This window comes from Marmota monax, unplaced genomic scaffold, assembly GCF_021218885.2.
Source record: "Marmota monax isolate L192 unplaced genomic scaffold, Marmota_monax_Labrador192_F-V1.1 WCK01_AAM20220418_F8-fsc00040, whole genome shotgun sequence".
Classification (NCBI taxonomy): Eukaryota; Metazoa; Chordata; class Mammalia; order Rodentia; family Sciuridae; genus Marmota; species Marmota monax.
Genome location: NW_026692782.1, coordinates 10,449,043 through 10,521,131, shown reverse-complemented (window position 1 = coordinate 10,521,131; position 72,089 = coordinate 10,449,043). Strand labels below are relative to the sequence as shown.

Here is a 72,089-nt window from a genome sequence, read left to right as displayed (position 1 = left end):
GCCTGTGGACTGGAGGTTGATGGAAGGGACGGCAGAATATGTGGGGTTCTGGGATGACGGGTGGGGTCTCTCTGGCTCCATTCATTTGGGGATTAGAAATGGGTGATGTTTGTGAAGAAGGTGGGTTGGGTGGAGAGAAGATCATGCAGGAGAACCAGTGAGCACTCACAAGTTATTGTAACTGGTCGGGTCAAATTGTGTCCCCACCCTCCCCTTATCAGAAGAGAAGAGATACCATGGGGACATCATGTGACAACGAAGGCTGTGTTTGCAATGAAGCATCTATAAGCCACACAGTGCAGAGGGTTGCCCATGACCCATCAGGAGCTGGGAGAGGCAGGGCCAGGCTCTCAGAAAGAGCCAGCCAGTTGGAAATACTTTGCTACGGCAGACCTAGGAAATGAATGCAGTTATTGAAGGGAAATTAGATCTCGCGCAATCAACATGCGTCTTTTTCCCACATTAAGAGAAACAGAAATATGAAGTGATGAGTGAGAAGCTCAAGAGAGTCAGGAAGCAAGGCAGTGTGACCAAGTGCCACTTCTCCTGGTTCTGCTCATGACAACAGTTGCACTGTCTCTGGTGAAATTAAAACAAAAAGAATAGTCAGGATCATGTAGGATTTTTTTTTCCTGTAAAGCTAAGTGAAAGTTCCAAATACATTGGACTTTTGGACTCTATTATCTCTTGTCCTAGTAAACTAGATATACAATTTTTATAAACTATATCAAGAAAATCAACTCATGCAAATGTTACTGACAACCCTGCTGTAGTCTATAAATTTCCTGAATTTGAAATTTTAAAAATAGACAGTATCTGCTCTTTTAGGATGCTGGTGAAAGATTGCCAGCTATGTTTTCCAGGAAACAATGGTCTCATTCTAACAAGGTCTCTTCTAATGTTTCCTTTCCATTTAAAATTCTTGATTGGTCTTTGAAAGTCACTGTAACTTCTGTGTACACTCCAAGCACAATCCTTCGATTCCTCCATGCTGCATAAAGCTTTTCTTGATACCTCCATACCAGTAGTTCTTAACTAGGGGTGATTTTTCCCCATGAGAGGACACTTGTTGGTGTCTGAAGACATGTTTTGGTTGTCACCTCTTGGAGGGAAAGAGCTACTGGCATGGGGTGGGTAGAAGCCAGGGATGCTGCTGAGCATCCTACAATATACAGGGCTGTCTCCTCCAACTCAAGAACCATCTATCCAAAAATGCCAGTAGTAGCAGGCTTGCAAAGCCCTGGCCTAGACATCTAAGTTTTCTCCCTTGTGGTGGTATTCCCAGTAGTGTACTCCATATCTCGACATGTGCTCACGTTGTCTCTTGTTTTATGTTGTTCTCTAATTGTTTCCATAGTTCCATGGATGTGAGTCTCCATCTTACTTCTTCCAGCTGTTTAATTTTGGCCACATCAGTTTAACTGTTTTGTACTTCAGAATCCCTGCCTGTAAAATGAGATGGTGATATTTTCACTTGAGGGTTTTTTTTTTTAATGATTAAAATTAATTCACATAAATAATGCAATAAGAGACGTTTATTTAGTGGTTGTCATGGGCCAAGTTTGGTGCTATATTTTAAGTTTATTCTCTCCATGAATCTTTAAGACAACTCTATGAGGTTAGTGTAGTGAGTACCCCTTCATTTAGTATAGATTCGGTAAGTCATGGCCATTTATATAATTATGTTTCTTCTAGATGAGAGAAAACCTACCGTGCAGACTCTTGGCCACGGGCATCTGCTTTGCCTGTCTTGGCTCTGGGTCCGTGTCTGTGGTTGGCAGGGAGCTCGCTCAGCTGCATGTATCTCCTCCTTCCAGGACAGTGAGCTTGTCCAGACATGTCCTTATGGAACAAGAGAACAAGCTTTAGTTAGCAAGTGCATTTATTTGTCACTCTTATTCAGAGACACTGAGCCCATAGGATATATACAGAGATACTGTCATGCACTACATAAGATGTTTTGGTCAACTTCAGACGACATTTAAGAGAGCGGTCCAATGGGATTATAATATAGGCTGGATAAGTAGCAGGCTATACCATCCTGATTTGTACAAGCGCGCACTATGGTGTTAGCCAAAGAATAAAATCCCCTAATGATGCATTTCTTAGAATGAATTCCTATCACTCAGCAATACATAACTGTATATAGATAGATTCATTATGAGTGAGTGGCTCACGTGATTATGGAGGCCGAGAAGTCCTATGATCTGTCAGGTGCAATCAGGACACCCAAGAAAGCTGAAGGTGCATTCCCGTCTAGGCCTGAGAACCAGGGTGGGCATTCATATAAGTTCCACCTGGATGCAAAGGCCCAAGAACCAAGACCACCAAGGTCTGAAGGCAGAAGCATATGAAAGTCACATCTCAAGCAGAGAACACATATGCTCTTTACTTTTCGATCTTTGTGGGTCCTCACTGGATTGGAGGAGGCTCACCTGCACTGGTAAAGACCAGCTGCTTTCTTCAGTCCACCAATCAAATGTCAATCTCTTCCAGAAGCATCCTCACACACATGCGCAGAAATAATGTACTATCAGCTACCTAGTCATCCCCTAGCCCTGTGAGTGGCCGTCACAAAGCCCATACATAGCCTAGGTCTGCCAACAGTCCATTGATCAGAGCAAGTCACATGGCTGAGTCTAGCATAAAGGACAGGCATGGAATCCCCCACCCCCACCCCGAGGTAGGTTCACACTGCAAAATGATATGGGAAAGGACATGGTTCGGGGGAGGCAGGCGTCACGGCTGTTTCTGCCACAGGTTTGCGACTCTGTCCCACCCTGGATGCTCAGAGGAAGCCCTGGGCCTCTTGTCCACCAGGCAAGTCAGGAGAAGCTTTGCAAGAGGTTCCCTTTCTTGCTTCCCTCCTTGACTCGTGCTGCACTCTGGGATGGGATGTTGAATGTTCTTTCCCGGAGCCCAGTACCATCCTGCTCATGGGTTCCCGGCTGGGGCAGGCCTGCCTCTTATTTTCCAGGGAGCCAGAGAAAAAGAGGCTGGGCAAACTCTCCCTTAGCCCCAGCTAATAAAGCATCTGAAGACACAGAGAGAGATATTAAGCCAAGAGGGGGTGAAAAAAAGGCCACTTTGGAAAGCCTTTAGAAAGCCTTCTCTCCCATCTGTTCAGCTCGTGGGAAGGCTGTGTTTTCCGTACTTAAAGGATTTGTAAATTCATTACCAACAAGTAAAATGTACAAAGCACACACAGAGACATCAAGGTCTGACTCACCATCTGCTGGGGAGTCACTTCCATGCAAACAGTGAGATGCAATTCCCCATCAGCGAGAGGCGTGGACACAGGCCACCCAGGCCCCCAGATGCCAAATGAGGCAGGGCTCTGCCATTGCACTTCACCGCGCATGGGGCAGGGACTGTGGTCACAGGCCCTGGGTTCCCTCTCTCCTCTCTTTCCCTCTATTCAACCCAGTGTGGCCAGAGGAGGCCTGTGGTTTGCCATAAAGAGTATCATCTTAGCTTCTGGAGACCCTCGGAGCATAAATGGAGCAGAACGCACTGGAACTTACTGCAGTTCCCAAGCTCTCTGTTGCACTGGGGCCAGCTTGGCTGGATGCTGGGAGGAAGGGCTGCTGGCAGGGAAATCTTCTCTTCCCCAGCGTGATTCCAGCCTCTGTTCTTGCTGGTTCTGGAGGAGCCCATCAGGGGTGGCCCCTGGCAAAAGTGTGAATGAGGCGTGTGTTTGGCTTCCTGCTTCAGTGGCCTCCTGGCTCCCTGCTCGATCTTTTCTCTCCTAGTAGTTGCATGTGGCCTCTTGACCATAGTGTGCAGGGTCTGGCAGCTCTGGCATCGGAGCCACCCTGGCTCTGCCCTGGGGATGAAGGAGCCTCTCTGTTTCTCGGCCTCCTTTGCTCCAATCACCCTGCCTTCACGCCCCGGCTCCAGCACCCACCTTTAGCTGCACCCATATTCACATTTGGCTCCACCAGGTGCCAATGGAGATTTCTGAGCTGGCGCTCTGGTGGAGGCCCCAGGATGAGGCCTGCCGCATTCTCGCCAATGCCTCCAGGGAAGGCAGGTCTGATGCTGAAGTCTGTTCCCTTCACTGTCGTGCTCCACCCCATCCCCCCCGCCCCCCAACAGGCACGCCCTGGATGATCTCGCTGACCACCCGCCACTTGTCTCCTTCCTTTGAATCCCTTCAGTCGACTTGCCCGTCGGGAAACCCTCACTCTGTCTGCAGATAATTCCTGCTCTGCCCTTGAGCATGCCACGTGGCTCCTGTCCACCACGCCTCAGGTTTCCTCACTGTGACACATCCCCCAGTTTGTTCCCCCTTCTCCCTCTGAAGGAGGATTTGGAATGTTCATGTCCCAACAGGGCAGTAGACAAGGTCCAGGGCCTGTTAATGCCCAGCCCAGCCACAGTCCCAATCAAGGGAAATTTCGTTCACTCAGTGTAATACTGTTAAGCACAGAGCCAGGCACCTTGCTAACTGGGCCAGCTGGGCAGGACCTCTGCATGGGAGCATTTGCAGTTAAAGGAGGACAAGAAACAAAATTCACACAAGAAAAAAAAATCCCTCCAGATAATGATAAATAATTATATAAAGAAAAGAACCCACTGAGTAATAAAAAAAAAATACTGAGTCATTAAGCTGGGGTTAAGAGGTAAAGGGGGAACTTGAGGTAAAAACCTAGTAAAGTTCCTGCAGGGGTGCTTCTTAGCAGAGATCTGCATGATCAGAAGAAGCCAGTGACCCCGGCAGGAAACTTCCAGGCAGAGGGATAATAGCCAGTGCAAAGGCCCTGAGTCAACAATGAGTTTGATGTGTTTCCTGGAGAGAAAGAAGGACAGGATGGGTGTAGCAGGGAGAATGTTCCCCAGAGGTAGGCAGGACCCAGACCCCTAAGGCATTAGGTGCTGGGAAACAGTTTAGATTTTGTAGCAAAGAAGATGGTGAGCATTTGCTTGATTCTATTCAGGAGAGTATTATGATCTGATTTACATTTTGAAGGGAACATTTTTGCTGGGCTCAGTGGCGCATAAAAATTGGGAGGCCGAGGCAGGAGGATTGCAAGTTGGAGGCCAGCCTCAGCAACTTAGTGAGACCCTGTGTCAAAATAAAAAATAAATAAATAAAAAGGGGATGTAGCTCAGTGACACAGTGCCCCTGGATTCTATTTACAGTACAAAAAAATGGGGGTGGCGGGAGTGGACATTCTCACTCCTCTTGCACATGAGACTAGTGACTTGAACACCAGTAGTAGCACTGAAGATGGTGAGAGATGACGTGCTTGGAGGCACAGACCCCAGGACTTGCAGGTATATTAGATAAAAGAGAACGAGAGGATGAAAGGAAGAACCACAAGAAAGTCCCTAACCTTTATGAGCTCTGGTGTCCTCAATATCAAATAATTAAATATTTGATGATCATTCAACAAAATAAGCAGCTGCCTAACAGAATGTGAGACTGCTCTGTTGATTGGAATGTTAATACAGCAAAACAAAAACCACACAGAAACTCATGCCCTTTTGTGGAGCCCAGGTCTGCCCAGGACTGATCACTGGTACGGATGCCTGGACTCCTAGGCTCTCTCTTCCACCCCTTCGCATGGAACTCTGCTTTCCTGCCTTCCCATGCCTCCTTCCTCACCTCACCTCACCATTAGGCCTCAGCCAGATGCAAACGTTTAAGAACATTTTAAGTCACAACTGAATCCTTCCCTCCAAACTTGCTGCTGAAGTCTCTGGGCTCCGTGTCTGTATTTCCCTTCTTGGTTTATAACTCTTTAAGGACTGGATCTAAGTTCCCAGATACTGGTAGAGTTTCTACTCAAAGCAAATCCTGTATGGATTTTTGTGGAATAGTTTGAGAAGCCTGTTCTCCCCACTGTCTTCCCCTGGGCAGAGCTGCTGAGTTCTCTGCTTTCAGCCCTGGCCAAATGCCGCCGTCCACCAAGACACTTGATGAAGTCCTGGGTCACACTCAAGTGTCTTTTCCTAAGAATTCTCATCTTTCCTCACTGCTCTGCGAAGAGAAAAACAGGAGCAGGCTGGCCACACTCTTCTTAGGAAGGTCGGCTTGCAAGGGATGCCTTTGGCTGACACCCCGGACGGGGCTGCTCCCCAGTTCCCTTGCTTCCCTGTAGAGTAACCCCCAACATGCTAAGAATGGCTTGCTGTGCCTCCGCTGTGTTCCGGGGAGCACCTGCTGTCCTGCTGGGAGGCCAGGGTTTGGAAACATGTGAAGCAGTTTGTGTGGCCCAGACCAGCCCCAATACAAGCCATGGCACCAGGTCTCTAAGGCTGCCCTAGAGACATACCATGCAGGGACTGTGCACTTTGGTTGCTGGAGCAGGGAGAGAGCCTGAGGAAGCCAGCAGGTAGCCGGACTCCGCCTCTGCTTTCCCTGTAAGATCCAGCTGCGCATCCTCACAAGGAGCGTTTGCTGTGAGCACGATTTCATGATGAGTTCCTTAAGCACCGAGTGAATATTCAAATGGGATCTTGGGGATCCCGACATATGCACATGAGGGCCCTTAGCATTATTGTGACATCATCTAACTGTCTTTTCCTGTTATATAACTGATGCTTGGATAGATCTGTACTCTACAGGATCCTGAGAGACAGAAATATGCTTTGTATACACTTGAAGCCTCTTAGACTCAGTGCTCAGGCCTGATCAGCTGGCAGGTGCCCAGGAAATATCTGTTGGAACAATGAATAAATAAATGAAGGAGACATCAAGTCCACTAGTGATTGGGACAGTAGCCCCATGGTGACTGGTGGGCAGGGAGTGGAGAAGTTTTAATGCTGTTGTTGTGTCTTATCTCCTGGGGCAGAGGGAAGCGGAATTGATCAGGCTTTAGACCAGCTTCCAAGTAATTCCTAGTATCACGAGGCTCTGCTAGAACACCCAGGAGACAGAGACCTCTGAGCACAAAAGCAAGAACAAATAGTCATGAGACATCCAGATCTGTTTGCAACTGTGTATCTAGAGCCCAGGCATTCACACCCTCACCATTGTGCCCTGAACTAAAGGGCCACAGAACAACTGCTAGTTTGCATATTTGCATATTTGTATAGAGAGGGTCTCATGTGCATATGTACACAGACCTGTCTCTGTTTATTTCCAAAATTAACAACTGGGCATATATGCTTACATATGCATCAAAAACCATGTTTCCCACATGCCTGTGTTTATGCAGGCTCATATGAATTTGCAAGTGCTTGAAGGCATAATTACATGAATTCATGCATTTGAAATGTGCAGGCATGTGTGTTTGCAAGCACCCCTGCATACCAGAGTGAGCCTGTGTACATATGTGAACGTGCATACTGGTCTCTGCTTATCTGCTTGGTGCTGAGAGCAGACAGCGGCTTTAATAACATCTGCAGCTGAGCGGCTGCACTAACTGCTGTGGCCCCTTAGTGCTATCAGGATTGCTTCAGCCCTTTCAGGATTACCAGTGCTCAGTGCAGTTTAAATATATCTCCAGTCCTAATCCCTAAACAAAGATGCAATGATTTCTGCTAAATGTGTTGGATTATTTATTAAGATAAAGTCCAGGATATGGAAAGCCATGTCTGGTGGAACGCTGATTGCCATTCAAGATGGGAGATCATGAAACCAGGTGCACCCTCAGCCCACGGTGGAGGGAGGGGGTTAGAGGAAAGGAAAGCAGCCAGATTCCTAGAGGCAGAGCGGCCACTACATGAATCTACAGCAGCTCACTCAGGCACATCGAGGTTGGGAAGAGGAGAACAACCAGCCTTCCTCACTAGCTAGGGTGCAGTGGGGGCCATTCAGTGAGGATCAGAGCAGAGCCAGGCCTTGAGTGAGAATGTTCTGTGAGTACCAAGGAGAGGTCAGCAGTTCCTGCTTCAGGGCATCCCCATCAAGCATTGCACCAGGGAATGGAGGAGTCCCTGCCAGCCCATAGATCAGTTTTGGGCAAATAGGAGGATTCCTTCTACTCTCCAGGTGCACAAGGTCAGTCTTGCACCAGGAGGCAGAGTTTGGCAAGTGGATCCGAGAGGGTTCTAGCTCACCCAGGGACCCAGGGTGGGGTGAGGGAGCCAGTGTGGGTAGCTGTAGCTCCTTGAGCACATAAAAAAGAAGGCCAGAGGGGTGATGGTGAGCAAAGCATAGCCCCGCCAGAGAGTAGAGAGGCCCAATTCAGGAAGCTAGAGAGCCTGGAGTCTCCACCTCTGGAGCCAAGGTCACTGAATGAGATAATACACTTAGACATGACTCAGAAAGCCCATGTCTGCAACCTGTGCTAGCTGCCGCAGGGACAAAAAAGAAGTTACAGCCCTTCCCTGAATGGACATGAAATTCAGTTATTAATATCTTTGCCTTTAAGTCTGTCATCATTCCATCTTTTTCCTACTTGCTCCTACGTGTGATTTTAATATCTTCTTTTGTCCCAGGTGATTTTCCATTCCATTTTATCTCTTTTGTTGAGCTATTAGCTAGAGCTCTTTGTTGTGTTATTTTAATGGTTGATTCGGGAGCGATAGGATATATGTTGAATTTGTCCTTAGCTTCAAGCAACCTCATACCATTGCACACATAACAACTTTTATACTGTAGTATCTGCCCATTTTTCTCATTTGTTCAATGGTTGCCAGATATTTTCCTTCCACCTATGTCAAAACACACCATTCTACATTGTTAATATTTTTCTTTTAAACAGTCAATTATATTTTAATGTGATTTAAATAAAAAGAAAGAATTTATATATGCTACTTACCCACATAATTATCATTTCCAATAGTCTTCACTCCTTGGTATAAGTATCTTTTTTTTCCTGTGATATTTGTGCTTGGTATAGAATGCCAGGTTGGCAGTTTTATTCTTTCAGTGTTTAAAAGATGTTGTTCCACTCTCTTCTTGCTTACATTGTTTCTGATGTGAAATCTGCTGTTTAACTTTATTTCCCTGTACCTAAAATCTCTTTACCCTGAATGTTTTCAAGTTTACTCTTTTTTTTTTTCCCCCCGGTATTAGGGATTGAAGTCAGGGCACTCGACCACAGAGCCACATCCCCAGCCCTATTTTGTATTTTATTTAGAAACAGGGTCTCACTAGTTGCTTAGCACCTCGCTTTTGCTGAGGCTGGCTTTGAACTCGTATTCCTCCTGCCTCAGCCTCCCCAGCCACTGGGATTACAGGCATGTGATACTGTACACAGCCCAAGTTCACTCTTTATCACTCATTTTGAGATCTTTGATAGGAAAAACATTTAGCACAATTCAACTTCAATATATCATAAAATCTTTCAGCAAACTTGGAATAAAAGGGAAATTTTCAACCTGATAATGTCCAACTATAAAATTCTACAGATAACATCATACTTAATGCTTTCCCCTAACATCAGGAATGCTGCTCTCACTGCTTCTGTTCACCATTGTACTGGAGATTCTAGCCCACACAATAAAGGAAGAAAAAGAGTTGAAAGGAAGGAAAGAAATGTAAAACTGTCTTAATATATAGATGACATAAGAAATTATGTCAAAATGAATATGCATGTAGAAAATATACTGAGATATTAAAAATATATAAAATACTATTAGAACTAGTGAGTTTAGCAAATTGTAAAATAGAAGATCTGTATATAAATATCAATAGTATTTCTATCAGCAAATAACAATCACAAATTGAAATTTTAATAATGCCATTTATAATATCATCAGAGATATAAAATACTTAAGAATGAATCTGACAAATAATTTCTCACACACTGAAAACTACAAAAACTTACTGAGAGAAATTGAATAAGTCCTAAATAAATGGAGAAGCATACCATGTTCATAAATCTGCAGATCAATATGGTTTAGATGTTGCCTCCCCCTAAAGTGATCTTTAGGTGCAGTGAAATTCCAATAATAACCTCAGTAAGTTTCTAGGTAGAAATTGCCAAGCCAAGTCTGAAATTTATATGGAAATAGAACAGCCAAATGATTGACATAAAGCATTTTGAAAAAGTTAAAGGGCTAATACTACCTGACTTCAAGACTTACTATAAAACTGTAGTAATTAACAGTGCGGTATTGGTGTAAAAATGTGTGCATTTTCAACTTGACAGAATAAAGTGTCTAGAAATAGACACACACAAATAAGGGCTGCTTAATTTGCTTTTACAAAGATACAAATGCAATTCTGTAATAAAAGGATAGCCTTGTCAGCAAATGGTGCTGGAGTAGTTGAGCATCCACATACAAGAAAATAAACTTTGATCCATATCTCTCAGTATATTAAAATTTTAAGTAAAAAGTGACATATCAACTTAAGGGTGAACCCCTGAAGTATTAAACTTCTAGAAAGAAAACCTAGGGGAAGTCTTTGAGATTTAGGATTAAGCAAAGATTTCTTAGGCATGCTAAAAAAGACTGATCCATAAAATAAATTGATAAAATGGACTTCATCAAAATGTAAAACTTCTGTTATTTGAAAGAATCTGTTAAAACAATAATAAAGCAATCCACAAACTGTGAGAAAAATTTGCCAAGTATACACTTCATGCAGGACTTGTATCCAGAATATACAATGTACTCTCCCAACTTAATAATAAAAAAACAAATAAATTTGAAAATTGGGCTAGAGTTTTGAACAGGCATTTTACCAAAAAGATGTATAGATAGGAAAATGGCAATTGAAAAACCACCAAATGATATTAATCAGAAATCATGTGCAAATTAAGAACACAGTGAGAAGCCCCTCCACACCTACGTACTTAATTACAAGTTAAAACCACAATGAGATACTACTCATAATTCCATAGAATGAAACCATGTTACCACACGAAACTCTCATAAATTGCTATGAAGAATATAAAATGTAAAATCTCTTTGGAAAACCATTGATCCAGCCATTCGATTCCGAGATATTTACCCATGGGAGAGAATAGCATATATCCTTACAAAGACTCATGCAGAAATGTTGGCCGGAGCTCTATTTGTAATAGCCTCCTGCTGGCAACTATCTCAATGACCATCAGCAGGTGAAAGAACAATCCTACTGTGGTCTGCCCACTTAATGTAATACCACTCAGCTACGAGAAGAAATAAGTCACTGATATACACATTAGCATGAATGAATCTGGAAAATAATTGCTGAATGAAAACACAGACCAAGAAAGGGGGTCTGATATATGATTTCATTTACACAAAATTATAGAATGTACCATCTAATCTATAATAATGGAAAACAAATCAGGTGCCCCTTGGGGAGCATGGGTCAGGAGAGTGAGGAAGAGCAAGAAAGAGGAGAAATGGCACATGGAAACCAGGGAGGATGATATTTATGACTGTGGTGACAGTCTCACAGATAGAACGCACACAAATTTAACACGTTGTTCACTTAAATATATATGTGCAGTGTATTGTATGTCAGTTATATGGACAGGAAGCTGTCAAACAAAATAAAAATAAAATAATAGATGGTTTTTGGGTAATTGATAGCAGAGGTAAAAGGCTTATTATTATAATGGGCATCTACAGAGATGGTCTATTTAGGGACATACATATTTCTTGATTTACTCAACATGTTATTTATATTATAAACTGATGCTAAAAAAAAAAGGCACCGCACTTATTGTTCATCAATTCAACCTCTGTGTGTGAAGGGAACCCAAACAACCAGATGTGAGAAATCAGGCCAAGGAGAGGCTCAGATGATTATTGGCAAATTGGGGATGTATTCTAGGAAACTTGAGGATTTTTTTGGAAAAAATTAGTGAATATTACTTTTTTTGAAAAGACATCAAATAACTCGTTCCAAATCATCCTCTGCCTTGAGCGGGAGCCGAGCCTTGCCCTGCTCTCTCCATCTGGCCTGTTTCATAGGAGAGATGCAGGAAATCGTGCGTAACAAAAGAGCTCTGCGGCTCTGCAGGAAGAGCAGCCTCCCACTTAGACAGGCTCCCTCCTGCTCTGGGAGGAGCTACACCCTCGGAGGACACCGTGACTGGAGGACGAGCTCCCCCAATAGACAGCAGAACCCGGAAATGTCATGGGAGTGGACGGTGTGGTCAGAGAGCCCTGCGGACTCCAGTCCAGACACCTAAGGATGGTTCCCAGCGCTGCTCAGGGCTCCCTTTCAGCAACTTGAAAATGGGGAGGCCTGGGCTGTCCAGGAAAGAACCTGTTTTCCTGTGCTTTATGGGTTTCCTCACCTTATTTACCAGCTCATTGGTCCTTCTTAGCATTTCCAGGGTTGGGCTCCAGCCCTTCTCTCAAATGGTTTTAGCCTTGGCAAAACAAGTCCCTTTTAGTTTGATTTATCCTATTTAAAAATAATAATAATTTTTTTTTTTGAGAAATAACTTCATTAGGAGATCCAGAGAAAAACAAAACAGGTCAAAGACAAAGAAATTGTGAAATAACAGAGCCAGGCGCTTTATCTTCTGAGTCAAGCTGTATTAGTTACCACAGTTTAATGGGCACCCAGGGTCCAACTTCTTAATTTGATTGCCTAGGATCTCAAGGCCAGTTCTGGCTTCTCAAACTCCACCCTCAAGGCTAATTTCAATTTGGGCCGATCCTGAGTCATAAATGACCATGTGGAATAAATCAACAAACATGTACTTCCCTGAATTCCTGTGAGTCCCCGGCTGGACGGCTGTACCTTGTTCAGGTGGACAACTGTTCCTCCTGGTGAAGGGTCTCCTTCAATCCTAGGCACTTCCCTATTCTGTCCCAGCTCCACAAAGCAGAGGTCATGCCTGTCTTTTCTGGCTCTATCCCCAGGTCACAGCACAGCATTCAGCAGGCTGCAGGTATTCAGTAAGACATGTTCAATGCAAGAATACCTTGAGCTCCAGTTACCTGCACTAGCTCAGCCCATCTGCCTGTCCACCTCTCCTGTGGTCACTGGCAACTCTGGCTTCAAGAGCTTCTTACCTGACCTGCTGGTTATACTTTGTGAAACCTGATTTTAAAAACTTGTCAGCAATCTGGTTGGGCTTCCAACTCTGCCATGTACTTACTGCCCAATGGGGGTCATGTCAACCATCATTTGAATTCTCACTTTTTTTTATTGGGAAAGTGGGTATGAAAATCGTGATTTGAGTCATTTAGAAGACTTATAAAAAGATGCTTCTTCTAAGCTACTGCAGTGTTTTATAGTCTATACAGGACTATGCATCGGTTAGGTTATGGAGAAGAAGATGTTTGCAGATCCTAATAGGGAGCCCTCCAAGTCACTGGGACTTCTCTGAGCGGTGAGTTCTGATTGACCAGAGTGAGAGGAGGAGAGCCTGTGTGGCTCTGTTATGGGAGGAGAGATGTCCTCAGAGAAGGGTTTGAAGAATCCCAGATCATTGTACTGTCATGTGTAACCAATTAAAACAATACAAAGCAAAATAAAAGTATAAAAAAAATTTAATAAGAAGAATTCCAGAAGAGAGGGGGAACTCAACTCAGACCAGCAGGATTTGTGGCATATATGGCAGAAAAAAATTTCAGTGCAAGCCAGACAGGTCTATTTAGGAAGGTAGATGCACATTCAAGGGAGAAGGCAGGCTGTCTCGAGAGTGAGAAGCAGCCCCGACTTGGGCTGGGGTCCAATATTTATATAAGGGCTGTGTCAGGAGCTGGACTGAAGGTGGATCCAGGGTGGAGCTGTATAATTTTGCCTAGGTTTTCCCAGCTTGTGCATTTCCCTTATTTTACAAGAGCATGGGTTAAGGACATGGGTCAAGGGCGTGGGCCAAGGGCATGGGCTAAGGTTTGCCACTGTGTTTTCAGTATCTCAGTGGCTTGATTCTGCATTTCAGTGGCTTAAAGATGTCTCCCTGAAGGTAGTCTATTTTTCTCTCCTTATCCTAAATCCCTATCTCAGATCTGTTCCCCCATCTCACCTCTCTCAACCCAGCCTACCTGCAGGAAGCAGCTATTCTCTGTGTCTCTGTTCCATGTGTTTACAGGAGCAAGCTCCATACCCAGAGCTGCCTGGGGCTGGTGGATAATCCCATCGAGGGTGGAGGGAAATAAAGTGGGCTGACCCCACCTATTTGAGTTGTAGTCGCTGCCTCACTTTCACTGGTGATAATCGCATTGTTCTGTGTCTTCTTATCTGTCAGACTTCAGGGCCTCTCTCTCTCAGTTCTGATTTTAAGTGGGGGAAGGGGATATTTTTAATTGAGTCCCTTCATTACCAACATTGGTCAGTTTTGATTATTCTTCTTAGGAGCCATCTCAGAATTCTATGCACTTGGAATCCTGGAAGTGGCCTGAAGCTGTCCCTACTCCTGAGCAGCAGGACTTGAGTTAAAGTTTCTAGAAATTCAAGGCCAAGAGCAGGTCACTGCTTGGTGCAGTGGAGAGGGACCATGATAGCCAGCTCTCTGTTTTCTCTTTCCCATGCCCAACCCTGCCCTCCTTCCTTTGCCTGTGCCTACCAGGGTCCTGACCAGTCCAACCCAATCTTCTCCACCATCCCGTGCTACTCTCACAACCCCCAACCTTGATTCAGGTCTCTCTTTAAATCTCCCCCAAGGACACGTCCCCTTCTCTTGGCATCTGGTGATTGACGCTCTGGGTGAAGTGAGCGGTGCTGGTGTGTATGAAGGGCGCTCTGGAGAAATAAATTGTGCGGAGGATGAGAGAGAGCGCTGGGAGAGGCGCTGGCTCTAGCAAAAGACATAAGGACCCTGGAGGCTGTGCCCAGCCCTCTAGTGAATGATAGAGCTGTCCCGTCTGAGTTACTGCCACATGCCCGATTATCATTTTGAATAGTTCAACATGGCTGCAGGAGGAGCAGGCGGGAGCTCTCTGCAGCCATTTGAATAATCTCCCGGGGCTGATTTGGGCATGGGGTGCTCACTGGCATATGGATACCATGACACAATTTAGCAAAAGGATTAGTAAAACTAATCACATTTTGAGCATGTTTGAGAACTTGGCAGGTGAGAAGCCAGAGAGTGAACCAGAAAGTGGGCTCCCAGGTCCTTGGGTCCCCACACTTGGTGACCAGCTTTAAAAGCTGCTGTTTACTATATTTACAGGATACAGGTTAGATGTATAAGGGGACTCAATATTTAAAAAGTCAACTTCAGAGGTTGTGCCGTGTGGTCCTAGGATCACTGCAACCCGGGGTCAGCAGACTGGCTTGAAATCCTAGATTAGGTCCTGACTAAGCTATTGGACCCTGGATAAATCTCCAGACCTCACCAAGCCTCAGTTTCCCCATCTGTGAAGTGAAGAAAACTAGAACCGCCGTTCCTCCTCCAAAGTGACCTTGTGGGGATCCACAGAGATAAATCGTCTGAAATGACTTTAGAAGCTGTGAAACCATTTTACAAACGTGACACACTGTAGGTTTCTGCAACCATCTCTTTGGTCCTTCCCTCCCTGCCCTTTCATTCTATTGGCCTTCTGGCCACCCACATAGTTTGTCCCAAGGTACCTTATGCAGGACTCCTCCACTTTCTGCTCATATTCTCCCCAAGCACAAATCCAAACTTTTTTATGGTATTCATTTCCCTGGGGGTAGTTGGTTCCTCATCCATCCAGGGTAAAGGGTTCTTTCAGAGAAAGGCAGTAATGACACCATTGTCACTTTATTGTTTATGCACTTATGAAGGAATGATCCTTATAAACTTGAGGATTTGGGGCAGGGTCAAAGATCAGACACCCTTGAGTCCTCCAAGCCTGGAGGCCAGGTTTGGTGAGAGGGCTCAGAAAATGAGAATCCACAAAGGTCACGCCATTCTGGAGCCTGTCCCCTGGCACATGCCCACTGTGGAGAGCAAAGAGGGTTTCCATGTGCATTTAACATTTTGGTCTCAGCGCAGAGTCTTAGAGAGCCTTCTGAATATTGCATTCAGGTTTGATTTGCTTTTGAACTTGCTAGTGTTTCTCCATACAGGAATGTCAGACTGAAGACTCAGAACACAGTGCTGAAGCCCAACCTATCGCTGGTCTTTACGTGCCCTGTGCTAAAGGGCCCACAAGAAAACCAAATCTTACATTGAAGTGGAGCATCGTTCATACTGCGGTGGATGCTGCGGATCGATCGAACAGACAGGCTCTGGGGGAGCTCAGGCTGGGCAAGAGAAAATGGCATGGGATGCAGGAGAATTCCACCAAGATGGCGAGAATTCCATCTTTTATTAATCTCTTTTCTCATTATTGGTGAATCATTCATTCCCTCACCAAAGTGCCTTGTCTTCGAGTCTATTCCAGCTGAGGGATGCAGCATTTTAAGAAGAATGGTGAGATGTTTGAACTGAGCCTGGAGGGAAATGAAATATCTTAGTAGGAAGAGAGAAACAAGAGTGACAGGGCACATACTGTGGCTAAAGGGACATCCTTGGTAAGCTGTGGCTCAGGGTAGAGTGCTTGTCTAGCCTGTGTGAGGCACCGAGTTCAATTCTCAGCACCACATAAAACTACATAAATAAAAATAAAAGTTCATCCACAACTATATATGGGGAGAGAGAGAGAGATACATGGAATGATACGTTAGTGGTTAAACAGGGAAAATGAGGGGAAAGAGAGAGAGATGAGGCCAAAAACATGGATAGAGTTAGAATTCAGAGGATGTGAAAGATCAGACTCGGGAATCTGGGCCTTCTGATGCAGAGGGGAACCACCTGGGTTCTTAAAACAGAGACGTGATGTGATCAGACCTGTGGCACAAGAAAGCCAGTCCTGGCCACCACATCAAGGACGTGGTGAAGGGGTAGGAGAGAAGGCCGAGACGGGGAGAAGGGTATGAAGACACCTGCTATAGACATAGCAAGACGTGGGCAAGGCGATGGCGGGGAAAGGGTTGAACTGGGAGCAGGAGATGCTCTGGAAGAGGAATTGCTGTCACCTGGCAGCCACTGGGTTGTGAGGCTTGAGGGCCAACTTGGATGCCCAGAGGCATGTAGTGAGAAAACAGCAGAAAGAGCAGGCGCAGAGGTGGGAGAAAGGGGCTCTGTGTTGGCCACACCAAGTTCAATGGTTCACTCCCGAGACGTTCAAGAGAAGGTCTCTTAGATGTTCAAGGCAGTGGGCAGACCAGCCTGGAGCCCAGGAGAGCGGCAGACCATGTGGACGGCTGTTTCTCCACAAGGCAGTCTTTGGGGATGCTGGAGTCTCTGTCAGCCATGGGAGGCTCCATCGGGGAGGAGGTTCAGGAGCTGACAGGAGCTACTTTCTTCCCTCTCTTTTCTTTCCAATTTTCTATGTGGCGTGTTCTTTTCATTCCTGTGATTCCTTACTGCGCTAATTAGAGAAATGCCAATTAAAACTACACTGAGATCTCATCTCACTCCAGTCAGAATGGCAATGATCAAGAATACAAGTAACAATAGGTGTTGGTGAGAATGTGGGGGAAAGGGGCACTCATCCATTGGTGGTGGGACTGCAAACTGGTGCAACCACTCTGTATGGAGATTCCTCAGAAAACTTTAAATAACTACCATTTAACCCAGTTATCCCACTCCTAAACATATATCCATCCAAAGGACTTAAAATTTCATACTATAGTGATGTGGCCACATCGATGTTTATAGCAGCTCCATTCACAATAGCCAAGCTATGGAACCAACCTACATACCCTTAACAAATGAGAGGATAAAGAAAATGTGGTACATACACACAATGGTGTATTACTCAGCCATAAAGAAGAATGAAATGATGATGAAATTTGCCAGTAAATGGATGGAACTGGAGTCTATCTTGCTAAGTGAAATAAGCCAATCCCCCAAATCCAAAGGCATAATGTTCTCTCTGATATGTGGATGCTAAGTCACAATAAAGGGATGGGGAGGGAAGAATAGAAGTACTTTGTATTAGACACAGGGGAATGAAGGGAAGCAAATAGGAAAAACAATGGAATAGGAAAGACAGTGGAATGAATTGGACATAACTGTCCTGTGTTCATATGTGAACACACGACCAGTGGAACCCCACATCACCTACAACCATAAGAATGGGACATTATACTCCATCTATGTATAATATGTCAAAATTCATTTTCCGTCATGCATAACTGAAAAGAAAAAAATTTAAAAAAGAAATACCTGTGCTACCCCTTCCAGTGTAGTACCTCCTTATCTTTGTGGAGGTGAGGGATTCATTCAGCAGCCAAAAAACATGGGCAGAGGTTCTAAACAAGAAGAGAAGGGGAAAAGGTGATCCCCTAATATAAGCCCCCCCATCAGTGAATGGGGATGGACCCTAGCGATTAGTAGATATTTGTGAATACTGACTTCTTAAGGTCATGGTGGCACTAGGGTTTTGTACCCCAGGTCATGATCTTTTCTCTTGCTCTACTCCATTCAACACGCCTTTTCTACTCCCCACTGGTCAGGTGGTTTCCATCCCTGGGACAACAGCCTGATATGCCCCTGTCTGCCTTGAACTTTGCTGAAGCACTTTTCTCATCAGAAGTCACCTTTTTCCCCCCTTATTGAAGTCTTAGCTTCCTTTGGGATCAAGCACGAGACCCAGATTCTCCAATTATCCCAGCCCATTCCAATTGATCACTCTGTTCAATAGACAAATAGCACACTCATGTGAATGCTTAATTATATATCATCTGTATCTGTTTCTGAATGATTTTGATAAGTTGCTGTCTCCTTGCAGGGAGCACAGTCGTAACTAAATTCGGAGCTGCAGGAACAACTACCCTCAGTCCTTATGCCTGCATGTCTCCTGATTTTTTCTTCCTTCTGTGTTACAGGGCTTTCCTGTTGTGTTGATCTAGGTCGTTGGTAGAAAGAATGATGAGTCCTAGAAAGTTCAAGATGTGATCATTAGAAAACTGCAACTAAGAGAAATAAATAGCTCGAGAAAAGTTGGAGAAAGAAATGGAACAGCCAGAACTGCGTGGGCTGCATATGATTGAGTTTTTGAGAATCTGGGGAAGTGTGTTTGTGGCCAGCCACTCTGCGGGAGAAATGGGGAGAAAATGGGTGGCGATGCCTTGGATATTGTAGTTTGTCACAACACGGCAAATCTTTGGGGCATCTTACAACTATTTAAATTGCTTTTTCTTTTGTTGTTATTACAAAGGGATGTGGTTGTTTTTCTATTGCAATTAATAAGGTAGGAAATATATTACAGCTAACTGTGTCAACAATATTTCAAACTCTTATTGTCATTGAGAAGAGTGAACAGTCCCTTGGACATTTGAGAAAACAGAAATCAATACAGTTTTTAATGAACATGGATTATGTGCCTTCCTTGTTCTAGGTACCGTGGGCAATTTACAAAAACACCATCACCAAATCAATAAAAATATTATTTAAAGTTTTGTATAAGAGACATCTAAAAATATACAATCGAAGAAGGTGGCCATTATTCTCATGGTACCACCCAAAAGATAACATCTTAGCATATTTGCCTGGAGCCTTGCAGGAAGACAGAAAGCAGACAGTAGAAAGTCACCCAGGTCATGCTATCTGCAAATAGCTTCACATCATTCTAGAAGCTTCTGAGCACGTCTATAGACAGAAGGGACAGTCGGGCTGTATTCTAGGAAAACAGGATCACACAGAGTCCCACTTTAAATTTAATTTTTCTCGATTTTAAAAAGAAGCTGGTATTAAACTGCAAGGATCTCTGAACTCCAAATACTTGTGTCATCACCCCAGGGGACAGCTTTTCCCAAAAGAATCCTTTAAGTTTAAAAGAGAGAGAGTGAGATTAACACACATTAAGAGGCCAGGTATTATTTTTAAGTCATATTTGCCAATTTAATCTCTCCGTCTCTCTATTATTAAATTTTATTTAATTTTTGGTCACCTACGTTCACGGATGACCATGTGGGCTCCTTTGCTAATGCCAGTTGTTTGATTTACAGAGATGTCTGTTATGTTCTTGATTCCAAAGTTATTTACTGTTTGTGAATGGTCAGACAATTTATTTCTTTCCTTTAGGGTTTCATCTTGCTTTTTATGTTATTTTATTGTCTTTTCCATGAGTTTGTAATTTAATGGTAGTTTCTTATTACATTATTTTATACTAGGGGCCAATGACTTTTTTATGTAAGTGGCAAGATGGTAAGTTTAGGGGTTTGGGGACCACAGTTGGAAGGACTCGGCTCTGTCCTGATAGCATGCCAGCAGTCTCAGGGACTACAGCAGTAAATGGGTGTGACTGTGTTTCAGGAAAACTTTATTCACAACCACAAGTGCAGGGCCGTTTATAACTCTGGCCCTGGTTTGGTGTCTGATGGCGATCTTGTGTGTAGGGGAGGGAAAGGAGGATATTTTTCTTTTGAAAACGAATTTTTTTAGAAAGCGCGAGAGAGAATTCTTAGAAGCAATTTCAACTGATTGTATTAACCCAGAAATGCTAAAGTGTTTTCTAGTTTTTTTGGGTATCAACCTTCTGATTATTGCAGATCTAGCACTGTGTTGAGATGGGCTACTAGGCAGACCAGTGCTACCAGGGTTGTATGTCAATAAAAAAAAAGCTTGGGCCCACAAACATGAAGAAACTTGCTTGAAAATGTATGGAAGATTTGTCTCAGAGATGAAACTTGATCTTAGATTTTTTTTGGGGGGTGGGGGGGTGGGGCGGGGGTGGGGAGTGGTACCAGGGATTGAAACCCAGAGATGCCTAACCTCTGAGCCACATCCCCAGATCTTTCTTTTCTTTTGTTTGTTTGTTTATTATTTTGAGATGTGATCACACTAAGTTGCTTAGGGCCTCACTATGTTGCTGCAGCTTGTTTTGAACTCTCAATCCTCTTGCCTCAGCCTCTGAGTCCCTGGGATTACAGACATGCGCCCCCATATCTGGCTTCATAGATCATTTTTGTGTGTGTGCTTGTTTTTACATTCTTTGTATTAAGGAGAGGTTCACAAAACATAAGATTATACATTTCATTCTGGACTTTCCCAGGGCTGCTCACCCCCACCTCTACTTTAGCTCACGAATACTTTTATTATTCCAAAAGAGGCTCTGTACACATCAAGCGATCACTTCTCATTCTCCCATTGCTCCAGCCCCTGGGAACCATTGCTTTGCTTTCTGACCTTATGGATTTACCTGTTCTCGACATTTCCTATAAATGGGATTATATAATACATGAGCTGTTGTGTCTGGCTTCTTTCACTTCTCATGATGTTTTCCCTCCATCCACATCGTAACATGTCTCGGTTCTGCACTTCTCCCTTCATTTCTGGAATGAAAACATTTCAGGGTACTCACATACCCTCTCTTGTTTACCCATCTCTCTGCTGATGGACATTTGGGCTATTTCCACCTTTTCTTGATTGCAAGCATCACCGCTGTGAAGGTGTGTGTAGATGTATTTGTCTGAGTCCCTGTTGTCAACCCTTTTGGGTGGATCCTAGGTGTGGGATCGTTGAAGCATATGGAAATTCTATGTTTAACAACTTGAGGGACTGCCAGATTTTCCCCCAGAAGCTGAATCTATTTAGATTCAATGTACGAGGGTTCCAATTTCTCCACATCCTTGCCAACACGTTATTTTCTGGTGGTTTTTTTTTTTTTTTTTTTTTTTTTGGTTTTGGTTTTAGTTTTGGTTTTGTGAACACAGATTTTGATTTTCACAGCTCTTATCTCAGGAGGTTACCAGATTTGTCTTCAATGTTTTTTTTTTTTACTAGTTTGAGTTTTGTAATTACAGCACCTGGTATGTTTCAAAAGCAGATAATCCATATCATTAAATACTGTATTGATGTATTTCCTCCTAAAATTATGAATTCTCATGGAGTGCTTGCAGATCTTAATGACAATAAAATTTCAGAATGTTATCTGAACAAAGTTATTTGTGATTTACTTTAAAGTTTAAGAGTTGTGTTTAAAATGAAATAAAAGCTAAATCCTTTTATAATTCTCCTTCTAAGAGAAATAGGAAGGCCGAGTGCCCATCTGCTGGGGTGGATGTGGGGGTGTTTACTTCCTTGGGTGGATATTGGACAAGATGGTTTCTATCGTCATTTTCCAACTATGTTTTTAAAATTAGAATTTGAATATTTATCTCTTTCTGAGAATGTACAAAACCCCGAGAATACTGTAGCGCATAACTTTAAAAATTAAGTTTGCTCTCTCACCACACTAGAAGAGAATGGAGCTGGTGTCCAAAAATCCAACCAGGATGGGGTTGTTGTGAGTCAGGGTGCTGAAGTTCACTGCTCCATGGAGAGCTTGAGGAATGGAGTGGATAAGGGCCTCCCCAATCAGTGGAACGTTCCAGACCATCCCTGGGATCTGGCAGAGGTTAGCTGGCCCATCTCTTCAGAATCTGCAACTTCACAAATCTGCCAGGAGAACTGGTCAGGCACATTGCAGCCCTGCCTGACACCCCCACCCCGCTTTCCAGCAAGGTGACCTCCAGCTCTGCCACACTTGGACCCATCCTGGAAGTCACCTGGCTCTTTGAGAGGACATACCCGTTGTCCCAGGGAAGGGAGGTCTCTCCCTGAAGGTGGAACCATTGGAAAGCCCCATGGCCATTACAAAATGTGGGCTGGCACCTACCTCTCCCGATGAACAGTGCTGCAAGTCAAGCAGGCCTTTTGCAGTATATACATATGGAATGAGTTTTATTTATGAGTGGGAAGAAACCTATAAAGAAGAGTTATTAAGTCCAGGAGGAACTGATTTATATCATAGTAAAATTCAGACTATAGTTCAGCCAGGGAATGACAGCTTCTGACAGGTGTCCGTGAATAAATTCCCCTTCCTCTAAAGCATTTTCCTCTCTTTGCTAGCCACTGGCTAAATTCTTCAACGGGCTCAGGAATTTGCCCTTTCTGCCCTTCTCATTCCCCTCTTCTTCATGATCTTTACTGGGGACGGGAGCAGGAGAGCCACACAGCCAGCCAGCTTTGAGGAAGCCCCAGGTTGGCATCATCCCTTACAGTTTTAGGAGCCTTGAAGTTGAGCCTTGTGTCTTCGGGCTGGGGGAGGCTGGCTAGGAGATCTGAGGAAGCCAGGGTAGGTGTCAGCAGAGATACCTGGCTTCTGTCAATAAATGTGCAGAATCACAGCATCCCCCAGGGCTGGAGGCCACGAGTCCTGCCTTTTAAGACAGTTGGTAAGAACTGTTTAATGAGATTTTGGCCTCCAGCTGCAGTGACCTCTGAGAAGCCCAACACACTCAGATCTTTGGCCCAAAGTTCTGCACCCGAGGATACAAAGCTGGCTGTCCTCTGTGGACACAGATGACTGGGGCTTCTTTGGACTCCAGACTTATCTGCATTCAGGTGGGACACAATGTCCTTCCGGCATCCACTGCAGTGGCTTGTGTCTGCATGTTTAAATGCTCTGAAAGCACAGACGCTTCTATTAAATGAAGTTGGGCTGTGGAATGCATAAATATGGCTAGGCGTCATTCATCTTCCGTCTATCTATATCTGTATCTATTACCATCTATCTATCTATCTATCTGTATCTATCTGTCCATCTCATCATATTTATAACAATATTTATTGCCTGTGTATTTGTCTATTAACATGCATAGAAATACAAAGTCCATAACCAAAACCTCATTACAGAACCTGATCAAATGGAAACTTATGATTAACTCCATCCCTTCCTTCCTTAAAACAGCTCGATATAGATGTGCTCATTGATAAGAGCAGGGCTGAATATCATACATAGAGAGACCCCTGAGAGGTTTCAACTTACCATGATATTAGCCTGCTTGCATTAACATTCCCAACGTAAAGGATCGCCTGCAGCCCCTTATCCACTGGTGCTTCAAAAGGCAAGGGAAGAAAGAGGTGGGTCGTCCCTACAGCTCCCAGCTTGGGAAGCGTGCTCTCAGAACTCTCAGTCATTACTCAAATAATCATGACCCATAGAAAGAAGGGAAGAGTCTGCTTGCCTTCTGTTGGCAGAGCTGATGCCTAGACTTGTCTTGGCCACAGCAGGTCATCTCTTAGGATGGACCATTCCACCATCTCTTCTCCATCCCAGGAAGCAAGCAAGTCACTCATATTCTGTTATTGCTTTGGCTCAGAGCTAAAGAAGGGATGCATATGCATTTCTCAACTATAAGTGTCCTGTTAGAGCAGAAAACGCGTGTGGCTCCCCTGTGAGAGGTTCTCCCTGGGAGTCAGGAGAGGACCATATCCATGACACAAAACAGATTGGTCAAATCCTTGAAATTCTAGGTCATTTTAAACACAGTTCTGAGCGTGCCTAGCTATGTGGTATCCTCTTCCCATCTGTGAAATGGGGAAAACTCAAGTAAGACCTCATCTCAGGAGAACCTTCTAGATCTCTCTTTTCCTCTGCAAATCCTCTCCATATTTAATGGATCATTTCCAGTTATCGATCTCCCATTACCTTTCCTAATCCCCCAGGCACAACTGACATCTCTTCCTGATCATCCACGCCACTCATTATCTGTTCCAGAACATGTCATATATATTTTATTTTTCTCTTAAACTTTCCCATGTTTAAGTCTTAAGAGTCCAGCAAGTTGAGAGAAGACCCCTTGCCACTTAGACTTATCTCCAAGTTCCCCAGGATTCTACATCAGTGCTGGACGTGGAGTGAGTGGGTCTCTAGAAGCAAATCTTGGTACGGGTTGATCCTGACACTCTGCCCAGGTTATCAGATGTCTGAGAATTATCAGCCACAGACCATTGCTCTCATGAAGGTCCTCTTTTGTTTTTATTTTTTGGTACTGGGGATTAAACTCAAGGGCACTTGACCACTGAGCCACATCCCCAGCACTATTTTGTATTTCATTTAGAGACAGGATCTCATGAGTTAATTAGCACATAGCTTTTGGCTGAGGCTGGCTTTGAATTTGCGATCCTCCTGTCTCAGCCTCCTGAGCCCCTGGGATTACAAGCATGTGCCACGGCACCTGGCTCCTAGTACTTCTTGATGTAAATTCTTCTTGCCCAGAAGATATATTGGCCCTGATGTCTTTGTCCTGAGAAGGACAAGTGTCTCTGCCATGTCCCCGAGACAGAGTCTTGCTGGAGGTTGCGGGTAGCGGGGAGGAAGCTCTAGTAACATCCGAGAGACCAGAGAGGCTGGAACACAGTGAATGAGGGAGAGAACGGTTAAAGCTGAGGTCAGGGAGTTACCAGGGACCAGGCCACAGTGGACTCCAGGATGGACTCTAAGTGGTAGAAACCTCTGGAAGATTTTGAGCAGAAGAGTGATAGGACCAGTCCTGAATTTTGAGAACTCTAAGGTCCTGTCCCCTCTGAGCTTCCCCATCCCTCCCGGCTCTGGCTGGCTTGTGTAGGGCAAGTGCCCTGGCCCTGCATTTCTCCTCTCCACATGGCAGTGACCCACCAGGCCCAAAGTGATGCTCAGTGGCAAGCCCAGTCCCAACAAAATGGTGATGGTAGCAAAGTAGACTTTCTAGCTCTTCTTGTGTTTGTTTGTTGACATTATTTTGTTGTTGTTGTTGTTGTTGACATTGGACATTGTTGGTGTCCCCTGACATGACTGGGGACAACATAGATGACCAACGAGGCAGACGGAGGGTAGAATGGGGTGTCTGGATCTAGGTGGAGGATGCTGGAGAGGGCAGAGACGCACCTTATGGGAAGAGATTCCAAGCTCCTGCAGGGGCTCTGCAGGAGGACCTTTCCCATTCTTTCCCTCAGGGTGTCCCGTGTCCTCTGCCCAGGAGCCTGTTCAGCTCTGGGGAGATGGACGACTCCCAGACCTCTCCACCAAGGCCAGCAGAAGGCTTCTGCCTGCTAGGCCCCTGCCCTGCTCTCTCATCACTCCACAGCCTGGTGGCCTGGCAATCTCTCCCCTTCAGCACCGGCAGGGACGGCATTCTTTAGAGGTGAAAGTACAGTTTAATTTCTAGGCTCACCCAGGCGTGCACTGGGCTGCAAAGGACCCGATAATGAAATATTGCTGGTGCATATTTGATAGTGCGTTGAGCGTGCCTGGATGTAGCATGGGCGGAGTGAATGTATTCCCACAGGGGGCTGCAGCCCTGTCTCTCTGAAACGGGGTGATGGGAGGATGTTGGGGTTCAGCATAGCCAGGACTTGCTCCCTGGGTTCTTTATGTCCACTGACAGCCCCTCCTCTAAGGGAGAGACCACTCCTCAGTGGACATCTTCTGTTCTCTCCAGTGGAGAGAGAGGAAGGAGAGAACAGAAGAGAAAAAAACAACAGCTCCCCCCACACCTCCTGGCTCTGCTCTGAACCGAGATCCTATAGAGAATGGTATTTCTCTCATTGAGGTTTCCCAGTGACAATAGGGTCAAAGAAAGCATTTTTCAAAAAGAGCTTCTTTTCTCAATTTATGGCAGAGCATCCAGTAGCAAGCAGCAAAATGAAATAGGTCTCTGTTATCTCTCCCCCAAAAAGAGACAGCCCGTACAGGAGAAGGAGATAATTCCCGTCTGGCTTTTATATGCCTCATAAAACGCATTGTGCAGGCATGTAAAATATATGGCACTGGGCAGACACATGGGGTGGGAAGGGACATCGCCTGGCTCCTCGTGCATTTTGGGTTAGCAGACAGCAAAGTGGAGGGCTTTTTTCCCCTCATTTCTTTTTTTCTTTCTTTTTTAAGAATAAGGATATTGATAACAGAGAATCCCCCAAATGCAGCCCTTGTGTTGATTTTCCATGGCGGGTGGAGGTGGAGAGGAAGAGTGATCATAATAAGATGAGGAAATCATAATATAAAAAACGATTCATTTTTCACTTTGCCCAACTATGAGTCGGCTCTCAAGGTGCTGGACCCGGCTCACACCCTGTTAGTGCCGGAGAGACAGGGTCACCTCCCTCGTGCAGTCTGGTAGGGTTTGGTCTGCCTGGTGAGGGTCTACTTGCAGGACTCAGCCCGAGTCATACCTCATAGGTCATTGAGCCCTCCAGGAACTCACTGTTGGTACTCTTGGAGGTGGCCTTGTGAATATGTATGCCAAGATCACAGCCACCTTCCAGGAGGGAGATTTGGGGACAGGTGCAAATGCCTGGCCCCCTGTGGGACACCCTGTCTTTAAAGTGCCTCCCACCATGTTCTATACTCCTTGCTCAAAGAAGATTGAATAAGTTTAAATGGTGATTGCTGTAGTTTGGATCTTTAGTAGCTCCCAATGGCCTATGTGGAAAGCTTTGGTCCCTAGGGTGGCACTAGTGGGAGGTGGTGCAACCTTGGAGAGGTGGGGCTTTGTGGGAAGTCCTCAGGTTACTGGGGGAATATCCTCAAAGGAGATGGTGGAACTCTGTCCCCTTCCTCTTCCTTTTTGCTCTCTGGCAGTGATGTTAGCAAGTTTGCTTGGCCCTATATTCCTGTTGGGACATGCTGACTCTCAGCAGGTCCAAAGCCATGGGAGCCACTCAATGGGTGCCCTTGATCTTGCCCTAGAACCTCTAAAACCATGATCCAAAAGAAGTCTTTCTCTTGAAAAGTTGACTGTCTCAGTTATTTCATTATAGTGATGGAAACCCGACTAACCTAGTGTCATACCAACTCGTTCCTAAGAATGAACTGAGCAAGAGCAAATGGAATGAGGATCGAAGGGGGCGGAACAACCTCTTGTCTTTGGGACTGGAATAGAGTCCACTCTCAGAACTAAAACCCAGGGATGAGGACATCTGGGCTTTGGAGTCCATAGATTGGTGTAGTGAAGACAAATGAGAGGAAGGACAGGTGCTTTGCCCCCTCTTGTCTCTCCTCCTTCTCCTTCTTTCTGTTTCCTTCTGCTCCTTTCAAAGTAACTCTGAGAGACCCACAGGCACAGGAGCTTATGCAGAGACTTAAAGGCAGCGTAGTCAAAGTCCTTCAGGAACTGGCCTTCCTTGGTTCTTTAATTCTCTGAAACAGTGACTCCCCTAAGCAGGGAGCTTTTAGCAGTGCTGGCTCACAGTGCATACCGTTCTGGTTTGAACGTGTCCCCAAAAGACCACGTGCTAGAATCTTAATCCCTAGATTCATTTCCATGGTATTCAGAGGTGGGGCCACTGAGAGGTAATTAGGACTAGATGAGGTCTTGAGAAGGGGGCCCCCGTGATGGCATAAATGACTTCATAAAAGGAAGAATCTGAGCTGGCGTGTTTGCTCTGTCATGTCGTGTGATGCCTATCCTGATGTTAAGATGCACTATGGTGTCCTCATCAGATGCTAAGCAGATGCCATCACCAAGCTCTTGCACTTTCCAACCTCCAGAACCATGAAGCAAATAAACTTTTATTCTTTATAAATTTCCAGGTCTCATGCATTTTGTTATAGCAACAGAAAACAGACAAATACACCTCGTTAACCAACAGGTTATCAAAAGGGTCGAGTCTAGTACTCTTTACCTTTAAAGTGGCACAGGGATTCTGATAGATAGTTGGTGTCAGAATCACTGCTGTTCTCCAGCTCTGTGTTCCCAGAAGGTATCAACTTCCCCAAACCAGCACATTGAAAGGACATAGAATTTGGGTTGAGTAGGGTTTGAATTCATGCTAGTGCTGTAGTTGTCTGCTGTGGACCTTCCCAAAACTCTTTACCTCTCAAGTGGAGATGATGGTAGCACCCATTTGACAGGGCTTGAGTGATATAATCTATGTGAACATGCTTTCTAAACCACAGAGAGCTTTGCACACCATCCTTCTCTCTGTCTCACTATCTCTTCATGTTTTCAATTGCTCTTCTTTTCCTTAAGTTCCCAACAGAAGCCTCCCTCCCTCTACTGTGCCCATACCCCTGAGCAGGACCTCCCTTCCTTGTCACACTCAGCATCTTCTCTGGCCCTTTCTTTGCCCACACATAGGCTTTGATCACCCATTACATCCCTTTCCTCAGAACTGCTCTTCTCTTGGCTACCATTTTATCTTTCTCCTTTCTTAACCAACAGACTTGAATATACAGGGTTCTTCTTCTGCACCATTTTCCATGCTTACAACTGCTTAGTGACTTTCATGCAGTGTCTGCACCCTGTGCTGAAAATGCTCCCCCAAAGCTAAGCAGTGGCCCCCAAAACTGGCCGACCAAGAGTTCTCCTCCAGTCTCCCTGCAGTTATTCTGTCTTCTTTGGAGCATTCAACACAGCACCTTGGCTGCATCTCCATCTCACCACTCACGCTTTCAAATAACGTCGACTGATGCTGTCAGCTCTGTGTTCTCCTTTGGGTCCAAAGACACCGGCAGCATCTCCAAACGATGTGTGAAGAGGCTATATCAAAAGGCAGGGAAAGGGACTGTTCCTCGTAGAACACCCATAAAGAGTCATAGAAATTCTTTCCAATTGTCCTCCAGACTACTCACATTTTTTGGATAGAAATCCATCATATGCCCTGTCTACACCACTGGTTGGCAAGGGGAATGGGAAGACCGTATTGCCTCATTCCCTCCCCAATCCCCAGGCAACTCCATGACATCAGCAAGTGAAAAAGAACTGGAGGAGTGGGATGACCATGGGATGGCCAACCAAGAGGGCTGCCCATCATGACCACCCCCTTAAACGACAAACCCTCCCCACCTTCCCATCTCTACCACTGCTGCTCCCTGGGGCCCCTCACCAACACTTCCTGTCACCTTTCTCCCTCTCCAGCCAATCACACAGTGTGACCTCCATTCCCTGACATACACGTTCCATTCCCTGAATCAGGAGTCTGCTACCTCCTTCTGTTATCTGCTAATATTTTATCAGACTTATCCTGGAAGATGGCGAGGGAGGACTGGGGGTGGTGTCTTCTGCAGACTCCGTGGCATCCCACTTCATTCTGGATGCATAGCTCTGTTGCACCCTTCCAGTTCTCACTGTGGACACTGCTTTCTTGAAGGGCAGGAACCTGCTGATTGATTGTCTGTGGCTCCTGCTCAGCACAGAGTCAGCACGCCATGGTTTCAGTCAGTGTATGTTGGGTCAAAGAATCAGCCAAGGGTTTACCATGGACAGCTCTATTAGGTAGGTCACGGCTGCATGTCTGCAGAGTCAGTTCAATCCCCATTTCTCTCTCTCTCTCTCTCTCTCTCTCTCTCTCTCTCTCTCTCTCTCTCTCACACACACACACACACACACACACACACACACTCTTCATTGAGGGGTCAAATGCCATTCAAATCACAGGGCCCAGGTAAAGAGCTCAGCTTTTCCAAAGCCTGCACATAAACAAGACAACATTTTGACTAGATAATATTTGGAAAGAAACTTAAAAGTGAATAATAGTCTGGAAGATGACCTAGCAAGTTTATTTTTATCTCCTACAAAAGTCATAACCATCAATATTCTCTAAGGTCACAAACCTCAAGAGAACCTTACCATCTGCTTTGGTCAATCTTAGCGATGAGGGAACTTTTAAGAAAAAGTGAGCTTTTTAAATTTTTCTTTCCTTCTTTCTTCTGAGTAGCATGAACAATACAATTTTCAGTCCTGCAGAGGAAGCACTGTCTTGATGTAGGGCTGGACCTGGCCCAGATTTCTAGGTAAGGAGCTTTCTGTGTGCACCTGCCTGTGTGGCTAGTGACTGTTCTGAGCCTAGGCCCCTAACTGGATGCTGGGACCTCTTGCCCTTGGATGGGATTGGTTGGTTGGAACATGAACAGTCCCTCAGGAGCCCAACAGACATCGTGGGGAGTGACCTACCTTTATTTATTTACCCAGACTGATGAGAGTCCCTGCAGGTACGGCTGGAGGCCCCCTGTGCCCTGTGTGGCTATCTTCTGTTTGCATGCTGTCCCCAGGCCAGCCAGCTGTGGCTGCTGGGGCAGGGCTGCTTGCTCTAATAAATCACTCTGCAGCAGCGTTTACGGCTTGTGTAGGAAAGAACTAGTGGGACCACTTTTCCTTTAAAGTGTCTTGTGCCCGTGGTGGGCACTGGAGAGTTTATGGCACATATCCCCTCCCCCAGCTCTCTGGTACACAGCGCTTGGCTAATGTGCATTGGGAGATATGAGAACCAGCCAGGCAGGAAGAAAACAAGGGGATAGGCCGGGAGTTTTGTGTTCAGATGCCCTTCCCACACCTGCCATTTCTGGGTTTTTTTAATCTCACATGAAACTCCAGCTCTTCTCCCTCTCCCTGGGTCACTCAGTACAGCTTTCAGGATGTGGCGTGATCTTTGTCTTTTATACCTGAGCATGAGGTGGTGCCCTTCTTACTACATCTTCCAGGGATATGTGCCAGTTCTATCTGCTACCATGTTGGAATGAAAGGCATTGCTGCCTGTTGAGATTCTCAGCACCAGTGAGTGGACACATGGCAGGCTCTGTACGCACACCTGCTGGTCACACTCAACTCTGATGTTCTGTAGCCTTTGGTCCTCACGTCACCTGCATGAGCCAGAAGAGATTCTCTTAGCATCTTCATTTTATATAAAAGAAACCAAGGTTCAGAGGGGCTTAGTGCTTCTTCTAAATCTCCGAGGGAATCCACTCAGATTCCTACAATCCCAGCCTTGGCATCTAGTAGCTTTGTGACTTGGAATGGGTATGGAGTCCACTGGGGAATCCATGCCTGTTGGATGGTAGATCTATCTACATTTCCACTCTCAAACTAGGCTCCTGGAAGTGACTCCACGTCACTTCTGCCTCCATTGCCAGTTCTGGTATCTCATAGAGGATACTAGGAATGCTGGTAGTCACAGTGGTCAGCCAGTTTCTAAAGGATTTTTTTTTAACCCAAACCTGCCAATCTCTTGCCATCATTTTATAGAAAAGAGATTTTCCTTGCTCCCCCTTTGATTTCTCGACTTCAGAATTTCATGTTCCCACTTGCTTCTGGTTTAAAAGACCCTCTGAGTATTTTTGTCCTCCTAGGAGCCCTAGTGAGTAAGGGGTGTGGACAGGGTATGGACGGGCCATTTCCCTTCATCATCCCAATCATCAGCATTAGGAGGTATCACTTACGCTGGTAAATTGCCAGAGACAACTGGGGAAAGCAAAGAAAAATCCTTTTGGAGGCAGAAATGACCTGAGAACCACTGTGCTCCGTGAAACAGATAAGCAGAGAGCTGTTTATTCCCTGGGTGGGTGAGGCCTGGCTTTGAGGCAGATAAATCTTTGCTGGTAATACAGTACTTAAACCAGAACTGACACCTTTTTATATCAACTGCGGAGAATTGCTTTTGTGAAGCTCTGATACAAAAGCTGCCTCAGCTCCGCCTTGCATATCAATGGCGTGGCAGCCTGTTGCCTGTCTCAGTTCTGCCTTTTAGGCACCTGCCCCTAGTCCCCAGTGGGCCTCAGAAGGGCAGGAATGGGTGATGGCCCCCGGATTCAAGGCGCCACTGGGCAAAACAGGCAGGCTTTGGACAGAACGTGAGTGTGGGCCTGTTCTAAAGATCTTCTTCTTTATCACCCCCTCCCCAAATTCCTACGCAGGGAACATTCTGGAACAGCTGGCAGGGCTGACCAGATGCATCTAAATGCAGCCAGTGTACACACAGCCTTTGCCAGGAGGCATCAAGGCCCTGAGGAAAATGGACGCAAATAATTTTCAACTTAGTTTTTTGGTCAACCACTAGCATGGACTTGCTGCAGATAACTTAGATAATGCTGGTAAGTAAAAAGAAGAAAAAAAGCCCAAACCTGCCCATAATGCTTTGTTGTCTATCCTTCTAAGGGAAAAAATACATATTTTTTAATAAAAATAAAAGCATGCTGTTATGAACCAAATGTGTATGTATCTCTGCCAAATCCCTATGTTAAAACTCCCTTCCCTCAATGTGACCAAACTTGGAGACAGGGCCTGTACGGAGGTAATTAAGGTTAAATGAGGTCATAGAGATGAGATCCTGATTCAGGAGGATTAATGTCCTTCTAAGAAGAGACACTGGAATGCACCATAAGAGGACACAGTGAGAGGTGACCACATGCAAGCTAGGAAAAGGCCCCTCACCAGGACTGACTAGGCTGACACTTTGCTCTCTGATTTCCCAGGGTCCCCACCCATGAGAAACAAGTGTCTGGAAGCTAAGCAACTCACCCTAGGGTCTTTTGCTCCTTTTGTTGGGGGGAGATGGGTTACCAGGGATTGAACTCAGGGGCACTTGAGCACGGAGCCACATCCCCAGCCCTATTTTGTATTTTATGTAGAGACATAGCGCCTCACTTTTGCTGAGGCTGGCTTTGAACTCGTGATTCGCCTGCCTCAGCCTCCCGAGTTGCTAGGATTACAGGCATGCAGCACCATGCCTGCCTCTTTGGCTCCTTTTGCCCCCACACTCTGCTCACTGGACCCCCCCATTACTCCGACACACACGCTTTTGCAAGCTGTGCAAATTTCCCCATGTGGTTTCCTCGCCGAGGAGTCTGGCTCAGATCTGCCCGTTTCTCTGTTTAGCTAAAGGCCCTCCTTCATCTTGCCCTTCAGCCCAACTGGACTTCTTCCTGAAGGTAACATGGACCCCACAGATGTGGTTGGGAGCGTGGTCTACTACTAAGTATGTGACTTTGCCAAGTTGATCTCCCCCAGACTTGATTTCTCTACCCAGAGAACTGGCTAGTAACTTTGACATCATATGAATAATATAAAAAATGAAAAAAAAAATAGGATAATATTTTCCAGCGTAGAGCTAGTAAATAGTAGATCTTCAATTTTGTAAAATGTCATTTTACGTCTTTTGGAACATTCTCTCCACACTAGTGACTTCAGTGTCCTGTGGTCCATCCTGTGGAGCTGTGGCTGGGGCACCTGGCTAGCGACCCCTCTATCTAACTGATTAATCCCCCAGGGCTGGGTTGACAGGGCCCCTTGCTTTGGCCTGCTACCTTTGTTTCTCTTGAGATTTTGTTGACAACTCTGCTCTCCAGGGTTCCTCAACCTTCAAGGTTGTCTAACAGAGAAGGACCCTTCCTCACAGATTTTATATAGTTCCCTAAGCAAATTCACAAATTCCCCTTTTGATTTTGAGGGGAAAAACCTCAAAATACCCCGACCTATTGCTTCAGGGTAGATGGAATCAAGTAGCAAGAGTATCCTAAACTAAGGAAGTCACTTTGCTCCTAGAAACGTGAGTCTGAACTTGACTACAACTAGATCCTTCCTGGACCCTAATTTCCGATGGTCCTTAGGAAAGATTTCTTGGGCCATCATCCTGGGAATCAATGTTAGTTTTTCCTGGCCCAGATGGGGGTGCACCGGTCCTATCCTGAGCCTCTCTGCCCTCTTCCAAAGCACTGGCTGGCGCCCGGGATCAAATGCCACTTGTAGCAAAGAACCTGTGGCTGTGGGTACTTGGCAAAGCTGGAAACCCACGTCCCCTGCCAATCTATAGCTTCTTTCCCAAGCAGCTGCCACCACACAATGGAATTAACATAAAACACAACTCGGCAGAGGCGCATTTAATTTACGGTGATTATACTATCTATTATACAACACAGTTTTAAGTACTACAAGCTCCCTGGAGAATGGGAGGAAAAAAAAATCATGTAAAAAGGACCCAACCCTCTCTAAAATCACATAATGACAGAAGAATCTCAGAAACAAAATACAATTCATGGCATGATAAATAGTGTGTTTTAAAGTACTTAACATTTTTCCATTCTCTCTTTCATTCCCATCAGGAACTCACTTTATTTCTAGTGTGAGAAAAAAGATGTCTATCAACAATTTTAGATTCTTAGAGACAATTAGAGCTGAAGAGGGGTTCTTGCAGGAGATGATTGGTTGGTTTCCAACTGAATGGAGCGACAGTGTTCTGCTGGTGTACAATGGCCAGCGCTGGGCCTGGGTACCACATCCTTGCCTGGGAAGAGTCTAAGCCTAAAATAGGAGTACACACCTCCTGGGCCCTGACCTCTAATTCTCAGGCCTGTAGAGTAAGAGGCTAATGGCATCAGGTCCCCCCATCACATTCCCAGGTCTTCTCCATGTGGGAGGGTCAAGAGGGGTCGCACTAGGAACAGGAGCTCTGAACGTCTCTAGTCCTGATTCCACTGCTCACTAATGCTGGGAAACTGTGGGTCTTAGTTGTTGCATCTGCAGAATGGGAATGATACCAGCCACCTCCCATGTGGTATGAGAACTGGATGAGATTTTACTCAGTAGCTAGCTGAGTGCCTGGTAAGGCAACAGGAGCTCCACGATCCTTCATTCCTTTCCTGCTACCTTTCTGCTTGCCACTCCCTTTCTTTCTGGAATCCATGGGAGACGATGCTTTCCTTAAAGGAAGGAGTCATGCAAAGATGGCTGCCAGGTAGCTATGGGGAGATCTTGGAAACAAACAGGAACTCTTAGGCAACTTTTAAATTGCGCCTGAGCCTTGAAGGTAGGTCAGAAGTATGTGGTGGTCTGAGCCTCACTGGAAATGGGGAAAAGTCCCTCCTGTGGCTCCAATCCATTAGGGTGTGAGAGTGTGGGCAGAACAGCATGATAACCCTAAGCTGGATGGCAAAAGGGACTGGCTAGAGGCCTGAGGAAAGCACCCCAGTCTTCTGGCTTCCATTTGACAATCACCCGAGCTCTACTTCCCCTGGGACACATCATATATTGTAGACACAAAGTTGTTCCAGTTCTCTAGGGAGAGGGCAGAGGTCTCCACCTCCTTTCATTGGCTTCTTAGCAAACTTCATTGCCAAGGTCACCTCTACACAACCCATGTGATACTTAAGGACAGGGTCCTTGGGCTGAGGGACAGACATGGAGTCAATCCCAAGTTGATCAAGACCCTGCTCTGGATTGTAGGTTGTACCTTCTGAAAGGTGCACAGGAGACCAGATCACTGCAGGGCAAGGGTGTGCCTTCACAGAGCTAGAGTTGCTCTCCTCCCTGGATGTGGAGGGCCCAGGCTTCAGCTAATGAAGTCAGCCACGGGCCTGATTGCTGCAGCAGGGGTGGCTCAGCCTAATCCTGGTATCACACTTTCTGTGACCTTCTTGGGGCCACACTCGGAACTTGGGGGCAGAAAGGGAGACCTCAGCAATATTCTCTATGTGATGTGACCTTCATTGTTTGAGGAGCAGTAACTTGGCCATACTAATTCTCTACTGAGAGAAGCAGATACCAATCTGTCTGCACATGTTAGATTCGCTTTGTACATATCTGGCACCCAGAGAGAGAGAGCACCATAGGGGATCCAACATAACCAACGTGTATGGTGATTAATAGCTACGGAACATTTTATCACATATTTTATGATGCGATCCTCACAACAAACCTGTAGGGTCAGGCAAAGACAGCTATTAATACAAAGATAATCTCACATGCTATTTTCACCTTCATTATTACAGTCTTCATTTGATAGAATGAATCCATGAGCCACATACTTGGTAATTTCATGAAGTCTGGTCTTTATATTCTAAATCCTAGCCTCTCTTCACAATTCCATTCTGTGTTACAAATATATGCTAGCAGAGGTGTGGTGTTTAAAGATTATTGCTGAAATATCTAAAACTGTATGTAGCACATGAATTCCAAAAAATCTTGCTGACCCCTGGGTTTCATATATAAAGGAGAGGGGAAATAAATCATCCTTTCTTCCAGGAAAGCTCCAAACTCTGAATATTTACTCATCTTAATGAAAGGCCCATGTGGTCTCTGCTTAACCCTTGCATCAGCCAAGCTACACCCTGCTTTCTGTCTGTACCTTCTTTTCCTATGTTGCTTTATAAAGTTGTGACCCTTGACCTGAAGGTAAAGCCTGGCCCCTTTGCTCTGGTTTTTAAAATTCCTGTGTCTCCCCTTCCTGCTCATCAACTGCTATCCTCACACTCCTCGTGTGCTCAGGCTTGTCTGGGAGTGGGCCCACAGATGGGGCCAGGAGGTAGACCACATTGTCCCTGTCAATGTAGTACGTGGAGTAGATTGCATTAAAACTATACCATTTGGCTTTGTAGAATTACAAGTCTACCTTTCTGGATTTTTCTTCAGAGCGAGGGGGAACAACTTTGACAACCATTATTCAGCTCACCTGCATTAGGCATGAAGAAGATTCTCAGAATTCAGCCTGCATCTCTGACCAACAGGACAATGCCCAGATAAGGGTCTCCAGAATATAGGTCTGAAATGAGTGGTGGGGTAGCCATGGATGACGAAAGTGACGCTGGAGACCGTGGGGACCCCAGGAGGTCAGGATTTTACGTGGAGTAAACATAGTATAGCCCGGCTTGTTGACAATTTCCGTACAGTAAATATGGAAGAAGAAAAATAAGACCTCCATGTTTAAAGCCCATGGGGCATCAGAACCACTTCTCTGAATCATGTGGACGGAGACGAAGTCAACTTAGTAAAGACAGGAAGTTCAGGGGTGGAGTGGATCTGCTTTTAGTTTCCTATTTTCATATGTACATGTGTCTGGTATGCTTTGGGAATTCAGTAAATACGGAAGGTTAAGAAAGAAGGAAGGAAGGAAGAACTGGAGGGAGGGAGGGGAACCATCTCATGAAGAAGTGGAGCTGTTGTGTTCCAACAGGAAGCGAGAGGCATCTGCCAAAGTGCTGTGGAAAGGCAAGAAAACCCACAGAGGAGGACATCCCACCATACTTTCCCTGTGCACAAACACGAAAAGGAAGCAGAGGACGGAACACCTTTTTTTTGGGGGGGTGGGGGAGGAGTGGAGGAGCAATGCAGAAAACCAGGGCAGATATCTAGGGCTTTCTTGCATACTGATTGCAAAAGTTGGGGAGGCTCCTGGGAAGAGAGGACAAGAAATAAAAGAAGGAGAGGAAAAAGAGGTGGTGGAATAAAGGAAAGAAGGAGAGAGGTGTACGGAAGGGGAGGCAGGGGAAAAAGAAAGGAGAAAATAAAGAACAAAGAGGAAGGAGAAAAGGAGTGTAATTTGGGGAAGAAAAAAAAGGACAGAGAGAAAACTGTGGCTCCATTGTCACCGCGGGGGTGCCAGTGTTGTCAGAGAAGAGGAGGGGGTCCAGGCCATTGTGCAACTCTTATTATATAATTAAGTCTAATAACTGTAATTCACTGGGAGAGGTCACTGCCTGCTTTGTGGATGGAATCTGATTTGATGAGACTGTCACTTTTTGTATTCACGCTGCCTGATGGGGGGCCAGGGGAGTGGGAGAGCCCAGATCTGAGGGATAAAAGGAAGAGGGGATGAGTCGTCTCCTTCCCCCTCCAGCTCTCCTGAATAGAAGCTGCTCCAGACTCAATCACATTCGATTATCCCCATTTATAATTCTCCCAGTCATTGCCTTGTCTCTCCATTAATTATGGCGATTAGCTTGAACTATTGTTGATGCTAATTAGACTTTGAGAAATGTGTTTGGGCTGCCCACTGGTTGGTGTTTAGAAGGGGGAGACAGGGTGGAGGAGGAATGGGGAAATGCCAGGCCGGCATCTGGCCCGTGTGGGCAAGCAGTAAAGAGCTGTGGGAGCTGAACCATGGGAGGAAGAGGACCAGGGCTGTCACCCTTCCTTCCCCAGGTGGCCCCTCTTGGACTATCACTGTTTGCTCATATTCCCTGGTTTTCTTCCTACACAGACTGAGCACATTCCCTTTCCTGAGCATTTGTTTACAGTGTCCCTCCCCCTCTGCAATGCTCTCTTCTTATCAATCCCAAACCCAAATTCCAGCTGGTGATTCCCTATCTTCTGGGTTTCCAGCTTTCCATCACTATGGGGAAAAATCCCTGAAATAATACACTTATAAAGAGAAAAGGCTTATTTGGGCTCACAGTTTGGAAGTTTCATGGTTTGGGCCTGGAGTAAGGCCACACATCATGGAAGGAGCCCATGGTAAAGGAAGCTGCTCATCTCAGGATAACCAGAAAACAAAGAAGCAATGGAAGAGGAGGGGCCAGGCCCCAATATCCTTCCTGAGGACATCCTATAACTTTCTTCTACTAGGCCCCATCTGCTGATGTTTTCACCACCTCCTGATAGCACCATGGACAGGAGGCCAAGCCTTTGTAGACCTTTGGGTGACATTCAAGGTTCAAACTACAGCACCTCCATTAAATCTCTCCTGACTACTCTAATTCCAACTACTGTTTGTCTACTTTAAATTCTATTGTTGTTACTGTAGAGTAGTTTCATTAAGAACCCAGGATTTAGAGTTAAGAAAATCTGCCTTGGATTCCCAACTCTGCCATTGCTAGCTGTTTGATGTTAGACAAGTTACTTAACTTTGCAAGCCTGTTTCCTTATCTTTATAACACTGAAAGAGTGATATTATCTCCAAGTAAAGTTGAGAGAAGGACTCGTGTCTCAAGACTGCTCTATCCAATTTTGCTCAATGCTGAGGATACAGATTATACTTAATAAACCCTTGGAGGCTGAAATTTATGTTCTGAAGTTTTTAATTGTGAGGAACTTTGGAAAAAAAATAACTTTGGAGGTAAGGGGAGTTGGAATAGAAAATTATGTGGGCAATGCAAGATGGGAATTGCTACTTCCTAACTATTAAAAAACCTTGGAGCAGTGTTTCCTCCATATGGCTATTGTCAATATCTACCCAGGAGACAAGAACATTGGGACCAGAAAATCTTACCCAAGGTTGACATCTGACAACCACTAACCTATTGGATTCTTGCTGCTTAGGAGATTCTGAATTCATACTTAGAAAGAAAGGGATGATAAAAGAAATAAAAATTTCCTTATAGGTTTAGTGTGGGGAAAAATAGTCCCTAAAATATGCTATCTATAAACTATAATTTATTGCATATTTATATCCCCAGGATTGTGATGGGTTTTGTAAGGAACCAAGAGGGGAATAGGGTGGCTGAATTTCTGGCCTGGTTTTGTTTTTGTTGCTTAATTTCAATTCTTTGACAGACATTTAACAGGTGCCTACCATGTGTTATTTACTGGGATGGAGAGATTCCAAGTGTCATAGGAAACCCTTCCTGTCCTCATGAGATCAAGGGGCAGAGAGAGCTCAAGCTTCCGTCACTGGGTCTGCTATAGGTAGAGAAGTCTCTTTGGTAGCTTACTACTCTGCTGAGCTCAAGGTTAAGTCACTTTGCCCCTGAGATCATCAAAACCTGGCTCCAAGTCTTCAAAGAAGCCTCTTTTGTAATATCTCAGGACACCATGAGGTCATCTGGTCCATGGAGGACTTGTCCTAGGATTCAGGCTTCACCTGTCTGCCAATCTCTCCTGGCTTGGGTCTCAGAATATGCTTCCAGACATTGATGCTTGCAGTTTTCCAACCTTGATGAATATTCCTGGTGGATTATTTGACCCTGCTTAGCCCCTAGCTTTGTTTTTCCTTGACAGGTATGGCATCCAGCCCACCTTTCCAAGCATCTAATCTCATTAAATGCATCTGGCAAGCACCTACTAAGCGCCTGTTAAATACTAGATATTGGTAGTAAAGTACAGTGATTCAATTCATAAGTTTTAGAGTCAGAACAAATAGATACAAAACCTCTTTCAGCCACTTAGCTGTCTGTGTGACAAAAGTGCTTTCCATAGTACCTGGGACACAGTGTTAGATACATGATGATCATCCTTATTTCTAGGTTTGTGAAGAAAACTAATACGGGATTCTATAAACAAAAATTGGGCAATAAAAAATTAGAAGTATTCTAACAGCAGTCTACATAGGATACTGAGTTTGTCAAGGAAAACTGCATTATTCCACCTGGAGGGAGAGGAAGGAGTGGGACAATGAGGGAAGGATTCAGAGAATCCAGGATCAGACTCCTGATGGTGAAGAGGTGTTCTTCAGGTACACAGAGAGGGAGTGACATTCAGGGGTTGCCAGGACATGGTCAGAAGAGGAAGAAGGAAAAGTGAAAAATAAATTCTTACGGGACATATAACATCAAGACATTTGGGGCTGGCATGAATGGGGCTTAAAATATGATGTTTGGAATAAAGGCCGCTGTGCATCCTGGGAGAAGGTCTGCAGAAATTAAGGAGAGATCTAACCAGGCTGGAGGATTTGAGTTCTTTAACAGTATCAGGAAACCACTAAAGTAATCTAATTATGGCAGTAATAAGTTCATATTTGTATTCTAGTCCAATAGCTCTGGGAAACTCTATTAATAAGTAGAAAGACAAATAAAGTCCAAGACTCTTAGGGCAGATAAGAGAAAGATGAAAGCTAAGTCAGGGCAAGGGTAGTGAGGGCTTGGCAGAGAGAAGGGAGGCAGAGACGGAAAGTGAGCATCAGGGAGGAGAATGCACCTCGGACGTGCCGGCTGGCTGCCTGTGTGCTGTCAATCACTTAGAATCAGGGAGGAGCAGAGAACTGGAGGATGAAATTGCCTGGTTCCGGAAGTGTTCAATTTGGAACACCTATAGGATCTCAAGAGAGCAAGGAGGGGCAGGGAGTGACACACTCGGTCTGGAGCCTCAAAGACTGGTCTCAGTTCTTTAGAGATAATGACTTGGGAGGTAAAGGTCTGTAGGGGTAGTTTAAACCATGAGGAGGATGAAATTGCAGAGGAAGAGCATGTGGACTGATACAACAAATGACCAAGAACAGAACCTTAGAAAGTACTACCGTTCAGTGTTGGGGACAGAAGGGAAGGTAGGAGAAAACAAGACAAAGCAGAGTTCTGGTCAGAGAAGTCAGAGAAGATGCAAGAGACCACTTTTCAGAATCCATCCGAGGGAGGCTGTTGTCAAGGAGGACATGATCAGTGGTGTCAAATGCCACATAAATAATAGAATAGGAAGACTGGGAGAGTTGATCTGTGGCTCAGCCTGGTCCCAGGTCACTGAGAGCTGCAGGCAACTTTGAAGGATTTCACTCCCTCAAGGAGGAAGAACATTATGGGACAATAACAGAGTAAGGCCTTCTACTTGACAATGATTTAGGAGACTCGGAAATCACAGTCCTCCTTGGTCCTTACCCTTCTTACCTGAGGATCATGGCTGCTCTCAGCCTCTGAGACTTCCCTCTACTTCTTCTGGAAAATGCTGGGTGAGGGGGAGGGGGGGAGACAACTAAGCTCTGACTTTGGGTTGGGCAGAACACTGCTGTAGTCTGTGCATTAAAATAACTTCAAGTATTAGAGCAGCATGAATATCAAGCTGTCGTTGTTGGTGCTAGACAACAGCTGGAGTTTGGGAGAGGAAATCCTGACCTGGAATGTATGTGAAAATAACTTTGCAAACAGTAAAATACCTAACTAGCATTGCTCCCGATGGCACTGATGATGTCAACTGATCCAGCACAGTCTGCAAAACAATAGCAATCCAGGGTCCCCAAGAAAGTATAGATCTCTTGTTTCTTAGGACCTCTTCCAATAATTAGACAGCTTCTCCTCTTTGAGGTGTGGCTGTACCAGACCAACTTGTGAAATGCTAGGCCAGTGCCAGAGACCACACTCCCAGAAGGGGTGAATCCTGCACATGGATCAGAGGAGAAAACAGACAAAGCATAATGTAAGCAAAGCATCTTACCTGTCTGAAACGAGCCCCGCTGCTGAGCAAATCCAATACGCAGTCTGTCTTCATACAACATCTTTCTTATTAATAATGTAAGCATGATGGAGGTTGCTATTGATCTTCGATACCTAAATCTTACTTCTCTATGAATAAAAAATGTAATAAGATCTCAGAAATAAGCTAAAGACCACAGCCTGGGTCTAAATGACAGGGATAAATTAGAGTACACTGCAAAAGACTGAAAAATGTTAATGGATGGTGGTCCCAGTTTGCTTACCAGCTGGCTTAGTGCAGCCCAAAACTGGAGCAATTGGAGAGCCAGCAGAGAAGATCGCTGACCCCAGGCCCTCTGTGGCCTGCAGGACTGCACCAGATTCATCACTGTCAAAGGCCTACACTGATAATAGCCAAGCTCCTTTGGTTTGGCATACTTCCTGACTTCCATTTTTATTCGTGTGTGTGTGTGTGTGTGGTGTGTGTATGGGGGGTAGGATTATGGCTTTTCTTCTTTCAGTAGGATTTAAGATATAGTATAAAATTAAGTATGATATAAAATGGGAAAATTAAACAGTAAAATATCAAAGGAAATGGTGAAATAGACATTGCCAAGCACCTAAGATATGTTATCTACTCTAGCTGGAAGTGAGTTTAACTCTGTGTTTCATTGCTTCTAAAAATATGTATGTAGTCTACTGAAGGCAGTGTCTCTGTTCTGGCCTGTTTATTCCCTGAGTCTTCACTGTTCTCACTTTATTTTCTATATCACTGTGGTCCAACCCACAGTTTAGGTGCACTGCTTAACTAGGATGGCAGGGGTGGGGCTGGGGGACCTAGGCCATGTGCAATAGAGGAATGCAATGAATATAAGCCAATCTTCAGCTCAGCTCTGGTTGACACTGTTCAGTATCACCACTGTTTCCACAGGTAAGGTCACAAATTTGTTAAGTGGGCTTTCTCACTTAATATTCCTTTCTTGATTGTCAGTTCCAGCAAGGCAACTGTGAGCCTCCATTTTGACCTTGGAAGAACAAAGTCATTGCCAATGTTGGCAGACCTTCAAACTCAAAATACTATGCCTGGCTTCCCAGATTCTCTCTCCCTCTGTCTCTCACTGTCTCTCTCCCCGTTCCTATGCCCCTGCCCCTCTGTCTCTCATTTTTGTCTTGCCCCTGCCCCTCTGTCTTGCCCACCTCCATCAAAGATCCACATCTACAGCGTTCATCCACACAGCTGGTCTTTGTCACAGCCTCCTTCCCCTTCCCTCGACCAGATCAGTTTGTCTCTCTCTCCAATTCTGCTGTTGTTATTGATACAAAGAGCAGGAAGCAGGAATGTCTATGGTTGTATACCCATGGTGTCTATTACTGGCCTCATTAACCAGCTTTATGACCTTGGGTGAGTCACTCTGTTACATTCTGGACAGGCAAGTGAAGACTTCAGACTAGATCATATCTAAGGCTCTTCCCAGATCTAAGAAGCAGACTTTCCTGTTGAGAGCCACAGCCGAAGGGGCCCCAGCAAACTTCCAGCTGCCGGCTGATGATTGGCTCACAGCGGCCCCAGCAACATCTAGCTGATTGGCTCCTCTGCGGTGATGCTCATTGGGCTGTTTCCCTGCCCTTTCAGACCACGGAGCTGCTCATTGGGGGACTTTTTTGGCTCCGCCCATGTGACCCAGCCAATCGGCCTCAAGAGCAGGAGGATTGTGGGAGGTGGAGAGAAGCTTGTGTGGGAGAGAGAGGCTTGTGGGAAGCCGGTGGTGGCAGTTGAGGCTCTGAGGGTTTTTCCTGAGAGGCTGTTTTGTTTGGCGTGTGTGGTTCTAAAAATAAAGTTAGTTTCTTTTGACAAGTGGCTCCTGATTGTGCCCAGCCAGACTGCGGCACTTTCCCTTCACCATTTCCCTGAAATTACTCTTTCAAAGGTTACAATTATTTTCTAATTGAAAATCCAATAACTTTTCTCACTGACCAACCTAATTGACCTTTGGGGCAACATTTAATTATTGATTCAGTTTTGCTTCCTTTGCAGTCAGGTCTCTTGCTTAGTTAGGAATTCTCATCTGACACTCTTCTTATATCCTGTTTTCTTTTCCACATCACTGAGTATCAAAAAAATCATAGAAATCTACAGAATATTAAAACCAAAAATAAAACAAGAAAAAAACAGAGGCCAAAGAATCCATATCATCATGAATTGGCCTTCCTAGATCAGAGTCCCAGAAAGGTTTTTCTATATTGTTTCAAGAATATTACTACAAACTTGTCATTTATGAATTAAAATCATTCAAATAACTGAAGAAATAATGAACACTAGTAAATGAAATGATTAAAAACAATGATAGTTTTGTAAAAATAGAAGTGCCCATGAACAATAAAACTAAATAAACATAAAATCATCTCACAATGGTTATTTTTATAACTAGAAAACATAATATAGATGTTAAAAAGTGTATCTTTAGGTAAGAAATATTCAACATGAATAGCATAGTGAGTAGAAGAAAAAAATTAGGGTAGGATAAGTTTTATATAGAATAAAATTAATAAATTTAGTTTTATTATTAATATTGATAATTAGGAAAACTCCTTCAATTATTATAAACATTGCAATTAGAAATTATAAGGGGAAAAAGAGGGAAAACTGTCAAAAAGAACTATAAGGAAGTAAACACAATGAATCATAGAGCTAGACAACAGCAGATAGGTAAAATATATCAGCCTTCAAAATAATTATTAGCAATCATGGATTTATATGTAAAAAAGAAACCATAAAACTACTAGAAGAAAATATTTGAGAAAATCTTTAATCTCTAGGAGTCCTTGGATCTGAAGAATTTAGATACGATACCAAAACAATGATCCACAAAAACACTGATGAATTGAATTTCCCCAGATTAGATTTTTTTTTCTATGACATGCCCTAAGAAGAACTTGAAAATATAAGCTACAGACTTGGAAAAAATATTTCCAAAGCATTCATTTCATGATGGATTTCTATCTTAGAACAAACAAACTCACAACTCAAAAGTAAAAGACAGAAATACCAAAGAGGAGATACGAATATGAAATAAGCACATGAAAAAATGCTTCAACATCATTAGCCTTTAGCAAACCACATATTAAACCCACAACATGTCACCGTGCATGTGCTAGAATGGCAGACTTAAAAAGGAACATGGATAAGGTCAAATACTGGAAAGGATGCAAAGAAGAGAGATCTGATGGGAATTGTTTGTTGGAATGTAACATGGTGCAGCCTCTTGGGAATATGGTTTGGCAGTTGCTTTTAAAACTAGGCATGTACTTACAATGCAATTCAATTTTACTCTTGGACATTTATCCCAGAGAAATGAAAACTTATGCTCCAATAAAACCCATGCATGAATGTGCATAGCAGTTTTATTTGTTATAATCCCAAACTGGAAGCCACACAAATGTCCTTCATTAGGTGGTGAATGGTTAAACAACCTCTAGTAAATTTATTCCATATAATACCATTCAGCAATAAAAAGGAACAAAGCATTAATGCATGTAACAACTTGAATGGATTTTAAAGATATTTTCTCTGGTGAGGAAAGCCAATCTCAGTAGGTAACACAGTGTATGATTCTATTTATATAACATCTTCAAAAGGACAGAACTACAGAGATGGAAGACAATTAGTGCTTCCCAGGGACAAGGATGAGGTTGGGCTGTGGCCTCCTGTAATGGCTAGCACGAGGGAGATCCTCTGTGGTGGTGATAGTTCTGCATCACGGGTGGGTTCACAAACCTACACATGGGATTGAATTGCACAAAACTGTCTCGAACACATGTGTACACCACCCCCCACCCACACACAAATGAATGTGTGTAAAAGCTGATGAAATTTGAATAAGCTTTACACGCTGGTCAACAATGTGATACCAATGTGAATTTCCTGGGTTTTTCTACATCAGGAGAATTTGTCATCATGGTAGAAAGGGGGAGGGGGGTCCAAGAAACTTTTAAATTAAAAAAAAAATAAAGTAAATAAAAGACTTGGTTTTCTTTTCTTTTCTTTTCTTTTCTTTCTTTCTTTCTTTCTTTCTTTTTAGCTGAGAGGGCCAGATGCCATGATATCTTAGTACTAACAAGCACAACCAGGGTCCAAACCTTAAATTACCTTCCTGCACAAAAAGGAACCAGGGCTCCCTGGAGAAAGGATTCAGTTCCAGATAGGGGAAGAAAATACACAAGAAGAGAGTAGAACATCTCATAATGCCAGAAGGTAAGGGAATGTTAAACTATCTAATAAACAATGCAATGAAAGGGTTATCACTGGGCACAGGAGCCAACTGCGAGAGTCCCAGTGGACAAAAGCTGTCAAAATCAGAGCCACAAAACACAAAAATACTGTTGGGCTTAATCCAAAGTATAAAATAAATAACACATAGTCCATTCTGATATAAACTAGTGATTGGTTAAGTCAGTAAATAGAGGAGCCCAGGAAAATCACCTGGGCAGAAGAATTCCAAATGCTTCAACAGATCTTCTACCTATAAGGACGGTTCCGGGCACCTCCCTAGTACTTATGTGGCTGCTTACTGAGGCTGCCTTCTACAGAGGACAGTGTGAAAAGAGAGACCAAAGAGCAACTGGTCAGCAGAGAAGTGTGTCAAACACTGTGGAACCCAGGCCAGTATGAGCATGATCCGTGGTGTTGATAGAGGACGTTCTTAATATGATGGGAAGAGAACCAGTTTATCTCTGTGGACCTTGTTCCTCAAACTCATTATCTAAGTTTAAGAAAAATATCAAATTTCAGTTGAAGAAACTTGACTTCTCAAAACTGCCCAGGTCATCAAAAATGAAGGAAGTGTGATGTCACAGCCAAAAAGAGCCTAAAGAGAAAACATGATATTGTGTGGTATCCAGGATGAGACCCCATAGAAAAAAAGATATAAGGCAAAAAAAAAAAAAAATTAAAGAAATCTGGAAAAAACATTCAGCTTTAGTTAATAATTGCATGCCAACATTGATTCATAATTTGTGACCAACATATTATACTAATCTAAGTTTTAACTAGTAGAAGATACTGAGCCCGAGGGAAATGGGATCTGTACTTTCTTTGCAACTTTCCTGTAAGTCTAAGACTAATTTAAAATAAAGCATTTACATAAGCATGTGACCAGATAAATATCCAGTTTAAAATACAAGGAATCTTAGACTGCTAAAACACCACAAAACATAAAACCCAACTTCATACTATTTATAAAGCATAACCACAACAAAATTACTTACACAATTTTCGAAAAAAAGTATGTGCAATGGTATACTAAGTCAACACAAACAGGAACAGTTGTTATTAATAACAGCAAAGGAGAATTCAAGAGAAAAAAAGCAGTTAGCAGGTTAATGAGGTCATTCTTCACATTAAAGATGTAATGGTCATTAATGTTTCTGTTGTAAATATCATAAAAATGACTTTGGAATACATGAATAATCAGATCCCACAAAGAGCCTTTATATGGCACTTTCAGTCTTTGATATATCAAATTGACTCAAATAAACAGGGAAAGTGATGATTGAATAATATAACAAGCAAGATTAATTTTACATGTGAATATCAAAATGTGTAACCTAAGGGAATACATTTTTTTTTCCAAATAAACATGACGTGTTTATAAAAAATTGATCATACTCAAGGTCACAAAGGAAACTTCAATGAATTTCAAAGAGGAGATTTTTATGACCATAATTTCTGATTGTCAAATAATAAAGGCAAATTCAAATCTCAATTGCTTGCATAAAATAAGAATGAATAAAAATTTTAAAAACTAGGAACACAAGAATTTTAAAAAGCTGGAAAAAAATAACAAATGAAGAGAAAAACAAGACGTTGGAAACAACAGTGTGTGAACAGGAATTAATGAACTAGAAAAAAAAAGCAATAGAAATTGGAAACATAAATCCTGGGGGCATTTAAAAACTATCTGATAAATATATAGTAAGTATAATAAAGACCAAAAAAAATGGGATTAAACACAAACATTCTCAAGATATGTTATAAAATTCCAAGAACACTTATTAAAACTCAAAACAGATACAGTTTTAAAATAGCAATGAGTTGGCTGACTCTGGTTAAATGCACTTACCAAAAGAAGATCTGGAAGAATGCACCACCTTTGTTGTCTGCAAAATTTAAATTACTTTCAGGAATTATCTTACGATCTCGTTATATAGGAACCAAATTCTTTCACTGTTTCTTGTTTTCTTCTTGTCTCATTCTCAACTAGAGAGAATTCACCCCGTCTGGGTGCATTTCGAGCAGCCGAAGCCCCGGCAATCTAACATGGCTCTTTTCCAAAGCTAGATTATTCTAGAACACAGTGTTGAATGTGCCCCATCTGCCCAGGTTTTGTAGGAACTACCACATAGAATTACAACTCGAAAGTATTCAAAAGTTGATGGAAAGGTATCTTTTGTTCTACCAGAGACCAAAACCATATATCAATAGGTAGGTCATATCACAGTCAGGAGGGAAATGGGATCTCTACCTGCACTTAGAAAATTTGTTGCATCTCTGATGCATGGGTTTGGGTGTGTTCGACATGAGGAAGAGCCAGAAGAAACACGCAGAGGGGACACAAATAAGAAAAGATAGGAAACCAGAGAAGCTGAATGTGAAGTCACTATTGGGCAATAAGCCAAGCAAAACAAATGGAGCAGGTGTAAAGCAGGTTTGTAGGACGTATTCCAAATGTCACTCTATTATTTCATATCCAGACCCTGAGCGATTAAGGACATGGATTGAGAAATATCTGAATTTAGCAAAAGGGATCTGATAAAAATAATTAAATACAGAGACTCAGACCAATGTAAAACAATGGCGGGAAGATCAAAACACAGCAGAAGAAATAAGAAAGAGAAACAGTTTTATGGGTAGAGATTTTCTCTCAGGTACATATTGATAAAAATTTTTGATGCTTCCAAAGGGATAAATAATTTAAAATCTATATCAGAATATCTCCCACGTCAGAACATACAGAAATCTCCTTCAGAATATATTTAGTGTGTTTTATGTCCTTTTGTTCAATAAATGGTAGGATAATATATGCATAGATCTTAATGCAGAGCATAGACTTAATCATTCTCTGGTCATCACTTTATTAACTTTTTAAGAGTCAAGGCATAAAACAAGTCATCCAGATATTGCTATTGACTATGATCTTGACCAAGTTTACCCCCCCATCTCTGAGAATTAGAGTCATAATGTAAGATTCATTTCAGAATGGGATCTAAATCATGGTTAACCTGTCTGACAGTGCCATAAACTTAAGTAGCCTGACATACTCTTTCTATGTCAAAGGCAATACTAGTTTATTAAATCTCGTTTTCCTTTCCATGATCTTATAGAAAGACTGCATTTCTCAGCATGCTTTGCAGTCCCATGTGACTATTCTGGCCACAGAGCTTTGATATAAGTGGGATGAGTCACTGGGCCAAAGGATAAAAGAACTGTGTGAGTTTTCCATCTGTTCTCTCTTCCCCTGCTCCATTTGGCATGGAATTAAAATATCAAATGACAGAACCATGAGGTGAAAATAGCCTGGATCCCAGAACTATTGTTTGAAGGGAGCAGTCCTGGAGAGATGGAAGAATCTCCTAAAAAGGTTTTGTGTTGAGTCAGTGAGATTTCTGGGTTTACTTGTTATTGCAGCCTTACCTAGCCTAAGACCTTGGCCAAGACCTTTTGCCTCCAAGCTGATCATGATCATCAATATTAAAGCAATTGTTTGACATTTTAAAGCATTGTTATTGCTAAGAATGTCAGGATTTTTATTATCCCACAGCTGTCCTTTTGTATGCCATGTATCTACTCTAACATCTCTAACACTAGTCCCAATTATTTGGGGGTTAAAGAATGTTCAGCAAATATATGTCTACGTCTCTCCTCTGTTGTACACCCTTAGTTATTTTTTCTGCCTAACATGTTCTTTCCCCAGATATCTACTTGGCTTACTTCCTTCTCTTCTTTAACTGTTTGCTGAAGTGTGCCCTCAGTGAGATGAACAATGACTATCAGAGTTAATACTAACTGTACCATGTGTGCACACAAGTGCACACACACAAACACACTCCAAATCCTTCTTATAATACTTAATTTATAATTTTTCCCATAGTATTATTTACCTTCTTGTATACTATATAATTTCCTGATTGTCTGTCTCATATCCATCTCTAATGGTAAATTCCACTGAGCATAAAGATTTTCATCTGTTTTGTTTACTATTAGAAAAGTGCCTCTCATCAAGTAGGCATGTGGCAAAGATTTGTTAAATGAAAAAAAGAATTCATTTCGAGCAAGGCCTGGTGCTAGGCACTGTGAGAGGTACAAAGACTCACAGGATTCCATTTTATACTTGGCCTTTATGAGTGTAAAATCAAGCAAGAAAAACAAGTAAATTGCACACATCACTACAAAGGTAAGTATAAAATGTAGTATTATTCCACCCTAAAGTAAAATAAGAAAAAAAGAACAAAATCCTGTTATTTGCAGCAATATGAATAGAAATGGAGAACATTATATTGAATAAAATATGTTAGTATGGAGAGGCATACATTGCATGTTCTCACTTATATGTGGAAATTTTAAAAGATGATTTCATAGAAGCAGCAGATAGATATTGGTTCCCTTAGGATGGGAGTATCGGGGCTGGAGAGGGAATGCCCAATGGGTATGGGGTGCAGGTAGATAGGAGAAACAGCTTACAAGATTCTACAGCACAGTGGGGTTATTATGATCAACATTAATCGTAGATTCAAAATACATAGTAAAACCTGGGCAATGTGGTGCACACCTTGTAATCCCAGCAACTCGGAATGCTGAGGCAGGAGGATCTAGAGTTCAAAGCCAGCCTCAGCAGATTATCAAAGCACTTAGCAACTCAGTGAGACCTTGTATCTAAATAAAATATGAAAAGGGACTGAGGATGTGCCTCAATGGTTATGCACCCCTCAGTTCAATCCCTGGTACCAAAAAAAAAGTAAAGAGGATTTTTTTGGCGTGGGGGGTGGGTACCAGGGATTGAATTCAGGGGCACTCAACCACTGAGCCACATCCCCACCCCTATTTTGTATTTTATTAGAGACAGGGTCTCACTGAGCTGCTTTCTGCCTTGCCTTTGTTGAGGCTGGCTTTGAACTCGCAATCCTCCTGCCTCAGCCTCCCAAGCTACTGGGGTTACAGGCATTAACCACCACAGCTGGCATAGTAAGGGGATTTTGAATGTTTCCAAAACAAAGAAATGATAAATGTTTGAGGCAAAAGATTGATTTCTCTGATCTGATCATTACACATCATATACATATATGGAAATGTCACACTGGCCCCATAAATAGGTGCAGTCATTATGTGTCATTTAAAAAAAATTAATGCGGCATGTGCAGGAAAGAGAAAAGTGGCTACCCTGGTCCACTGGGCGTGCTGCATTTGTTCTGATCCTTTAGAGTTCTGAGAGCAGTGTTCCTCTACAGTTTGTCCTACTCCCTTTGACCTTGCTAAATTTGTATTCATTCAGACCCCAGGTAGGTGTCACCGCTGTCCCCTGACCCTCAAGATTAGTAAAAGAGGAGTGTTCCCGGACAGTGGACAATTCATCTGGAACAAACAGGCCCGAGGTGCCCGGGGTGGAGCCTCCTCTAGGAAGCTCCTGGAAGACGCTGTTCAGCTGTGGAGCGCGTTGTGAAGTGTCTGCTCCGTGGGGCCCCGGGGAGAAATTCAGGGAAAGCCTTAAGTATCTGGAGTAGTTCTGTGTCTGCTGAAGGGTTGGTGTGTTTTTGTCATAAGGACAGTATGAATTGCATAATTAATCAGGTTTTCCTTTCCAAATTGTCCGTTGAAAGCTTAGAGCCCAAAGTGGGATTCAGCTGTCGCCGAGGCCCAGTCCTCTCTGGCTTGTATTTTAGCTGGCTCTTTCCCACATTCCTAGTTCCATTTTCTGTCTCCGCCCTTGCTTTGCTTTTTTTCTTTGTCGCCTTCTTTTAAAGCACGTTTATTTATTTATTTTATATCCCTATAAGCTGCTGCAAATCCTTTTTGAAAGTAGTTAGGGGAGACATGAAGAGAGCAGTTGGTATGTGTCTGTGCCAGGCCCCTCACGGTACTGGCTGAATGGGAGGCAAGACAAAGAAAGACCGGAGGAAAGTAAGTGGGCAAGGAAGAGAGGAAGAGAAATAGAAAGAAGATAAAAAGATGACACCGCCCCTGCCCTCAAGGAACTTGAGGAGTGATGGCCCAGGTATCCGCGTGTGGCTATAGTGCACATTGATTTCTCCCCTTTCTGAACTCGAACAGCACTTAGAGTCAATAACACCCAATTTAGCGCTGGATGACATACTGCCTGCTACTGTCTGCTTATTGTTTTATGTGGCTAAGTGTTGCCTTTTGGGCAGGGACCTTGTATTAACTCCTCCTGTCTTCTTCTAGTGAGGAGTGCAGTGGTTCAGTAGATTGATGGATTGAGAAGCCATCCATCCTCCCCAGAAGGATGGTCCAGAGCCCTTCGAGTATACTGTCCAATGCTGCCGGCCCCCTTACACCTGCTAGTCACACAGCAGCATTGGCTGCCTGATTTATCTGTGTGCAAAGATCTTTGAGGAAATGGAGTCTTGCATATGGTTCTATGTGCCAGCCTTGTCTAAATGTGTTCCTGCAATTCAATGACTGTGAACCGAAATGATTTAACAATAATTAATAACCCAATTCTTGCATTTGGCAGAGATTTTCTGATTGCTCATTCTGTGGCAGCCACTGAAAAATGTTTGGGTAATGCATCAGTAAACAAAACAGAGGCCCCTGCGTTGGTGGTGCTTAATTGTGTGCAAAAATTGTGTGTTGGGTCAGGGGCTATACATCCAATATGAGATATAAAAATAGATAAATTATATAGCATGTTAAAAGGAGGTAAGTGCTTTAGAAAGAGAAAAAGGTAGATATGAGGAAGGGGATTGGAGACACAGATGAAGTAATTGTGATGATAGAGAAAGGTCTCACTGAGAAGAGAATCTGAGCTGAGGTAGAAAGGAACCGAGGGATTGAGTCACGCCCACCTGTCCTAAGCAGAGCTCCTCCACAAGTCCTGAAGAGAAATGTGCTTGCAGGACAGAAGCAAGAGACGAAGGCCTGTTTGATTGGAACAGAGAAAGCCAGGAGAGACGGTAGGAAATGAGAGCAGAGATCAGAGTACCAGCAGAGATCCCGATCCAAATGGCTCTCTAGAATGTTGCAAGACTTCCAGTTTACTCCTAGTAGGTTGGGAAGCCAGTCACTGGTGAGAACTGAGCAGAAAGAAGAAGGATGCGATCCCACCTGCTTTGTTGGGGGCATAGTCTGTTGCTTGGTTGAGATTAGACAGAAGTGGGCAGCGGTGGAAGCTGGAGATGGACTAGGAGCTGATGGCAGGTGTTTAGAGGAGAAGAAATGGCTGGGTCAGACCCAGGTCAGCTGCTATAAAAGTAATAGCAAACGGGCAGATTCTAGAAATACTCCTACAGTTGGAACAGGTGGCATTTCCTGGTGGTTTGGATACAGGATACATCAAAGATGACGCTAAAGTATTTCATCATTTAGTTTATTCATTTTATATGGATAAACTAAAGGGTGGAAATGGCCATCCACTGAGCTGAAGAAGACCTCCGAAGGCAGAGATTTGCCAGAGCAGATAAGAGGCTTAGTCTTGGACACAGCAACTGTCTCATGTCTATTAGACCTCAGGTGGCGGTTGGTATGGGAATGATAGATTAAGGGCAAGGTCTCGAATGGACATGTAAAGTTGGGAGCCATTGAATGTAGATGTCACTTAAAGCCATGAGGCTGTGGGTTACAGATGATAACAGCAGACAGAGAAGAGTGAGTCCAATAAGCCCCCATTTTTGGTCTGTAGAGCAAAGAGAAGCGGCCACCATTAGGATCTAAGAAGGTGTGACCAGCGAGGCAGAAAGAAACTCTGGAGAGAGTGTTGTCCTGAAAACCAAGAAAGGATGAATGAGGAGGGTGGTAGCCACAGGGTCAAGGTCTACTGAAGGGTCAGTTCAGATGAGGACAGGGAATTAATTCAGCAATGCAGAGCTCACTGGAGACCACGATACCAGCAGTTTGAATGGACTGGTGTGGCCGCGGGATTGACTGGAGTGAGTTTAGGAGAAAATGGTAAGAGGGTCCTAGAAGGCTCTGAGTAGAGATGTAGAGATAACACTTTCAAGGATTTTGTTGCAAAGGGGAGCAAAAAATAGGTTCATAGCTGGCAGGAAAGGGAGACTTAGAGGATTTTTTTTTTTAGATGAGAAGATAGAGCAATATTTTTGCATGCTGATGGAAGCGTTTCAAAAGAAAATGAAAAAACGGATGATGCTGGGGGGTTGCAGAATGGGGGAAGTGATGTCCTTGAATATGCAAGAGGGAAGTGAGCATGGAGGCTGGCTCTTGACTGGGAGAGATCTTGGCAGTGGGGCAGGACCAGGGGACAGGTGAAGACAGTAAAATGCTGTGGGTGGTAGAATAGTAAATAATGGGTAGTATATAATGGTCACTTTTTGTTACACAGGTAGGGTGAAGTAAGCACTTGCAATGGTTTGAGCGTCACTCCAAAGTCCATGTGTTAGGATCTTAGTTCTCCACCCAGCGGAGGCTTCAAAAGTTGATTGGGTGGTTAGAGGAGCTGAAGCCTTTCTTGTGGACTAGATCAGTTACTGTGAGAGTGGGTTGTTACAAAGCAAGGCCACCCCTGTTTTCTCTGCTCCACGCATGCCCAATTGCCCTTCTATCTTTCTGCCAGGTCATGATGTGGCACGAGGCCCTCACCAGATGCCAGCACCACACTCTTGGACTTCTAGCCTCCAGAACCATAAACCAGACCAACTTCTTTGTCAATGATCCAGTCCCATGTTTTCTGGGATAGGAGGAGAAATGGATTGAGACAACACTTAATATACACAAGAGATCACAGAAATCCTTGTGAGGTGGTTCCATCCCTTATACCCCTGGAGAGGAAACTGAGGCTGAGAGAATGGAATTAACTTGCTCAAAGTCACAGCATGGTTGGCAACTGGTAAGGTGACAATGCCCGCAGTCGCCAAGCCCACAGCAGTGACCTCTGCTCTCTGCTGCTCCTGGGAGGGTCAGGGTGGGTTGCTGTCCCTTGGGTAGGGGGTTCTCTGGGAGAATAACTGGCTGTCGCTCCAAAGATCAGTGAGAGACCAGCAGGAGGCTGGAATGAAAGGGGAGTGAAAAGGGCAGAAGTCAGCCCAATTTGTCATCTCTGGCCTCTTTCTACCTGGACGCCGAATTCCAAATAACCACAAAAGAGAAGTGCGAGGGAAAAACCTGCCCCGAGGATGTCATTAGCATTTAGTGTTTCCCTCCAAGAATGAAGAGCTAGGAACTTGCCTAGAAGCAACTGAATAGATGAGAGGAGGAGATGGGAGAGCCAGAGAGAGGTCTGCCACACAGCCTCTGGTAGAGCCTGTGCCCGGGCCCTCTGCATGCTCACCTTAGTTCAGCACAGGATCACGTGCCATCTCCTCTGTCCTCTGTCTCCAACTTCTGTGAGTGGTTTCCCATAGAAACTGAGTGTCAGCAATGTCTAAGGCCAGAGATGACTTAGTCCAGCCTCCACCCAGTGGGAATGCTCTTGGAAACGGCCCACCAGGCCCCTCCTGGACACCTCCACCCACAAGGACCTCACCACCTTATCAGACACTTGGCTCCATTATTAGGCAGCTACGATCATTAGGATTTTGCCTTTGATCACTCTAATCTGTCTCCTTTTATCCTCCACCCACTGGCTGCAGGGATGTAGTTGCACCTGCTGAGAAGTTGGGCTTAGGAGTGCCGTGGATGATTCATCCTAAATAGCTTCCATGGGGAAGAGAAGAAAAGAACAGTTATTTCCGTAAGCTTCTAGCTCCGTGTGTGGTCATATGAGCAGGAACAGTTAATAGCCAAGGGTCTCTGCTCCATGGAGCACTGTGCAGTGATGCTTTTTAATTTCCTAGTGAGGCAGAGAGACAGGTTTGGTGGAAGGTCTGTTGGTACCTCGGTGCTGTTTCTTGGGCGGCTTGGTTTCCTCCCTTCACGGGGCCCTGCTCCACCACAATTACCCTGGCCATGCTTGACTGGAAGATGGTGGACCAAAAGCTTCCACCATCCCTCCCCTCTATCAGATCTCTCTCGCTTATCTTGAGCAGTACTTGCTTGTAATGCCCTACCCTGGGGGGAGCCCTGACTTTCTCACCTATCAAAGTGAGTGCACAGCTTGAGAGAGAAGCTGTCAACTCTGAAATGCCATCTTCCTTGCAGAAAGAAAGAAATCTGTGAGGTGCCGGGGGCAGTGGCAGTGAATGGTCTTCATGTGGCTTGTGCTATCCTTCCTTGTCAAAGAACTGAGGGGGGAAAGCCATTATCAAAAGCTCCCCAGAAGTAGGCTCCCCGCTGGGACTCAGGTGCTCCTGCACAAACCCTTTGCTATGTGGAAGCAGAAAAGTAACATGTTTTCTCCTCCTTGTATTTGTTTTTTCCTGGAATCTCCAAACTGCCTTTATCCGCTGTCATATTTTCTTAGGGACAGCTCTATGAACAAAGTCACAAATTAGTAGGACCTTTTCAAGGTCCCCTTGGTGTAGCGTGGAGTCCCACCTTCTGAGGAGTGCAGAGGATGGAGGAAATCCAAGCTTGCTGGGCTGGCTGCCTGCCCTGGGCCTCCTCCCCACACCCCACTCCACACTGTGGGCAAGAAGCCTCCGATGACTGAGGTGCCAGTGGCTGACAACTGGTCAGCCAGACTTGGAAAGGCAAAGAGAGGGTGAGATGCATGGGAATCGAAATGAGGAAAGAGCATCGTGGGGCCCAATCAGTTCAAAACAATCAGTAAAAACATTTCCAACACTGTGAATCCCTCTTCCCCTCTGAAAAGACTCCGGGAGTTCTTCATGACCCTTGACCCCATCACAAAACAAGGAGCAGCCATTGGCTGAGGGTGCCAACAGTTATTTCTCTGGTGCTTCCCGCTGGGTGACTAATCCCAAGGAGGAAATTAAACAAGTAATGAACAGCGACCATGTCCCAGGTAGCATGCTGAGCACTCTCATGTGCTAGCACATCCCATCCCCCTCCCTGCTGAAAGCAAGATAGTATTAAGTCTTACAGATAAGAAAACTGAATTTCGTACAGGGTTGAGCTCTGATTGACTTAAGACTTAGGGCACCATATATTCGATTTAAACGTAAAGGTTTTCCTCTCTGCACATCAAATTTTGTTTCAATGAATTCTAAGGAATCCTCTTGGTTCTTCTATAGATTTTGATTTTACTGTGCATTAGTCTAAAAAGCAGGCCTTGCATGGTTCATGGTAGATAGGGACTGGGTATGTGTAATTGTTCTTACAATTGCAATCAGAACCACCTCTGGAAAGCATATAAATGCCAACAAATGCGACCTGGACCTAAGCATGGCTTACGGCTCAACTGAATGGGAGTATATTAAGCACCCATTGTTGTTCTAGCCCTCTTTTAAGGGAGGCCCAAGTGTAGACATAATTTTCTTCCTTAAGAAATTTAGAAATCACTTGAAAAGATGGAATGTTCAGCCGCACAGGTACACATAGCCGTGCAGGCAGGGTGTATGTAACACAGTCTCCATGAGAGCTGTAGGAGGTCAGGGGTCAAGGAGCGAGAGATGGAGCAGCTGTTAGCAAGCAGCTGCAGTGTTCAGGCAGCATTCTGTGCAAGAGGGAAGCTTGATGTGACCTTGAAAGAGCATCGTGTTTGCTCTTAGGAAGAAAAAAGCAAACGAAATTTCTGATGGTCATGGAGAACCAGAAGAGTAGACTCTTGAGCAGGGAAAGGCCGTAAGAAAAGGAATGGTCAGGAACCGGATCTGCAAGGGCCAAGCAGAAGACGTGGTGGAGCCAACTCTCATGCAAGGAAAGCCACTGGGGAGGTTGTTGGTGTGGTTCAGAGTGAGACCATGAGTGTCTCCGTCAAGGTGAAGGTAGGAAGGAAAGGATGGGCCTGGGAGGACCCAGCTCTTGGACAACAGGCTCAGGACTGAGCATCACAGGAGGGCAGAGGAGGGAGGAACCAAGGGCACCACCCTAGGCTAAGCCTGGGTACAGTCCAAGCATCACTCCCAGCAGGACTTCACTGTTTGGGAGGAGACAGTGAAGAAGCCTTGGGCGCAAGTCTAATCTCTGAGCTAGTGGTAGCCAAGTTTTCTGCCTAACACCTGTCTTCACATTCTTTTTATGTAAAGCAAAGGCACCTGGCAAAATACTTTCTAAGGTGCCTTCCAGGGGCTCTGTGTGAACAAGGTCTGGGAAACCCTTGTCTCCCTGCTCTTTCGTGGCCTCCTCGCCTAGGAGAGATTTCTCTCCAACAGGCTGGAGGCTCCAGTGGCCCCATTTCCACATGCACGAGCCACTGTCTCCATTGTGCACCACCATAGGCTAGTTTAGCATTTATGCTTATGGACAGTGAAGTTAACTAAGAATCAGAAAGACTGAGCTGGGCATGCTAAGCCTCATTAGCTGTGTGGTTGGGTCACGGTGCCCGCCCATGAGGATGTTAAATGGCAGCATTGTCAGGATGAGACAATGTAACTGTCTTACTGCATTAACAACCCATCAATCCCTAGAGCCCTTCTCCCCCATCTGCAGGCTCCCCGGGGAGATGGTGTATGAAGGCTGGCTGTCTACTGATTCAGGGAAGGTCTAGATTGAAGAAAGCTGAGACCTGGGATTTCACCCCATGATGGGTTCAGGTGCTTCCCGTGTCCTCAGCATAAATAAATGCAATACATTGACTCTAGGTGGAACCTAATTTCTGCAGCCCTAAGCAGCCTCTTTTGTCACCTTAAGGGATGGAGTGACTGTAGGGAAGCAACGGGAAGGGTGGGTCTTAAATGCAAGGAGAGATGCCAAGATTTCAAGGCAACAATAAACGACTGACCTGTGCAAAGATAAATCCTTAGTGTTCTTAAGTGAAGCCTAAAATTCTTACTATCACCCATCCATTACTCTGAGAAATTGTAACTTTTGGACATCAGGTGACAAAGGTTACCTCTTTTCAAATTCCTCTGGGACATAATACACTAAATCACTAAAAGTATCCTGTATGTATATTTGTTTCTAGCCTGTTATTAGTTAATAATGTCACTTAGCATCAGCACCATCTTTTATATACACACACAATACTTTTTAATATTGAAAGCTATCATAAGAAATGTCAATAATAGTCTTGTGTTTATTTTAGAAAAAGATCAAATACACCATATTTTATTTCCTCAATTAAATACTCTTTGTACATGTTAAAGATTCAAAATTAGATATGTCTTACAATTGATGCACAATACAGTTTCTCTCCTATCTCCAAAACAAAACAAAACAAAACAAAACAAAACAAAAACAATTATCAGAGATAATCACAAAGAATGGAGGGCATCCAGGGTTAGCAAGCTGATCCACTGGCAGTGCCCTGGAATATGGACTTTGACCAGTTAAGTGTTGATGACATAGAGAAAAAGAAAGATCACTGGACTTGGGACCATAGTAGGTTACCCCAGGCAAGAAGTCTGAGGGCTTCCAGTTCCTTGAGAGTAGAGATAAAGAGTGCCCAAGGAGGTCTGAGACTGAGGACCGGGAATCCACAAATCTTTTTGAATTAGCGTCAAAAAGAATTAAGTGTATAATTATTCATGTAGCATTTCATCCATCCTACAATACCAAGCCCTCCACCATATACCTAGCACCTTTTACTGATTATCCTACACAACACCTTAGATGAACATTTTGCAAATTGACTTGACCACTGTGCCCTTATAAACATATACTTAACTGATGGAAGGAGAGTTTAATAGAATGTGTAAATTTTGTTTTAATTTTCCTTCTGTGACAAACTCACTGTGAGAGAGATAGCTCGCTCTGGAGCTGGACTGCCTGGTCCAGTTAAATCCTGCTTCTACCTGTGTGGCCCTGGGCAAGTAATGCTAATCCACATGCTTCAGTCCTTCTTATTCTTGCCTTAACCAAAATTTCGCCAACTTTCATCAAATAGAGATCTGTTTGCTTATACCCCTTGTATGTCAAAGCTAGGAAGTCTGAAAAACATTCTCTTCCCCTCCAATGCCACTCCAGCACATTTGTAAAAGTTTGTAGACTTTAAGGGTCAGTCCATTGACCATGCCTTCTCTAAATAATCCTCTGAGGATATATATCCTCAAAATAATCCTTTGAGGCTCCTTGCTATGTATCCTTCTTCTTTGAGGCTTAGCATTTGGCTCATCATATTCTGCTGTTTAATTCTTACCCTTGTCCCAGGCAAAATCAGCATCCCTGTGGACCAGGCATTAGACATCTGGCCTCATAATTTTTTCAGTTACTCATGTCCAATGACCCTCTCTACTTCATCTGAGTCATATCCACTCCGTGATGCTATAGAGGGCCACATCATCAACAGAAATGTTCCCACCTCCAATATCATGAATTTGAATATCTACTTTAGTAATAAAATCTGCTGTCCTTCAACCTCCATTGATGAAATTCTTCCCCTGCATGGGGATACCAATCTAAAACTTTCAATACATGGAGCCCAGTTTCCATCCATTAGTCACCTCCTGTCTTCATGTCCCACTTCAAACACCTTCCTTTGAAAATAGTTAGCTTCCATACCCAGGGGTTCCACATCTGTGAATTCAACTGACCATGGATCAAAAACATTTGAAAAAAAAATGCATCTGTACTGAATAGAACATGTACAGACTTTTTTGTTATTATTCCCTAAATAATACAGTATAACAGCTATTTACACAGCATTTGCATTGTATTAAGCATTAGAAGTATTATAAGCAATCTAGAGATGATTTCAAGTGTATGGGAGAACGTGCACAGAATATATGTACATACGATTCCATTTTATATACAGGCTTTGAGAGTCCCTGGATTTGGTCTTCATGTGGGATGACGAGAGGTCATGGAACCAATTTTCTGTGGACACTGAGGGATGGTTGTACTTAATCTAGTGCCTTGTCTTGGGTGGGTGATCTTTGAAGGGTACTAACCTATGAGATAAAGGTCTTCACCCCATGGTGAAGATTGATCCTCAGTTACCACTCCATTCTCCCTCATCCCAATCTTATAATCTGTTTTCCTACAAGCTCCACACCACTCATCTCTGCCCCTAAGGTCCATATGTGGGTTTTACTTCAGACCACTCTAGAAGTGGACAGCCATTCAAGATGGACAACCAGCCATATCACCTGAACCACCACTTGCCAGTGGGAGGTCTCTTTATTGGTCTTTCAGGACCACCCTGAGGGTGCTAGAGGGTTGCAGAAGTCTACTTTCAGATTCCACCCACACACCAAACCAATCCATCCTTGAACACATTTAGTCTTTGTGCAGGTAGTTGTTTTCCAGATAACAACTGGTGCTACATGTGTGAGCTGAGAACACAGAGTCTGTACCACTGGTTACACAACTTATTTGAACCCTCTGACTTTGCTTGCTTCTGACCCTGAGTTACTTTCACCTTAGAGAAGTTTGTTGCTGATCCTACCTAAACTTAGTACTTGGCAGATACGATAGAGTTCAGCTCATGAAGGGCAGTTCTGACCACTTGATGTCCTATGGTCAGATGCTCAATTCCTATCAGTGTCCTTTAGCAATGGTTAGTTTTTGAGTAGTGTATTCATCTCTGAAGTACATGGCATGGCCTTTGTAGAGAATTCTGAGGTCTTCATTTTGAGTCTCCTCCTAGGAATTGCTATAAACTCCATGTGGTATCATTTTTCTCCTCTTATACCATAGGGTCTGCCAGGTTTATGGACAAGACTTAAGACCCTATTTAAAATCTCCCATTTCATCCATGCAATAGGGAAGCATGGTATTCTCAGGTGTACCATATGCTTCCCTCAGCACCAGATGAGATCTATTAAGCACTGTGCTTACTTCTTATTGTTGAGGGTTAGAGAAGAAGAATTTGCCCTTTATTTTGGAGAAAATGTCCTGGCACATCCCGGACGCAGAACTCCTAAAATTTCCAATAATGTGACAAGTCTTTTCATCTTCAGAGCTCTCTCTGCAGGTCAGGCCTCCAGGGGGCTGACCTTGCCAATCATTATGATTTGAAGCCACCTTGCTTTGGATGGTGAAGCCACCACCTGGCCTCTATTATTTGAGGTTTCTGCTATCCCTGGTGCATAAACCTGGGTCTGCAGAAGACTGAATTTTTAAGAATCTTGGTGGCCCTCTATATTAGTCAGCTCTGAACTGCCATGACAAAGTACCGCACACTATATGACTCTAAAAGCAGACATTTATTTTCTCTTAGTCTGGGAAGCTGAAAGTCCAAGATCAAGGTTTAATCAATTCAGTTTCTGGTGAGGGCTCTCTTTTCCTGGCTGGCAAAGAGCAGCCTTCTTGCTGTGACCTCACATGGCAGAGAGAAGCAGAGGAGGGGGAGTGCCCAAGAAAGTACAAGCTTTCTGGTATCTTTTCTTATAAGGACCAAGTCCTCTGGGATTAAGGTCCAACCTCTGTAACCTTCATTTAACCATACTTACCTTCTAAAGGCCCGGTTTCCAAACACAGTCACACCGGAGGTCAAGGCTTTATCATAAGACTTTCGGAGGGACATAATTCAGACCATAGCACTTACTTTCCTGTTCATTCTTTATTGCTTCAATAAATGAAGCATCTTGAGGCCTTCATCTTGAGGCCCATGAGATAGAGTAAGCCAAAGGATTTTTCTGGCTTTATGTAGTGTATCCATCCTAGCATGGCAACGTCTCTGAACTTTAATACTGTTTCTTCCATCATCTGCCATGACAGTTTTTGCATTGCTACTTTATTTAGTGATGCCATACCTTTTCCCAAGCTTTCTAGAGACCTCTTTGTATAATAATAGACCATTCTGCATAATGCTTATCTGGGTGTCACATCCTATGTCCTGGGGAGGGCATTTCCATCTCAATAAAATCTCTGTTATCCAACTTTGTATTCTGCTACCCTTGACTCCACACTCTTAGGAGATGGTCTAGTGCCTACTTTCCAAGCTCCTGCTGTGACCTATGGGCTATTTACCATAATCCCTTTGACATATAGTCCCTTTCTCCCTTAGTAGGCATAGCACTTTCCTTGTTAGTTTATGCTGTGATGTGACCCTAACTATTGGTCTTGTATCTAATAAGGTGGGTGGGTTATATCCAGAGAGTAGTCTCTGTGGTTTTCAAACAGGAGTCCTCTGCAATACTTTTGGCTTCCAATAAGGAATGGGACACTTCTGCAGAGAGCTGGAGGAGAACCTGGGGCTTTAAGCTTCCTGAGTAGATCAATACAGATGTCTCTTTCCAGGACTCATGCTCCCACTGCTTCCCAACGTCCGTGAGTTTGGCATAGCAGACTGCCCAGGCTGAAATTCCAACTGTTGTAATATTTTGCTACATTTGTAATAAAGCTTTTGGCTGGATCCTTCACCTTTCCTGTCTCCTGCTGCAAGAGAGAGGAGTTTTTTTATATGCTGCCATGGAGCTCCTCTGGATTTCACACTTTACCTGACCTAGGTACTTCATCACCCTTAGCCTTTACTGTCTTTATCTAATGCATCAGTAGTACCCAGCAACAGCCATCAATTCCAAAAGTTTGAAACTTGCTATTTTCTGACGCTTCTCAAGTACTTGAGATGTTCCACCCACCCATGCTTTCCCTTCTGCTGGTATCTCATCCCAGTTCACCACCAATAAAAGTTTTAATAACATGGCAATATAGCATGCCAGGGACCATCAGTACTCCAGCAACCATCAATGACAGAACCTCATTTGCAACTGAGTCTACAGAGAGAGAGCTATGGACTCCAAAATCCTTGTTTAAAATCTGCTCCTTGATACCAATGATCTTAAGTCAGCTTCCTTGAAAGCAAACTTTGAGATGGAAATTTGCATGCAGGGGGTTTATTGGATTATATCCCCAGGAGCCATGCCTGTAAAAGTGTGAGGGAGGCAGGACTTGGCTAAACAAGCAGATCAAGGGAGCACTTGCGGCTAAAGCCTGGCCACCCCACCGAGAGCATGAAGCTGAATTGTCCCTTTAGAGTTGTCCCAAATTAATTTTAATGGAGTAATATCTATCAGCCTTTCACCTTCTGGTTTTTGTGCCTTTGGGATTATAGTTAAGAAATTATCCTGAACTGAAGGTAACAGATAGATTTTTAAAATATTTTCTTCTATTCATTTATATAATTAATTAACCATAAATAAATAAATAATAAAGACAAATTGTCTGATTTATCTAAACTAACAAAGCCTCCTGGACACAATATCACACTTTGAAGTTGTTGTCCTTGCCTACCTCAGGTGGTTCTTGGGATTTTTGAGGAATTTTGAAGCATGAAGAAGCTTTCGGAGACTAGATGGACAGTGTCAGTCTAACTTTTCAAAAGAAAATAGAAAATAAATTTCAAAATGAATTATTAAAAAAAAGACAGTTTAAGAATATCCAGAAAAGGTAGCAGAGAATTTAAAACCCAGAGTGAGTTCTGTAAGAGCATGTCATGTCAGACTTGTCTACTTCTTTCTTTTTTAAGTAAGGATTTGAGATTGGTAGATTAGAAAAGTATATTTCTGGATTTCATTTATGCATTCTGAAAAAAAAATCATATCACATCACTTCGTTTCATATCACATACCATATCATATTATACCCTAAGATATATTAAGAAATGATAAAAGGGTTCCTAGGCAGATAATAACTTGGGGAAGGAGCCAAAGATTTGGACCAATGATAAATTGGAGAGAAGTTTCTAGTGAACCTCCCCATGGCTCTAATTTCAGCTCAGTGCTAGTCAAAATTTTAATCAATGGCTTCTATGAAGACAGGAGCCATAGTCATCAAATCTGTGGCTGACAGGAATTTGGAAAGGGTAGCAAATATTCTAGATGACAGAATCAGGTCCATAAAAATTCTTGACAAGCTGAAAGTATGGAATGAGTCCAAAATGATAAAATTTAACCAAGGAGATGTAAAATCCTATATTGGGTTTAAAAACGCAATCTCACAGTCATAGGATGAGACCATTATAATGTAGAAATGGTGATTGTGAAGGGTACATCTTTCTGTCTATCTATCTATCTATCATGTAGGACGTGAAGAGCAAATTCCTGATAGACATCTAAGAACAAATGGAGCCGTGGCGACTGAATGTAACTGTGGGGTTTAAGGAGAAGGCACCTACTATCTTACTCTATCCTTTGGATTATGGGTTCTGGACACCATGTTGTGCTATTCTGCTTTGACAGGAGGGGAATTAGAATGTTTTTTAAAATCCCCCAATAAAACCTTCCATATAGGGAACTAGTTTAGAAGTTGGTGATGTTTACCCCAGAGAAGGTAGGCGGAGAAGAATGCATAGTCTCTGGCCGGGTATTGACAGGATGCCCTGGAGGAAAAGGCTGGCCTTTATGTTCCCTTCGAGTGTCCGTGGGGGGGGCCAAAGGTTGAAAGCTACAGAGACTGAGATTTAGTTTCAAAACAAGAAAGTACTTCTCTTCAGAGTTCACTCTGGGTGCTCGGCAACCCTGTGCCTTGTGGTAGGAGTTCCTGGTCACCAGCTGCTGGGGTAGAGACTAGATAATGATGTGGCATGCGTGTTTAAAAAAGGGCCAGATGCCATCGCCTTGGTTATTGGAGGGGATGGGGATGAGGGTTACTTTAAATCCTCAGATTCTGTTTCAGTGAGCTGAAAGCCAGAATTTCTGTGGATTTTAAGCAGGTCACTATTGGAATGTGGTCTGCTCAGAGAACAGAAAACATCCCCAAATGACTGAAAGGTCATTGAAGGATGACATTTTAAAGAAGGACCCTTTGGAAGAATTTAAACTGCTCAGGTGCTGTGCCTGTGTCTAAATATTTCTGAGATGGAAGCAACAGAACAGAACACTCCACCTCTGTCCTCTGAAAGCTGTCAAAACCCGCTCTTGGGTTCTTTATTCAAAGTCAAGCATATGAGACTTAAAAATAGTTCTGAATGTCCTCAAGTCATTCCTCTAAGGAAGAAGGTTGCTGAGGGGTTAATAAAGACACCTATTTGTTACGTACTTGCTGTATGCCAAGCGCTGTGCTAAGTACTTGATTGTATTTAGTCATTTAGTCTTCGGGACAATCCTCTAAGTGGATGTTTTCATTATTCTCAATTTCCAGATGGGAAACCAAGGCTCGGAAAGTCAATAGTCATAGTAAGTGGCAGAGAGGAAATCCCTACCCAGTTGTCAGTCTAGGAAGAAAATAATCCACATTGTTAACCACAACTAACTCTCCAAGGCAAAGAGAGGATTCTAGTTATGTGAAAGAATTCTAGAGGCAACATTGCTTGCCTTCAGCCAAAAAGCTGAGCAGAACTAAGAGTGGAATAGTCCAGACTGGAGAAGACAGTGTGGTTTAGACAACCGAAGAGACCATTGGTCAGTGTTGACTATTTTTTTTTTAATCTATCAACAGCCACGATCTGCTCACATAAATTAAGTCTTATTTTAATTGGCTCATTTGTTGAGAATCACAACGACATGTACCAATGTGGATAAACACAGAAAGGACCCAGAGGGGAGGTGGGGGATGGAAAAAGCATTTTTTACTCCTATCTCAAAAAAAAATCACACTTATTCTGATTTTTCTTTTTTTCTTGTTACAAAAGTAATATCTCCTCATTGTTAACCAAATTAGAAGGCACAGAAAATCACAAAGAAGAAGGTATCATTTGCAATCATCCCAGTGCCCAGAGGCCAGATGATGGCTGAGAACACAGTCATACACACACTCCGTCATGGAGGCTTAGATGCGCACATGCATTTATGGAAAATTACGAATATTTTTATTAAAGTGTGAACATTCCATGCACACTGTTTTGTAGTTTTGTAGTCTCTCTCTCTCGCTTCCTCCCCCTCCCTCTTTTTGTTTACCGAATGTGTGCTGTGAACATTGTTCCACCTCATCAAACTCTCTTCCACCCCATTATTTTAAGTGGCTGTGTAACATTCTCCGGCGTGCATACACCATGATTGGAATCTCATTTTTCACAAATGAAGGAATGAATCACAGGGACACTGTCCTGTAGGTCAAGCACAAATGCTTTAAGAGGAGGTGGATAGACGCTAAGGCCAGGGGGAGTTGAGGGAGCAGGGACCAGGGCTGGACTTAGGGATTTAGGAGCTTTAAGAAATGGAAGTGAGTGGATGATATTTGATGCAGGAAGAGAGATCACCCCAGAGGGAGGGAGAAGAAGATGGTGTTGGATTGGAAAGGGTATTGAGATGGGAAAAGAGTCATACACTGGGGACAGAAGAGAGACGCTGTTTGGGGAGGGGAACAGGACTCCTGGTCTAAAGAGAGGGCAGACACAGGTGTGGTTGGGGTCCTGACTGAGGAGAAGGCTGAGGACACAGCCTTGCATCTGATCTGCCGTGTACAACCCCATGATCATGCTGCCCCTGTGGCCCTCTTAAGAAGTCCACTTGTGGGAAAGCCTGAACCTTGGCTGTGGTCCTGAGGGCTAATTGTCCCAGAGAAGAGTTACAGAGATTATGCAAAGATGTGTCTCCTTGTGATTCTCCAGTGGTCAAACAGTGGAGAATGGTGGGAAAGAAAAGGAGACCTTGCCCCTTGGACCCCCTCAAAGTGCCTGGGAGCCACTGGCTGTCCTCTCTCTTTCTTGGCAGTCCTCCCCCACTCTCAGTGACCAGCTTGTGGGCTGTTCTCTCCATGAGGGGCTCCTGGTCTTCAGGTGAAGATGAGTGCCAAGAGGGCACTCCTGGAGCCCTTGTGGCCACGCTGCCCATCCCTCAGTAGGAGGAACCCAAGACCAAGTGTCTTAGGAGTGAGCCTGAGGACCCAGAAGGAGGCCAGAGGCCTGGCAGCCAGAATATGCAGCAGGAGGTGGCAGGGGTGTTTCAAAGTGCCTCCTTTTGACCTGTCTTTAAAGTATGTCTGAGGAGGATCTCCTCAGTTTCCTCGCTCTGGTCAGTCCTTGTGAATAGCATGAAGGGGAGCAGAATGGGGGCCCCAGAACTCCTATTTGCCCTCATCAGTCCTGTCCAGTTAACTGAACTCAGGGCAACTAGTTGACATTAACAAGGGCCTCGAGAGACCTGTGGAGACATGGCAGGGTATAAGATGGACCAGGTCTCTGGCCCTCTGGCCCCTCCAGCCCATTCTTTCTCTGATATGGAAAATCAACTTATCAAAACAAAGGGGTGAGAATCACAGAATCAGAACCAAAGAAAACAGTTTTATGGCTCACATATGACTGGCTTTGACAGCCCAGGGCATCTATTTCCATAACAGACATCTCCCTGTCAGAAGGACGGACACTCATCCCAGCCTGACAGGCAGCCATGGAAGAGGTCTCTCTTCTGGGAAGGCACAATACAATTGATTAGATTTCTTCTTACCAAATTACAGTCTCACTCCATTTTTTTTTTTCTCTCTCAGATTGCTCCCAGATCGCCTTGACTGGAGTTTTGGGTGCTCCCAAACACTCCAGTCACACAATTACAGATAATCTCTGCATTTACTTTCACGGTTGCCTAATCATTTCCATTGTGTGCGGATTTTACTAGGTTTAACTCTCAGGGAACAATTGCATTCCCTCATCATCCAGTTCTTGGGGCCCTCAGCATCTCACTGTCACTCTGGAAGACTGCACACACAGATAGGAAAGCAGTTAGAACTATCTACGGTTATTCAAACACTGGGGTACGTCATCATTATATGTTGTTAATAGCAAAGCCAAACCCCAGATCTCAGCTTTCAGACTGAGGCCTTCCTCACCAGCGAAGTCTTCTCTTTGATCACCTGGGAACAAGGACAGGCAACTATCTGGGAAGTGCAGGGGACACCTACTTGATCAGAGGTGTTCGATATTCTCTCTTCAGATTCTCTTTGGCTTCACACAGAAGCCTTATGTAGTAGCTGATCTCCCGTCGTCTGTTAACGTTAGTTGCTTCCAGTGTTGCTGCTGTCTTGTTTGGGGGCATAACATTTGTCAGTGAATTGTATAAATATTTGTTTGATGCCTACTAATTAACCAGGTAAGCACAGAAGGCCACAGCCTTAAGGTTATGGTCTTTGAAGAGAATGCCTCTGAGTATTTGACCAACAGAAATTATTAGTGATGGTAGTAAAACTGGAGTTTTGAGAGAAAACTAGATTCTCCATGTCTGCAGGCAGATGGGGTTGGTGCAAGCTGCAGGCCTCACTAATTTCTTTCTGGGCTCTTGTATCACAAATCTGAAGGCTAGAATCCACAGGCAATAATGAAAGGGAAGGGTGAACGGAATAGGATTTACTTAAGTCAGAAGAGATGGAACTCCGACAATGTGGGAGGGGACCTGATAGTGTTGTGGGGATGGGGTCTTTCAGGAAACTGAGGCAGTGTGAAGACTGCCCCCCCCCCACCTCCAAACCCTGATCTTAAGATCAAGTCAGAAAGATTTCAGACACGTCCCTTAGGGTAACAGGCATGAGTTTACTGAAGAGATAGGAAAAGGGAAAAGGGGACACCTCTCAGGTGAAACAGTGGGTCCTCTCAGAGAAGAGAGGCATGGTGTGTCTCTTCTGTACTCCAGTTTTAATGGGGATCCCAGAGAAGTTTCTAGAGAATTCCACCCAGGCCCATCTCTTGACTTTTGACAGCAGGATGACATCAAACTTTCAGCTTCCCACTGCCATGGTAACTCTAGGTCACCTTGGCCCATGCTAACCAGTTCTCATTGGATTCTTAATCATACATTTGTACAGGTTTTATAGTTGGGAGAAATTTTCCTTTTCTTCTGTGATCTGGTCAGTGAAAAGGGTCACCAAAGTCTGTCCCTTCAGGGCAACTTGGTTTCCTCTTATCAATGTTATTCTCTGCCTGCATTTACCTTGCAGACAACAGATAGTTTGCAGAGGATGTGACATCTCTTGACAGGAGGGGCTGCAGAAAATTGTTTCTCAGAAAAGAAAGCTTGTGTGTGTGTGGGGGGGGGGGCAGCACAGTGGCCCCATTTTATAGAGTTTTCCCCTTAACCCTGTGTTCTCTTCCCTCACTCGCATCAGCAGGCCATGGAATCTTCTTAGGGCTGTGGGGCGGGCTTTTTGCTTTCTAGGTATCTCAACTCATTAGGCCTCTTATTTCTGATGGCCACTGCAAAAGCTCTAAGGCAAACCCTTGAAGGCAGTTCTTGTGGTTTGGAGCAGCTGAGCCTGGACATTGATGTCAAGGCCCCTCAAGCAGGTCCTGCCATTGCTCTTGGCACCACTTATTGTCCTGTGCTTGCCCTGGACACTGCAAATCTCTCTGTGGACTTCCGGGAGATGACACATTGGCTCTTCTCTCCAGATCCCCACAGGGATGGGGATCCTTCTCCAGTGCTTCCCACAGGGGGGTCGCCATGTTGCATGACTCAGCATTTTCTCTCACAGGGAGGCTCTGGGGCCAGTCATCCTGAAGGACTATTCCTCCTTCCAGGGCCTGACCCTCCCTGGCCACGGTGCTTAATGCTTTTGCCTAGACACTTAACAAAATGGGGGCGTCCTGTTCCACTGAATGGCGTCAGGTGGGGGGCGTGCGGAGGGGGAGAGCGGCGTTGTTTGTTTCCATCACACACATTAAAATCGATGGTGTTTGCTCATCTGGCGGAATGACAACTCATTCCTCTGGACAGGCTGGCTTCACAATTGCCCGTTCAAGGGGAAATCTGATAAGAAACAATAGCCTGGTCTTCGGGAGCATTAAACCGTTGTATTCTAATTTAAACTTCAGGCGCACCAACTGTCTGATTTGTCTTCTCCTTTAGTGTGTGTGTGTGTTTTTTCTCCCCTCGCATTATTGATTTTTGATTCTTTCTTTTTTAAAAAAGAAAGAGATCCTCAAAACCAACAGGCCTGATGAGAAAATTCAGTAAAGTTATCACAGACTGTCTGAAAAGGCAGAGTCCAATGCACACAGCTTGGGCAACATTCAGATGTCAGGAAAGAAGGAATTGCCAGGCACTTCCCAAGGCCCTTGGGAGGGAAGAGGAAAGGGCAGAGCAGACCTGGGGCCTGGTTGTCCTGCTGCTGGGGACTTGCAGGCCATCTGGGGTGAGGCTAGTCATTGGGCTGTAAGAGGAAGTTTGCATCCATTCTGCCCAAACACACAGCTCAGAAGTGATAGAAAAAATTAAAAAAAAAACACCATGCAGAATAATAATAGTAACGATCAACACAATCCTGATGCTGGGTGAAGTGCTACCGTTTTCCCTGTTCTTTCAATGCATTACTTTATTTAGAATCACGGAATTATAGATCATTGTGCAGGAAAGAATGGTAGAGAACAGCTAGTTCAAACCGTGCTTTTGGCAGATGAGGAAATTGCAGCCAAAAGACATGAGGTGGCTTGCTGAAACACTCACCCTCACCCCTAGAACAGCCCTGCGCAGGTGGCAGGACAAGCAGGTGTACTTGTGTGTTTTCTAGACCTGCTATGTAGCAGACGCTCTGTTGGGCTCTGAGCATATCATGGTGAGCAAGGCAAAGCTGACCTTGGCCTTCACAGAGCCTAGGGGTTGGGGGAGGAGGCAGATAGGTAACTACTCCACGTGGTATTGACCATGGCAGGTTACTATGCAGCCTCCCACAGACTAGGATAAACCAGAGACGTTTCTTGGACCAAATGACATCTGTAGGAGGAGCATGTTACAAAGAGCTTGAGTTGGCCAGGTGAACCGTGGAGCTGGAGCCTGGGCATGAGGGTAAAATAGGCAGGAAAAGCTGATTCTCTCCCCAGACTTAGCTTCTGAGGGATGGAAAAGGGTCTAGTTCCAAGTGCTTTCAGCACAGTGACCATGGAGCCAAGAACAGTGTGATTCACTGTGTAGCACCTTTCGTGTTATAGTCATGACAGCCGTGGGCAGAGCATATGGAAGTTATACCAAGAAGAAACTGAGTCATTGAAACAGCTCAGTGGCAT

At 44.2% G+C, this 72,089-nt stretch overlaps 1 long non-coding RNA gene across 2 annotated transcripts; it reads right to left on the bottom strand.

The window, feature by feature from the left end:
* Positions 1–13,376: 13,376 nt before the first annotated feature.
* On the bottom strand, positions 13,377–69,122 carry LOC124094820 (uncharacterized). 2 transcript variants are annotated; one of them, XR_006852337.2, is made up of 6 exons: positions 68,999–69,122; positions 22,414–22,500; positions 21,987–22,193; positions 20,956–21,088; positions 17,979–18,064; positions 13,377–16,198 (listed from the first exon to the last, which is right to left on the bottom strand). It is a non-coding gene; the product is annotated as an uncharacterized LOC124094820 (long non-coding RNA). The 2 variants fall into 2 exon arrangements; XR_006852338.2 differs by lacking the exon at positions 17,979–18,064.
* Positions 69,123–72,089: the final 2,967 nt, after the last annotated feature.